The sequence below is a fragment of the Molothrus aeneus genome, chromosome Z, assembly GCF_037042795.1.
Source record: "Molothrus aeneus isolate 106 chromosome Z, BPBGC_Maene_1.0, whole genome shotgun sequence".
In the NCBI taxonomy this organism is placed as follows: Eukaryota; Metazoa; Chordata; class Aves; order Passeriformes; family Icteridae; genus Molothrus; species Molothrus aeneus.
The window spans coordinates 30,285,462-30,356,077 of NC_089680.1; the positions used below are offsets into that span (position 1 = coordinate 30,285,462).

Here is a 70,616-nt window from a genome sequence, read left to right on the forward strand (position 1 = left end):
GTACACCTCCAGGCGGGGACCGGCGGCGGGGAACAGAGTTCTTCCTCAAGTGAAAAACAAGAGGAAGAGGTTTACCGATTTGGAACTCGCGTTCATTTCTCCGTCTCTCCCCAAAATCGGCGGGCACCCATTTGCGCAATGAGGCACCGAGCACGGTTGTTGCCGCCGCGGGGATCCGGCAGCAGCTGGTTACCTTCTGAAGCGTCATTCTCCTGCACACACGTACACACGCTTCTGCGTGAATGCCTCCTCCACGTCTTGGTCGTGCTTTGCAGCGCAGGAAGGGGCAGCGAACAACGGCCGCTGCTCGACGTGCCTCTCACGGTGAGGGTTGCAAAGGAGAAAGGACTTTCAGAGAAGGGTGGAGAGGCCTTGCAGTCACCTGCAGCAGGTTACTGGGGCTTGGAGGTGAGGAACGGTGGAGGGGGACACCTACCTGCTCAGGATATGCCCAGCTACGGGAACAGGGCAGCCGGTTCCCGCCGGTGCTCGGATCCCGACGGTGTGTGCGGCTGGCAGTCGCCGAGGGAAGCAGAGGAAATACCATTGCAGGTGGGGAAACCACTGTGAACAAGCTGAAAAACGGATCTGTATTGGTTAGCAAGTTCCAGAGCAGCGAGGGCTTGGCCAAGATCATAATTTCCATCACTTCTGTCAAATACAATATTATCAGAGACTACTGCAGTACTTACTGTAAGTACTGAGGGAAAGCATTACATACAGAGAGGAGTCTCCGGGCCGTGCCAAGAGACAGTTAAATCAGATCCACTTTCCCACAGATCGCCCGAACAGGCCTCAGTCTCTACGGGGGCGACGGTGCACTCTGCCTTCGCCACCAGCGCTGCAAGAAAGGGAGCAGCTGAGAGCAGGTGAGGGCCTCGCTTCCCTCTTTCATCTGACGGACTGGGTGATGGGGCCGGTCCTGGGTATTTGAAACCAGCCTACAAGCACGGGATGTGCACCCCGCTGACCCCAGGAGTGCTTCTCACTGCACCTAAAATACAAACCAGATCGAAGGTGTGGTCCAAAGGAGGTGCGGGTGGGAATGGTTTGGATTGAGTGCAGCTTCAGGGCTGGGGAGCCGTGCACGGAGCCACGGGGCTCGGCCGGACCCCCGGGCTGCGCAGCCCGTCGCAGCCCACGGCGGTGTCGACAGAGTGGGCACGATGTCCGGCCCCTCTGCACAAGGAAGCAAGAGCGCTCCAGCGGGAAGGGTGCAGTGTGTGGACGTGCAAACTAATCGTATTCAAAACCAGGGAAGGAAGGGGAAACCTCTTTTATAGGGGATGTGGGAAGGGACCTAACACAGTCCTGCTTAAGAGAAACTTTATACAAGATACTTGAAAAGAAATAATTTCTTAAAAACCTAATTAAAAGTATATAAATCAACCATCAGAAACAAAGAACTATGTGGAAGGAAACATTTCTGGATAGAGACACTGTGTGTGGCATAAAAGACGATTGAATACATAAGGGCTTCATTAAATTCCCAATAGATAACATTTGGCTAAATCTATCCCTAGATTAAAACTCCGCATAATAGCACCATAAACGAAGAAGTTTCTTTTTGTGTGGTCCTTCAGGATGAACTGATTGAAACATTAGCCCCCTTATAGAGCAATCCCCTCCCAATTCAGATCCAGTAATTCATCTCTCATAGCCCTACGGGGATAGGATGAGCAAGAAGACGGGTTAATGAATCCACACTTTGTCTCTGGGAGGAGAAGGAGACGACACTATACTGCATGTCTTACCAGATTGTTTAGGGTCCAGACTATTTTGGAAGAATTGTTCGTCCGGGCTCAGTCCTTGCGAGGACTACACTGTTAGCTCCTCTGTTAGTCTTGGAAGCTGCGGAGAGCACGGCGGGCCATTAGCATGCGAATGGGGCGCTGCGGCCCGGCGGTGCTGCGAGCTCATCAAAGGGCTGTGGGGCCGGCTCCTTTCCTGGCAGCACCTGCTCTGCGGCAGCAGCGGGGAAACAGGGACCCTCGGGACCGGGATCGAGGCCAGGCGGCTTCCCCGCCGACTCGAGAACAGGCAAAAAAATCCATACCACCTACTGCAATTTGCTCCTGTCACCTTCCCTAGCAACTCCCAAGGGAAGGTTTTGTCCACACGGGATGGAGGCAACCGGCGAAAAACGTGGAAAGAAAAAGTAACCAAGCAGTTTGCTTGCCATATATCTCTGAGGGGACCTGAGGGATAGGCAGTGGGCACACTCAGACCCCACTGTCCACCGGCGTGGGCCGGGCTGGACTCTGCGTGAGGGAGGTCGCCGGGCTCCCCGGGGTCTACTGCGTAGCCGGGGTCTGCTGCGTAGAAGCCAAGAGAAACAAACAGTGTGGGTCGCCAGAATCTACCCTTCTCATGTAACTGCTCGTGGAGATCCCTAGGACTCGAGCAGACAGAACCCAAACCGAGGGCCAGCAGCACCCCTCCTCGGGAAGCCTCGCACCGCCGCAAGGCGACAGCTGCCTTCTCTCCCGCAAAACATTTCCCTGTTTGATTTTATCTGCCTCTTCGAGGGGGGCCGCAGCTTAGCTCGGTACTCCGCGCTGCACCGGCCGGTGTCGGCCCGGCGCATCGCCCGGCCAGTCCCGGGGAAACTGAATTAATCGGTCTCTCGTGAAAAAGACTCACTCTCCCCGGAGAATACGTACACGGTGCCTCTGGGGTATTTTCCCTTTTGTTTTAGAAATTAGAACGGACTTTACTTATTTTTCTGCTAAGGAACCCAGAACATCCAGAGAGGCCTTCCAGCTCCAGAGTGCAAATGGAGCCCAGAAGAGATCTTATGTCCAGTCTTTCTGCTTTTTGAAACCCACTATTTTAACACAGCATTGCTACAAACAAAACGGAGAATCACCACTTTTCCATCTATGAGAATATTTAAAACCCAGGCGACGAAATACTTCTACATGTAAACCCCTCCTCAGACCAAAGAGCACTAAAAGGCATCCCTCCCTTTTTATTATTATTATTTTTTTATTAAGAAAATTCACATATTTGATCCCCGAGTCTCCTAAGTAGTTATAAATACAGTCGTAGTTGAAAAGCGCCTCCCTGGTTTGAAAAATGCATATTCCGAGCCCACAACAAACATTCACATGCCTACTCTTCAAACATGCGATTCTCTTTTCCATATAAAAGCTCTGAATATTTGAGGCCGGATTTTTTGGTTAAATTTTTTTTTAGTCTATAAAATAGATATCTATTGACCTTATGCTGTTAAAAAAAACTGTTTGGAATCAGAAGAACTGCTTTCATGGTTTGTTTTGTACATCCTTATTTCGACAGCTTATAAACTTAATCAACTCATCACACGAGGATATTACAAAGCGCATTTTATATTTTATGTATTGAAAAGTAGAAACACATGCCACTATTATCATCATCACAGAAACATAAGTGTCTAGAACAAATCTCTCTTAAGTTCAATGTACGCCCTTTATTAGTAGTATTTTCCTTTGGCCTCTTGGAAACCAAACTATGATGCAGTTGTGATTTAAAACACACCCAAAAGTATAAAAATAGTTTTAAACCGGCGTTTTAATCAATCCCCTGATTGGCGACTTACAGAACTGGGCTTTACTCCCTCCAGAGAGACCTATTTCTATTTATCCCCTCTTTCGTTCCTGCTGTTTTTTGTAGAGTGGTTTTTTTTTTGTTTTGTTGGGGGGGGTTTGTTGGTGTTGTGCGGGTTTTTTTGCTTTGTTTTGGTTTTTTTTGATTGTTTAGTTTGTTTTGGGTTTTTTTGTCATTCTTTATCTTCTAGGGTTAACAATGCATTGCCTGCAAAGATCGTACTTTTATTTTCTTCTTTGCAGTCAAATCTGCACATAATAAATTTCAAGCATGAATATTCCTTGACTATTGTGCTATTAATCCCAAAGAAAAAAAATATTAGTGTCTCAAAGAAAGGAGAAGTGCTAAGGAGGGAAGGATCCAGAGCCAATTGTTTGGCTGGGCTCCTTTGGTCTTTGGGTTTAGTTTTGATTTTTTTTTTTTTTTGAAAGTTAAAAATTTTATTTTTGAAAATGTGTAAAAATTTTACATTGAAATGGTACAATAATACTTGCCAGTAATTTTAACAATATTCCTTGTAAAGAATACGCATAAAGTACAAAATAAAAAACTCCGTAAGTCTATTATAATACAAAACACAGGTTAAAATAAGAAATGATAATCTTGACTTTCTTCTGTGTAAACACGTTAATCTTTTCTTTTATAAAAGTACATAAGACAAGTGTACTAAATGAAAAAGTATTGCTCTGCTGTCCTCCCTCAAGCCTTTTTTTTCTCCTGTACATTACTGTTTTCAAGCTCCTAGACCTGAGAATCTCTGAACTTCAGCGGTTTAGAGACATTATTTATCACCATGTTTGTTTCTTTTTAAGGAGTAGCGAGTAACTTTCCGATGTAGTGACCGCCTGCCCATGCAGTATCTAGATCTACACCTGGCTTTGCACTAGTGAAGGTCACGGGAGGTCCGTCGCTCGCGGCGGACGGCCCCCGAGCCCCGTCACAATTATCCCCACGCAAAGACAGGCAGCCCCTGCGGGCAGCGTCCGCCGGGCGTCCGAGCGGCGGAGAAAGGAGATACCCCAGATCCTACCTTCGGAAAGACTCCCAAACACTTAACAGTTAGAGATCCGTGCCGCGAAGCCGGGGGTGGCGGGCAGGGCGGCGGCGGGGGGCAGGCCGCTCCCGGCGCTCCCCAGCGAGCGGGCCAGCCCCGGCGCCGCGGTCGACTGCGAGGCGCAGCTGCTGCCCGCGCCGGGGCCGGGGCCGGGGCTTCCCCCGATGATGCTCTCGATGGAGAAGGGCGAGCGGGCCAGCGCCGCGCCGCTGCCGGGCTTGGCGGAGTGCAGCGAGGCCGCCAGCGCCTGGCCCAGCGGGTGCGCGTAGCCGAAGGGCGTCCGTGCCAGCTCCGCCGCCGGCAGCAAGGGGCCCGGCGGCGCGGCGGCGGCGGGGGGCAGCGCTGCACCGGGGGCACTGCCGGGGGCGGCAGGGGGCTGGCGGGGTGGCGGAGAGGGGTGGTGGAAGGCGAAGAGGGCGGAGTGGGGGTGGTAAGGCTGGAGCTGGAGACCGTAGCCGCAGCCATAGGGTCCGTAGGCGCAGGGCGGCTGCTGCGGAGGCTGCGGCGGAGGCTGCGGGAGGAAGGCGGCGGGGTCCACGGCGCGCAGCAGAAGCTCGGGCGCCGGGAGCTGCTGCCGCTTGAAGCGCTTTCGGCGGCGCAGGAAGCTCCCGTTGTCGAACATGTCGGCGGATTCGGGGTCAAGCGTCCAGTAGTTGCCCTTGCCAGGGTTGCCGGGCTCCCGGGGGATCTTGACGAAGCAGTCATTGAGGGAGAGGTTGTGGCGGATACTGTTCTGCCACGCAGGGAACTTCTCCCGGTAGTAAGGAAAGCGCCCGCTGATGAACTCGCAGATCTCACTCAGCGTCAGCCTCTTCTTGGGGCTCTGCAGGATGGCCATGGTGATGAGAGCGATGTAGGAGTAGGGCGGCTTCACGAGGCTGTTCTTGCCGCCGCCGCTGCCCGCCCCGCCGCCGCCGCCGCCCGCCCCGCCGCCGCCCGCCGTCGCCTTCTGCGGGCCACCCCGCGAGGGGGGCCGAGAGCCACCGGCAGCGTCCCCGCCGCCCGCCCCGCCGCCGCCACCTACGCCTCCGCCGCGCACGGGGGACCGCGGCAGCAGGGCGGCGGCGTGGAGGTCGCCCACATCGTCCTCGTCCTCTTCCTCGTCGTCGTCCTCGTCCTCCTCCTCATCCTCGGCGTAGGAGCGGCGGCGGCGGCGGGTCCGTGGCTCCTCGTCGTCCTCCTCGTCGTCTTCCTCGCCCACCACATCGATGTCGGTCTCCTCAGCCAGCGTCGACGCCTCGGACATCTCCGAGCTAAGGGTCATGGCGCGGCGGCGGGGCAGCGCATCGGTGGCGGTCGGCGCGGCGCGGCGGGCGAGCGGGCGCTTTCCCCGCCGCCGCCAGGCCTCCGCGCCGCTCCGCGGAGAGCCGCCCCGCCGCCGCCACGGGCAGGCGGGCCGCTCCGAGCCGCGCCGGCCCCCAGCGCCGCTGCCGCGCCTCTGGAGCGCTCCCGCCGCCCGCTCGGAGGCGGCGGCTAGTCAGGATTTTGTTTCGGGGTATTTTTTGCTGCCGTTTGGATTTCTTTTTTTTTCTCTTTTTTCCCTTCCCTTCCCTTCCCTTCCCCCCTTTTGGGGACCTTTTCCGCTTTTTTTTCGGTTGGGATCTGTTATTGTGGGCGCAGGGAGGTTGCGCCGTCTCTCCTGGAAGTCGGTTTCCCCTTCTTTCTCCTCACCTCAGCCCCCAGACATTAATGGATGCGGGGCAGGAGGGAGCGCGCCTAGTCCTGGGAGGAGGAGAGGGGAGGAGGCTGGCGAGGAGGGAGGGCGTAGGGGATGGCTTGCTGGGCCTTAGGAAACACGGTGAAAAGGCTGGGGCTTAGTCCCAGGGAGGGCAGCCTTCCTCCCCGCCTTTTAGCGAGGGGGCCATCACATGGCTCCCAGCGTCAGAACCCGGCGAGTCTTCCCCCCCCCCGGCCAAGAAGGGCGCCTCGCCACCGTCTGGGCCCTCCCGGCCTCACCCCATCCAGGAGGGGCTCTGGGGGGCCGCGGGGGGACCGGTGCCATATTTAGTGGAAAAGGGGGAAAATAAAGATAACACTTGACCCTCCGCAGGAAGAAAAAAAAAAAAAAAAAAGAAGTCTGTCGCAAAGTGTAGGAGCATCTTCCCAGAAACCTTCCGGAGGGTCTAGGAGAGGGAGATGGTGAGTTAATAAACTTCAGACTTCTGTTCGCAGAATGGTTGAGAGAAATCCTTCCCTACCTCTCCCCCATCACTCTCCAGAGTTTAATTTACTTTAGAATGAAATAAAATATCTCTTGCTATCGACCTCACAAACTCTAAAAGAACAGCCTGCAAAACACACCACTATCCTCAGTCAAATTGTAAGGCTATGGTTATTAAAGAGAGAGAAGCAGCTCCCTCCATTATGAGAAACACTCCACTCCCTCCACTATGAGAAACACAGAGAATTAGCGTTACCTCCTTTGTATGTAAAGGAAATAAATTCACTGGCCTTTATAATGGTACTTTGGCTTAAGTAGGAGCAACCCCTGAGAAAGCGACAGAGGATTGCTTGCTAATTTAGTGGCACTGCTCCCCTTTTCAGGTGATCTATGATACGACAGAAGACCGGGCCCCCCTTTATGTAAGGGCTGGCAGGGAAAAAAAAAAAAAAAGAGACAAAAACTCCACCAAAGAACCCAAACAAAATAAACCCCCCAGAAATTTGGACAGAAATGCAATTACCATGGTCTTAAAAAGAAAGGCTTTGAAAAATCCCATCTTTCCCAGTTCTGGCAGGATAAACCGCAATCAAGATCCGACTGGGATGGGAGTAAAAGAGCATTTCTTTCTTTGGCAGAAATCGTCCTGAGAAGGGCAGACTGATGCATGAAGTCTCATTCATCAAATCACACTTTGCAAACAACGTGCACATCCAATTTCTCGAAATACGTTTTAGTTTGTCGCTACACTGTCCTAACCCAAAGCTACAAGCCACCCTGTTTCAAACCCAGTTCCATGGATTTACAACATAATCCTTTCTACTATTTCCAAATAATCCTATTTACATTTTGTTCACTACTAAGGCGCCTGCAAGACAATACCACCAAAAGTTACAAAACGGGGGGGGGGGGGGGGGGGGAAGGAAGGGGGGAATAAAGAGAAAAAAACCTAACCCTCTAGATCCAGCAAATTGTTTTTTTTTTTCCTGCACAAAAATAGATATCACTTAGAATTACAGTTCCTACAGTTCATAAAATCTCTCCTCGAATTAGTTTTTAAGGTCCTCGGGAAGTTACTAAAGAAAGGTAGATAGGATTCTTTGTCTTCAAGAGGTTTCTCGTCTTTACAAAGAGTTACTATTTTATCTTTTTGCTTCCTTTCCCCCCCCCCCCCTTTATTCTTTATTTTCTCCTAGCCTGAACGTTTGAAAGTCTTTAAAAAATCATGCTCTAAAGTCTGAAGAACGGTGAAGTTTAAAAATGCACAGGGAAGAACCACTGTAGTGACAAACCAAAAGAGCCGGGGTCTGCCCTCGATCCTCCTCTAGCAGAATGCACGGGTGTTTCACTGAGCGTGTGACACCGGCGGCTCTTCGACAGCACCGAGCTCCCGCGAGCCTCGGCTGGGGCGCGGCTCTTTCTGGACGTGGCCGATCGGGGTGGCATTTCCCTGGGTAAATTCCGGCCAGCGGCGGGGCCGCGGGCTTTGCCCTGTCTCCCACCTCGCGGTCAGTGCCGCTGCGCGCCGCTCCGCTCCGGGCATTGTTGTGCGCGGACGGGGGATGCCATCTACCGGCAAGGAGCGCCGGCGGTGGGACCGTGTGCGGGGCAGGGGGCCCGGCGTGACCTCCCTGTCCAAAGCAGAGGTCGGGCAGGAATCCCCCCGCTCAGCGACTGAGCGGGACCCCGAGACCCTAAAGAAGAATTTTGGAGCCACACCGCAAAGGGCTGGAACTTCCTGGACCACCTTACCATCTCCGTGACGGAGCTCTCTGCCCACATACCCAACCACCAAATGACCACCACTGACCCAGGATCTTGGGGGCTCTATTATACGGTTTCCTGCTAGTTGTGAATGATCTGATATATCACACATCTAAAACCACAGTTGCACAGAAGCAGGATGAGAAATACAGTTACTCAGCTAGGATTTATGCTTTTTTTGTTTGGGCATATTAAAATTAATCATAAATTTTAGATTATTATGAATTGTAATTTTTGTTATATACTATACACACAATTCCTGCATGCATATACAGAACATCCACATTTTACCAGTGCAGCCCAGGCCTTTATTAAAAATTGAAGATTACCCTGTGCACTATGCAGCGCATTTTCAAGCAGCCACACAGGCACACTGGCTGAGGTGCTCTGAGTTTTCTGGAGCTGCAGAACTGAACTTTTTCTTAATATATAGAACCATCTTTTGAATAATTTCCATTTTCTGTGAATGTTGTGTCTTGGGTCAAAGATTGGATGGAATTCTGAGCTGCTCGTAGAACAAATAAATGCTCCAGCAATGACCTTGCAAAAAGATGATGGTGTCCATGACAGAGACAATAACAGTGACAGTGACGGGGTCTTCTTTGCCCAGTATAACAGTGACCGCCATTTTATCTTCACATTTTTGGGTGTTTATTTTCCCCTACTCTTGCCACGCAGTTTTGGGGAAGGTAACACTACCTTTAAACCTTCTATGGAGGCCAGGATTACAATGTGTGATCACAATGCATTGGAGAGGATTGGCAGCAGTCACCTGAAAAACTAAAGAAAATCTGGGGTTCCAGCCATGTCTACTGCTGAAAAAGGGTTTATCATCCTTGGAGGTAATCTCCCCTCTACTCCTGTCAAGCATTTTTTTCTTCTTGACCAAGTTGGTTTGGTTTATTTGTTTGGTTGGGTTGGATTTTGTCGGGGTTTTATTTTGTTTGTTGGTTTGTGGATTTTTTCTCCTTGTTCTATAATACTTGTGGGCCATGTACATTTGTTCTGACAAGTGAAAGTGACTACCTTTAAGGCCCTTTGGACTTTTAATTTCTGTAAAATGTGATTTAATGTCCTCATGATGTTCTGATCTTAAGAAGCATTTTTACTGGGTTAGACCAAGACCCATCTAGCAGAATAAACTGACTTCAACATCAGCTAAGACCAGATGTTTAGGGAAGAATATAGGAACAAGACAAGTGTGTAACATTAATTCCTAGCTGCCAGAAATCTGGGTTTCAAGCTGTTCATTTGTTTGTTTTAAAGTGGAGATAATATTGGAATTTAACGGCCTGTGAGAGAATTTATTCCATGAATTTGTCCTGTAGTTTTTTGAAATCATGTACATTTACACCACTAAACATATTCTGTGGTGAAATGCTCCTAAGCTTTAACCATGAGTGGTAAGAAGTGTCTCTTTTAATTTGCTTTATGCAAGTCATCTGCTCATTTAAATGTGACGCGCCCCCATTTTGTCATGGAAGAGACAAGGAACAAGTGTTAAACACTTTCTTCCGGATGTTCATGACTGCATAGATTCTATGACAAATTTTTTCATTGGTCACCTTTTTTACATGCTGAGGAGTTCTCCTTCAGAATCACTGGAGTAGCACAGAAGTAATTATGTATTCCTGACAATCTTTGTCATTCTATCCACCTTTTTTCTTGTTCATCTCACCCCTATTATTTTCTTAATAGTCCTTCAAAATAGCATGAGATGCTTAAATTTGCTTTGCCAGTTTTAATTTCAGCTTATTATTTCTATCCCTTAAAACCAGTAACTATTTCCCATGCTGGTGGAAGGATATCAGATTTACAAAATTAAGCACTGGCTGCTGGAGCTGATATAGCAGAGTACTTTTCACGTGAACAAATCATGCTTGTTTAGGTTACCTTTAATTCCATAACTTCACCAACTACTGAAAAGCTTTCTACCATTTTCCACATCAGCCCTTATTTTTTTTTTTTTGTTGTAAACAAGCTTTAGCAAACTAGGAGGGAGATCCCATAATTAGAGTCTCAAATATTTGAGATATTTTCTATTTCATTCTGTAGAGTTGGAAGTAAGCCCCAAAGGAGTACAAACTCATTCATTAATTCAGTGAATATTGGCAGGTATATTCTTTGTCCACTTAGAAATCCTTGGGGATAAGCTGTATTGTGATCAAAGAAAAAGATCAGTTTTTCCATCTAGCACTAAGTGGGTAATGGGTTCCTGCCAGGACTTGAGCAGAAATAGCAGCTAGCTGTTGCAGAAAAAGGAAGGCCCTTGCCTTGTTCAGCCTTTCCACCTCTTGCCATGCATGCTCACCACTCCTGCCGAGCACCAGCTGGACCAGGAGGTCTAGAAAATCAAGTAAATCCAGAATGAATAAAAATTTTGGAGCTGTCAAGGCATTAATCAAAGGTTGCATGATGGCACCTATACTTCTAAAGTGGGTCAAACTTAGTCCTGATTCATCCTGGGCTAAATGTGATACATTACACATTTACATCTGTGTGTTGGGTCATGTTGTCTGAACAATGTCTTGATTTGTGTTAATGATTAAAGACAATACAAAGACCACTGTCTTAGCAGAGGTCAAAATATTTCTGTGATCATGGCTTGAAGGATCCAAGTTCTCTTGAATTCTGTGTATAGGATGTCTTTAGGAATAAACAGTTTGTCTAAGTCTGTAATATCCATGCATAAATTTAAGGTATCACCTTTTTCATGCATAGCCAATAAAGGACATAGTGACTTCTACCTCTTACTTATTTTCTAGCAAGGTATTTGCTATTGACTAATACTAACAGGCAAGCCTTTCTTGGTGAGCTTTTAGCAGTCTTATTAACTCAAATTCCCAAATATCCTGCAAAGCCCAGTTGAACCATGTACAGTGAAGGCAGGGGATTCTTGATGTAGCCCTTCTCCAACTACTCCCTAGTAGGACTCTGCAGGGTGTTACAGGGAGAGGCATCCTGGAAGTTGTAAAAAGCCTGTGATATGGTTTGAAGCCCAGGTATTTTGGGTTGCTGAGTTTAAAAACTACAGTCCTGGTGAGAAAAGGACACTGTTTTCTGGGCAGCAGCCTCTCTTCCTTGACACTAAGTCTATTACAGATCAACTCTGTGGCACATGAGACAAGATGGTAACACATGAGATGGAAACAGCACCAGACTTAGGTTGAATCTTTCTGGGCTCTTATCAAAGTTTATATATTTTACATCCCTTAAAAAATTTCTAATTCTTCAATGAGTCTAATGTCTAGATATCTGGAGATGGTTTCTTTTCCATTCATCTCTCTCTCTCAACATTTTTGGTTCTCTACTACATAATGCTGCTATTTTCCTCCATAAACACACATGAGTATTTTCAAAATTACTTAGTACTTTTCCCCTTATGTCCTGCAGTTAAATACAGCATTCTTCTGAACAAATGTTTCCAAATGAAATTTTAAATATCAGATTTCCTTCACTGCCTAAAGCCATGTTTTTTTGTCTTGTTGTTCCAGATAATCAAGACAAATATTGCTTCACTATAGCCTGATCACTTATGCTTCGAATCTGTGATTAGTTCTCTCAATATGATACTAGCACCTTTCCTCAACATGCCCTGTTATTACTTATGCAGCACTGGCCATGACTATTAGGAGAGCTTTTCCACTACCATTTTGAGAACAAATGTCATTCTTCTGCCTTTAAACTTCCATATAATTTAGGAAACAATTTTTCTAAGTAACCATTTTAATGATCTTCCTCCATTCCTATGCTGTTTTGCTGTAGCTAATGAACTTTCCTTTAGCAATGTATATGCTTCGATGTTTTTGAGGTCACGACTTTCACCCTTTTTCAGAACTGAAAAGGTGTTTACTGAGCTCAGGATCCCTCTCAGTGGTACAGCCCTTGGATCTGCTTCATTTCTCATAGAAGTTCTTCAGCTACTACTAAATCCAGGTTTAGGTTTATGTTTCCCATTATGGAATTACAAAAGAGAAACTGAAGAAAACAAGCTAATACTATTTTAGCATGCTAAAATACTTTTTCTCAGATGTAAAGTTTGTTTTTTGAAGGTCTCCTGTTTGATCCATGAAATGGAACCAAATCTTAGAGCCCCTGAACTGCCACTTTTGAATCACTTTTTGTCCTGATACAACTCAGCGATGTGGTTTTCATCATAGTTTGTCTTCAAAAATCTCACATGAGGGCATGCGAGATCATATCTCTAGACCAGTTGATCCTAAAATGCCAGCCGTAACAGCATTTTCTACAGTTTCTATCTTGGAATAATCTTTCTGTGATTCATTTTCACTTCAGTATTTTAGTCTAATAAAATATTTTGCTTGTTTGCTTGTAATCATCATTTGGCCTAGCAATTCTAGACTATTACACATATATGGATGGCAGAGTGTAAAAAATCTGAAGCCAATTTGTTACAAACTCAGGTTTGTTCTGTGTTTTTTCATCTTGGCTCTCTTCACTTTTTCTGCAGGTACATTGGCAGTTTCATCCTGCAATAAATTTATAAGCTTTCTTTTTAGTTCCTAAGAAACTCTGTCTTCCCCAAACACCCCCTTCTCCTAAATCTGCTTTTTCCCCCTCCTTCTGAATGATATATTGGGGTTGCTAGTTCAGGTAAATAATATGAGCTTCCCCCGCCATCTTTTCTTAGATACAGTGAACCATATTTTTGGAGGTTCCCCCACCATCTTTTACAGTTGTTTGATCATCCCCTAATTTTCATCTGTGATTCACCTGGTGGGAGGCACAGAGGCTGCTGCTCTTCAGCAGCGCCTTTTGAATCATCATCCCTCTGAGAATTTCTACCCCCACCAGATGGAGTCATCTTGGGATTATCATTAATTTTCACTAATTACAAAGGCCTCAATTTTAAGAGGATCAATATCTTTTGTACAAATTATCACTCAGCTCTGGTGTAGTGAAAAGATAATGTAAGAGCAAACTAAATTCACAGACACATAAAAAGTAGTGCCTCGGCAAAATCTTGGCTCTGGGGATTAGTAACAAGGGAGACAATGTTAATCAATGAAGAAGGATAGATTAATTATTAACATAGTCTTACAGAAACAAGACCAAAGAGAATAGTTAACTGAGGATATTCCAGAGAAGAATCAGTATAAAAGGCATAAAAATACAGGGTGAGAAGGCAAGGTCAGCGGTGTTTCTACTGGTCCCAGTAGGCTCATCAAGCTCAGCTGAGGTGGTGACTGGGACCATAGAGCAACAAGGTCCTCCTCTCTTGCATCACTCTGTGAGCACCTGTAGCACTGATGAGAATGCCAGGCTTCTTCCCCCACAAATCTGCTCCTGCCCTCTGCTGTGCAGCACAGCTCCTGCAAGGACTGCTTTGCCTTCTGCTAGAGCCAGACATGCACGTTCCCCACGGCTGTGAGATTAGTCACACTCATCAGAGTAAACTCCAACACAGTGGCAAACTTGTGGGAGACTGAAATTGTAGACTGTGAATGATCTCTGCCTCAGAAATGCAAACTGAGGAACAAGGTTTACATATACTCAAAGGCAGCAGCAACTGTGTGAGTTAGGGCCTGGGAGCTGTGTGTGTTTGGCTCTCAGAATAGGACTCTGAAAACGCAAAGACTGGCAATACATAAAAAGGGTAGATTAAGGCCTCAGTGAGGGAAAACAGCTACAGGGAAACATCTCTGAGGGATCCAGTAAAGGCACACAGACAGTGTGTGCCCTCTGTGACCAGCAGCAAGCAGCCGCATGTGGATAGTTTATAAATTACAATAACATAACAGAGGAGGAAAAGCCACAGGGAAAAACACACAAGGAGGAAGAAATAAAAAGAACAAGGGCTGTTACACAGGCAGCGGTGACAGAAGAATCTCAGTAGTTTGGCTGGGCAGGGGCAGCTGGGGGCATTGGGGATTGGTTCACTTAAGGGGCCCCACCACAGAGCTCTGCACTGGCCAGCTGGGAGGAAGGAGGCAAGTTGTTGGGGACAGCTGGGAGAAGCACAGCCATGGGCTTTGAGAGGGGGCCTGCACTAAAAAAAGGAGAAAGAAACATAATGCTCACGTGTTTTCTAGCATGAAAAATAATAAACACATAATTAGTGAGGTCACATCTGGAGCACCACATCCAGTTCTGGACTCCTCAGTACAAGAAAGACAAGGAACTACTGAAGAGGGTCCAGCCACACAAGCACAACTGCTGAGGCACCTCTCTTATGACAGACTGTGGGAGCTGGGCCTGTTTAGTCTAGAGAAGACTAAGAAGGGATCTTGTCAATACGTATAAATATCTCAAAGGCAGGTGTCAAGAGGATGGTGCCAGACTCTTTTCAGTTGTGCGCAGTGACAGGACGAGGAGCAATGGCCATAAGTTAAAACACAAGAAATTCCCCCACAACATGAGAGATAATTTCTATATGTTGAGGGTGGCCAAGCACTGGAACAGGCTGCCCAGGGAATATATGGAATGTCTCTCTCTGGAACTATTCAAAACCCACCTGGATATGTTCCTGTGTCACCTGCTCTGGGTGCTCCTGACTTAGCAAGGGCATTGCACTGGATGATCTCCAGAGGTCCCTTCCAATCCCAATGCTTCTGTGACTCTGTGATGCCAGACCATGGATGTCAAGCCTGTGGCGGGGAACTTCCCTGGCAAGGCTGCAGGTAGCAGGGTGGGTAAGAGGGCAGCAAAGTGAGTAAGGCATGGTAATCTGAGGCATGGTCAGGGCAGGCATGGTGAGTGCTGGGTCCTGCCCATTGCCAAAACAACCCCAGGCAGTGCCAGAGGCTGGGGCAGAGTGGCTGGAAAGCTGCCCACAGGAAATGGACCTGGGGGTGCTGATCCAAACATGAGCCAGGATGTGTCCAGGTGGCCAAGAAGGCCAATGGCATCCTGGTCTGGATCAGCAATAGTGTGGCCAGCAGGACCAGGACAGGCCTCGTCCCCTTGTACTGGTGAGGCCACGTGTCCAGTGCTGTGTCCAGTCCTTGGCCCTTCACTAGGAGGAGGACATTGAGGTGCTGGCAGAAGACCAGAGGCGGCCAACAAAGCTGGTGAAGGGTCTGGAGAACAAGTCTTATGGGGAACAGCTGAGGGAGCTGGGGATGTTTAGCTTGGAGGAGACTGAGGGGTGACTTTATCACTCTCTACAACGACCTGAGAGGAGGTGCATCAAGAGGAATTTCTTCACAGAAAGCCTGACAAGATATTGGAGCGGGCTCCGCAGGGAGATGGTAGAGTCACTATTCCTGAAGTTGTCTAAGGAAAGACTGGCCGTGGCACGGGGTGCCAACCACGCCGCAGGTCTTTCCCAAGTCAACAAACTCCGGGATTCCACGGCCCGCCCCGAGGGGCGCCCCCTGCGGGCCCCGGCGCGGCGCACGCGCGGCCCGGCGCGCAGGTCCTTCCTTCCGGCCGCCATCTCGCTGTGCCCGCGTGCGGATCCCGGCCCGCCTCCTGCCCGCCGCCTCCAGCCGCGCTCCGCGCCCCTCCGCTCGCCGAGGTACCGCGGGGGCGACGGGGGGCGGCCGGGAGGGGAGCGTGACTCGGCAGGAGGCGGTGGGCGGCGGTGGTGGTGGTTGGAGAAAGGGACGGCGGTTACGGGCCGGGCCCGGCGGGGAGGCTCGGCTGGGCTCGGCGGCTCTGCCCGCGATCGGAGAGCGCTCTGGCCCGCTGGCGGGGCGGGGCTGCCCCCGTGCCATGTGTGGGTGTGTGTCAGGGGCGGCTGCAGAGTCCCCTGCGCCCACGTGCCCCCACCTGTGTTCCCACACCCACTCTTGTTGTTCTCGCAGATGAAGGAGACCATCATGAACCAGGAGAAGCTGGCCAAGCTTCAGGCCCAAGTGCGCATCGGTGGCAAGGTAGGAGCCGCCTCCCTGCGCTGCCGTCGGGATTGCGTGTCCCCGCCCGTATGTCGGGCCTGGCACAAGGGGTCCCGGAAACGGGTGTGTGGAGCAGCCCTGAGCGCTCTCAGCTTGGCTGGACTGTCCTCAAGGGAATCTGTGCTCTTCCAGGGCCCTCTGAAGTCACTTTTGTAGGTGCAATATGCAGTAGTTGAATCTCCAGGCGTTTCTCTCTGTGTATGTTTTGTTACAGCAGATTTAATATTCTGTGTTACGGTGAATGGGAATCTAATAATCAGCAAGGTCATGTGCAAGGTGCTGCACATGGGTCAGAGCAGCCCTGGTACCAGCACAGGCTGGGGATGAACAGATCCCAGCAGCCCTGCCCAGAAGGAATTGGGGGTGCTGGTGGCTGAGGCTGGACATGACCCAGCCATGGGCACTCCCAGCCCAGAGAGCCACACGTGTCCTGGGCTGCATCCAGAGCAGGGTGGGCAGCAGGGCCAGGGAGGGGATTCGGCCCCTCTGCCCTGCTCTGCTGAGACCCCACCTGCAGGGCTGCATCAGCTCTGGGCTCCCAGCACAGGAAGGACATGGACCTGCTGGAGGGCGTCCAGAGAAAGGACAGCAAGTTGATCAGAGGGCTGGAGCTCCTCTCATGTTACAACAGTCTGAGAGAATTGGGACTGGTCAGCCTGCAAAAGAGGAGGCATTGGGGCCTAATTGTGGCCTCTTAGTTCCTGAAGGGAGCCTACAGGAAAGATGCATCAAGACTATTTACAAGAGCTTGTTGTAGCATGTCAAGGGGGAATGGGTTTAACTTGAAAGTAGGTTTAGACTGGATATTAGGAAAAAATTGTTTACTGTGAGGCTGGTCAGGCACTGGAACAAGTTGCCCAGAGAGGCTGTGGATGTCACATCCCTGGGGGTGTTAAAGGCTAGGTTGGATGGGATTCTTGAGTACCTTGGTCCAGTTAGAGTTGTCCCTGCCCATGGCAGAAAGGTTGGAAGTAGATGGTCATGATAGTCATTTTGCAGCCATCCCGTGCTAATTCTGTGGGCTGCTTTAGAAAACGTATGGGATTTAAAGTGAGCATAACTTACAGCAGGTGAGGTTGGGTATAGTTTTCATAACAGATCTTAGAGATCTTATGTTACTGGTTCGTCAGAAATACTTAGGGTGCTCGAGGCAGTTTTTTGCCTTTCTGCACAAAGTTGAAAATTCAATATATTATCATACTTTTTAAATTGCAGGCTAATAGAATAAGAAAAACTTTATTTTGTTATATCTGAATATTTGTGTATTTGTGTTGTGTGTTTACTTATAACGTGAGGAAAGTATGTTTAATATGATAGTAAACAAGTATGTTTTAAAAAGTATGTTTAATATGACAGTAAACATTTTCATTTCAGTGTCAGTCTTAATTCAGGAATTTTTCAGGAATCTTTCGTACCTGAGGGAGTATACACAATGTTCTAGATTACAAATTATTCAACAGAACTCTTGCTGACAGAATTTCCAGGAGCTTTCATTCCAGTGTTTGGGGCTTTTTTACGTTTTCTTTTTCCCAATTGCTGGAGATTTAGGCAACCTAAAACAGGGTTTATGTAGTAATTAACAACCTTGGTAATTTTTGCATATTCTTGGTATATGCTAATGGTTAATTAGAGAACTCCTGTATTATTTTGCTGATTGTAAGCGTGTTAACCAGTGTGTGTTTATTGACTATAGAGGCTTTTAATGTCTGTCATGTGAGAGCATGCATTCAGATTGCAGTTCTTGCAGCTTGCTGATCAATATAGGGCTTTTATAGACATTATGCAAAGCTTAGAATGGTAATTTAATTTAAAATTGGCCTGTGAAATGCCTGAACCTGCTATATTATTATTTTTTATAATGGGAAATTATTCCTGATATCTTTATTATATTGTTGCCATGTAAATTGAGTGTGAAGGAGGTACATATTCCTCCATATTCCTTGATTCAAGATGTCAAGTTCTGAAATTTACTCAGAATTTTGTTGTCCAGAGGGACTTAGCATATGCCTTATCTAGCTCAATTCTTGGGTAGACAAGCCACTAAAATAAAGCAATTCTATTACTTTTAGCAGTTTCCAAACCACTGTGTGTGCTAACCCAACCGTAGCAGGGTGTGAATATCAAGTTTTATAGACAAAAACTTAAATTTGAGTGGTCGTCTTCCAAGTGTTGGTTTCATATGAATTTGTCACTAATGTTCCTCATTGTTGGTAACAGAGTTATGTTAGATTTGTTACTGTCCATCCAACTTTTAAACTTCTGACAGTAAACTGAGAAGGAATTGCAGCTATTTACGCAGCTAGGCAGCAACACATTCTCTTCTTATTAGCACGTGGTAGATGAGCAGCCCACGTGGGAGGACTTCGATTAGTAGTTACATTATGTCAAAAACAAGCTTAGTTTCACTTTTTTCAGACATTTTCTATCAGATTTTCCTGAACCCTTGTGCAAGCAATTGGAGAATTACATTTTCTGCTTTTTCATATAAATAGATGTATTCTAATATGGAACTTTTACTTCCCTGGAGAAATCTAGAGCTTTGGATCTGTAGGACAACTTAACCTTTACTTGTTTGGTTTTTAAACAGGGTTGGTCTAGAACACCAGAAGTATTATTTAAAATGTATTTATGAAATATTTTCGAAAAGTAGGCATTCTTCAAAAATGTAAATCCATCAGATGAAAGATGGCTATTTAGAATTAAAATGGAGTATTTTGGCTTTTCTATTATCATTTATTTGGCTTTTTTCTTTTCATTTATTAATGATGTGTACATAGCCTTATGATCTCTGATTTTTACCAAAATTTGGCTGTAATCTAAGGAAAATCTAATAACTTTTGGAAATTGCTTGAAACTGTTCATTCTTCAGTTTTATGTCTTGTGATGACTTGGGTTAACAAGGGTAAATTTGCAACTCCCCTTTTCTAAGATGTTGCAGTAAACTATGACGTTTGTGGAATAAATACTCTCTGATAGCATTGCTTCCTAAAACTTTATGCTTCTCCTACATGTGCAAATCTTGCCTTACTGCAAAGAAAAAAACTGCTGCAGTGCAGTTGGGCAGCAGGGTTACATGCAGTGAAACAGGTGCGCTATGTTAAGTTGATTTGTAGAGATTGTAAAGTAGTTATACTGCCTTTAGGATTAGAGTTAAGTGAGAACTACTTAAGCTTTATCTTGTCTTTTTTTTTTTTTTTTTGCAAAGGGTACTGCCCGCAGAAAGAAGAAGGTTGTTCATAGAACGGCTACAGCAGATGATAAAAAACTTCAGTTTTCGTTGAAGAAACTGGGAGTCAACAATATTTCTGGAATTGAAGAGGTAATTGCTTCAAAGAAAAAAAATATATATTTAAATAGAAAATAGAAATAGTATAGAAAATAGAAAATGTATTAAATAGAATATGCATTAAAATAAATTTTCTGGTAAAAACATAGCTCCTAATCTTGTATGTAGATGATCAATAGGTTTTCCTGGAGCTTTAAGAATTTTTATTTTCTGTTAAATTGAAAAATCCTGTTTGACTGCTTCAAATACTGGATTTTTTTTTTCTTGCAGGTAAACATGTTTACCAATCAAGGAACAGTCATTCACTTCAATAACCCAAAAGTTCAGGCATCTCTGGCTGCTAACACTTTCACTATCACCGGCCATGCTGAGACAAAGCAGCTGACAGAAATGCTGCCTAGCATCCTCAACCAGCTCGGAGCTGACAGTCTGACCAGCCTCAGGAGATTGGCAGAAGCCCTACCCAAGCAATGTAGGTTGAAACTTGAATGTGTTTCATGCTGGCAGCTGACATGAAGCTTGTTTCTGTAGCAGCAATGACATTCCCTGCACTCTTGTTGTCTGCAAGCATGTTATAAAATCCTTATAAAGAAACCAAACACTTTAAAATCAATTTGATTTATAGCTCAAACCCAATGGCAAGCATGACTCAGTCAAGCGAAGTCACCTGTTAATGTGTCTTGTAGCTGGGTTAGCACTGGAAAATTGTAGCCAGACTTGATTTTCAGGTACTTTCCTTCTTGATATGGCTGCCATATTTTGACACATCTTGTTCATTATAGCTGGGTGAATTAATTACTCTGTAAGTGTTAGGTTTTAGAGAAGGATAAGCTTGAGTATATCTCTTGACACTTGGAATGGAAATGTAAGTAATGGGGAGAGAGATGTAACAGATATCTTGTGATTGCTTTTCTCCCTCACATGTGTGGTGAAAGTATTGCTCCATGGGCTTTTTGATAACTAGGAAGAAATTACAGGGTATTTATAAGGAAGTACATTATAATTTCAGTATGTGTAAAACATTATAGAGAACAGGGCTGATATGAGCGTTAAGCTAGATACACCAACTTTCTATTCCATACTTTAAATAGTAGAACAGTATGAACATTTGTTCCTTCTAAAACTGGCAAAAGTATAGTAAGGACTTAAATATGTAGTGTTTGATAAAGGTGCTGTTGCTACAGGATGAAAATCAGGAGTGAAAGTCTTGTTGACATTGGGAACATTCCTCGTGTCCTGTGTGTACAGTCTTCTACTTCCTGAAATATCTTAAGCCCATTCCTTTAAATATATGGAACAGCCTGAAAAAATTTTGCTAGAAGTAGTCCTCAAGATATGGAGTAAAGTGTTCTTTATCATGATCCTCAGATCCTTTCTTCTAATGTCACCTGTATGATAGTAATAGAGCTTGAAAGAAAAGAGTACTTGGAAGGATTTAGAATGATTGCTGAAGTTCTGTTTTCTGATAACAATGAGAAGCCAGTTATAAGAGGCTATATACTAAGCTAAAGTGTGGAGTTTTAGAAGGAGAGAAGCTTGTTTGAAGTGATTACTTTTTATGTTCTAATAAATGGCTATTTCTTTCCACTAAGAGTGGATGCCAGAACTAGTTGCACAAAACTTTCTGTTCAGCGTTGTCAGCTAGGTTTGGAAGCCTAACATCAATGAGTGAAGCATCTGTGATGATTGCAGATGCTAAGGTAAACTTGGACTGGTCTTGGGGATGAGAGAGAATGCAGGTAGTTTAGGACAAAATAACATGGTTTGCTTTTCAAATGTTGTTTTTAATCTTAAGATGCACTTAAGATTTAACAACTTTCTGCTTCTTAAAAAAAACAAATGAAGGTCAGTGATGTCCTTGTTCCAAGTCCTTTCAAAACAAAGTTTATTTATCAGTTCTGGTTCTCTAGAAATTAATGTACAGATCTAGTAAGAAACCATCTTTTTCCTCACATTTTTCTTAAAAACTGAGAAGGATTAATTAGAATAATGCTAAGGTAGTAGAGAGTAAGAGACAATGTGACAGTACAGCTAAGAATAGTTGTAGAGTATTCTTATTCTCTATACTCAGACACTTGAGATATCTGTTTGTAGCATTGTACTTCTCCCAGTTCAGCAGATACTCACTGATCTGCTACAATGGAGATGGTTAAATCTCACTACCTCTATCAAATGCAATAGGAATGGTTAAAGAAATTACTTAGTCAGCAAACATGTGGACTAGAACACTAGGTTGCCTAAACCACCTAAGGAGTGTAAAATTGTGCACCCAGTTCCATATTCCTTTGACTTTGCCAGAGAACAGTAATACCTTTTAAGTACTTCTACTCGTGTCTGCCTGCAACTTCACAATTACACCTCAGCTTTCTTTGGATGTGTGGGATAATAAGATCCTTTCTAGTCCTTAAAACTTGGTGATGTAAATTATGTAAATTTAAGAGCCATGTGGTAGTCCATAAACTAACCTGCTTTTAGGAAAAACTTGTAAAATCAATCTCCACTTGTATTTGGAAGTTATTGTTGTGCAGAGTACTCAATATCTTTGTACAAGATGGTGACTAGTATGCTGTTTAGCATCTTCTAATTTTACTACTGGGCTGTTTGAGCATTATCAGTAAAAAAGGGAATGTAAACTTCCAACATTAGATAAAGCATTGCAGTTTGGCCCAGAATCTTTGATAATGTTTTCAAAAAACATAAAGCTAAACAGTAACTCAAAATGCCTATGATGAGCTTGAATGAAGCTTTTGAACTACTTGCTCTTGCAGCTGTGGATGGAAAAGCGCCACTTGCCACTGGTGAAGATGATGACGATGAAGTTCCAGGTGAGAACAAACATGCAGTGGAGGAGAAGAAAGTGAATTTTGCTGAGAGATCTTACACATAGCATAAGATCAGACCAGGGATAGTAAGAATGATGTCTAGCGACTTGTCACAGAATTTTTGTGGGCAGATTATTTCATTAATTTCAGATACTGTGAGAGACTTCGCAGTTTAAGCTAGCATTTTGGTCCTGTGTTGAATTGATAGTTGTGACTAAGATCATTATTTAATATTTCATGAGAAACTACCTTGTCAGAATCACTGCCCAGTCGTTATAGTGAAGCTAAATGCTTTTAGAATTGTGCTTTTTAACGAACTGTCCAAAATTTCTTTGGTTGAGCAATATTTGCTCTGTATTTTACAAGCTGAAAGTTTTTATGGTAAAAACTTGAGATGAAGTTGGACTTAGGAAAAAATTCAAACCGAAAATGTTCGGCAGAGGGGAAGTGGGTCAAACTTTTAATTCCAACAATCTTTTTCTAGATCTTGTTGAAAACTTCGATGAAGCTTCGAAGAATGAGGCAAACTGAACTGTCACCTCCTGAATAAAATTAAAACTTGAAAAAGCTATATGGAGCTGCTATTTTATATTGTGACTGCCTTGATTTATTTCCTGATGAGATCTCAAGATCTGTGGTATTTGGAAACTCCTTGAATCTACAGCTCCTTAGTTACTGCTTGTACACTATTATTTTTGTGGCCCGATTGAACAAAACTATGCTTTGAAATAAGTCAGATTGCTAACAAATTTCTGCCTAGACACATTTTTTGAGTAACTTCTACAAGCAAACACTCATCTTTAATGAACTTTGGCATACAATAAAAATATAAAGCAAAGTTTCTGGTGTGACTTTTTGTCAGAAAATTAGGGACAAAAATATTAAACAACAGGTCCTAAATATTAAACAATCTTAAAATGTTTTGCTTTTCTGCAGAGCATCCTCTGTTTGCTGTGTTAAAAAGCTGGCTCCTGAAAAAAACTTTCTGTGCATAATGAAACCTTTTGGACTTGGTGAATTTCTGGCATTGCAAGTTAGAGCTAGGTAGGCTATAAGTCAGTTTGTAACCTACTGGATTTAAGAAATAGAATTGTATTTTAGCAACAGTTCATGGTGGCTTAATTTAACACAAAACTTGCAAGTCGAGGAAGAATTTTTACTTGCCAGCTGCTTGCTGCTGGCCTTGAGGGAGCTACATGTGAGTGTTAAATTTTTATCGTCAGTGAGTGTTTAATAGATATTTGCATGGTACAAGTGTTTAATGGGTTAAACAATGCCATTTTAATTTTACTTACCTGAAACCATCAGTTATATGGGGGAATGAAGCACGGAAAGGAGGAAAAGCATTAATAAAATTTATAATGGCTCTTAAGTGTATTTACCAGCTTCGGATCTATTAACTAATAATTTGAATGTTTCAGGAATGTGTTGTTTTTATTGCCTTTTGGGTTTTTGTTGTGTTTCAGAGAAAAATATAACTTTCTAGGGCACAAGAAAGACATTTTGCATTCCATTCTGACCTCTATAGCTGGAGTTTCCAAGGATGAGAGCTAAATTTCATGTTTGTGAGTCATTGATATTAATGATAGATCAGAAGCTTGCATGACCGAAGAGCACCCAGCTACTGGCCTCCTAAGGTTGTTTCTAGAGCAGATACTTCAGGAAGTGTAGATTCACCATGACTTGCTGAGAATGAAATTCAAGGTAGGAGTTGCTGTACCCATAGCAAAGCTCTCCGTGTGCCTGGAAAAGGGTGGGTCTGTGTCTGACTTGCCAAGCATGTTTGTCATAGTGTACATTGGGAAACAGTGGAGGAACTTGTTCCTCCAAGCCCTAGAACTCCTGTGGTTTGAGGTAAGACATCAAACTAATGTGAGCATGACATGGCTGAAGTCGGGTGCAAGAGCTTTAGGTAACAATTTTAGAGCACTTGTCTTGGTTTACAAGTACTTCAACAGTGAACTGTACTTGTACCATTGAATTAGCTTGAAGAGTGGATTCATTGAATTGTGGCAGTAAGGTAGAAAAATTAGGCTTGTGTGAATTTGACTTTTGAAATAAGGATGGCAAATGTGATTGCTCTGTATAAGGGAAAAAACCAAATTCTGCAGAGTAGCTTGCCAGACTTCCTGTGACCTGTTGAGTAAATAAATGACATGCTGGGTTTTTATGAGTGTGTTACCTGTTCTGTGATTCAGATATGCTAGTCCACATAAATTGCTTTAAGCAATCATAGCCCTTATGAAATACTTTCTGCTGGTTTCTGTCTTACAAAGTAGCTTTGGGCCTTGCTTAGATGTTATAGACAGTGTTAGCCTTTTTCCCTCTAACACACATACATTTAGTACTTAAAAAATAAGATCCTCACTAAAGCAGTGTCTTTGAAGTACAATGTAAGTTTAATCTAGTGATCAACACCGATGTGACATGCCTGTGGAAGTCTTTGTCTTTGGGAAAGGTATGCTTCCAGTACACTCCCAGTCAGGAAATACTGGCATAATCTGCATCTTCAGACTCAAACTGAGGATAAAGGTATGAGCAAACTATGTTCTTGACTATAGCAGAGTCTGAATGGAAGTAACATGCCTATCTAGTAAGGTTATAATATTCTTCATGTGTAACTTAGTGTTCAATCCTGGACTCAGTGGTGTGATTATTTTTCTCTTAGTAAGGAGCTTAGTTATGGTTTTCCTAATCTGTCACTAATTACTAGAAACTGAGGATAGTTGTGCTGATGTTTCTCATCAGGTTGAACTTCTGGGTAACCATACTGTAATTATGCTATTACGGATTCATATCTAGTTTTACTCAAGGAAAATGGCTCTCCATTCCAAATATTTTGGACAATGGAGAAATGAAAACAAATGCCTGTGTTTCTACTGAGTTTTTTATTTTTAAGAGGCTAAAGGAATATTCAAGTTCTGTCACATTAAGCTCTGAAATAGCTTAACTCAGTGCAGTGGTGGGTTCTAGTGAGGTTTTTCATAATGTTTGGAACAGACTTTTGGAAATATTTTCATATTAATCTTACGCTTTAAGGGCTTTGCAATGTTTTAAAATTTGTATATTCTAATATCAAAACCCAAACAACAGAAACCTTATGGGAGATGCTGAAGCTGTGTGTTTTATTAGTGGTGTAATATGAAAAGCTTCTAACTATGGTTTTAAAGTAATACTGATTTTAAAGTTCTCAAAGTCACCTTGCATTATTATTACATGTTTGTTCTTATTATTAAAGGCTTGTCAGTCTGTGGTTGTGTCTGTTAGGAAAAGTAATCTTTGAGAATTAATGTAATTTGTAATGCACATTTAACATACATGACAAAGGAAGAGCATGTTTAAAATGTTCACAGCTCAATACTTGAAATTTGAAATCAATGCTTGTGTATTTTCTTATATTGATTTGCGTGGAGTGTGGGGGAAGTTAAGTGTAGTTGCCACCTCTCTGAAATTTTGTGCTGATACTGTGTTTTGTGGCTGAAACATCATACAGATAATATACTTTTCCTCAAGTTGTCTACTGTATCTGCTGAAAACCTAAATGTGTAATGGTATGGTTGGAATAACAGGCTATTCTCTCCTTTAAATGTGGGAATAGATTTGAACAAGTTAGTAAACTGGAGAGTTAATATTCAACAGAGATTGAAGTTGAAGTCCGTGTTTATGATGACTAGATTACAGCCTTAAGTGACTGGCAAGATGGTGGTATATGTAAAAAGGAGAGATTTCTAAGCTGCGTATTTTAAAATATTAATAAGTACTCAGCATGTCTTGCACTTTACTAATACATGTAATGTGGCTTCTAATTTTTCTGAGCTATTCTTTCTTAGTTTTCTATCATTTCAGCCACATCTATGAGAGTTGCTGAAAATGTTTTCTACTGGATATGATAGTTGTAAGATCCTGACCAGTAACAGAGATTGGACTCTGAGAGGAAGTCTTATTTTGCAGAAAAAGGAGATTATGGTGCAGCTGAGCCAAGCTTACTTAGCTTGGGGGAACTGTCTGTAGCATGAGGAAGTAACACAATTAGTTTGACTACAAGGTGAACTCAGTAACTTTAAAGATGGATGAAGAGTGGATGTATATGGAAGCTCTGAGAATCAGGAGTATATCTATTTCTGTGTATTCTAATTGACTTAAGCTGTGGTTTCTTGTTAACATGGTACCTACAGTTTCATCATGAAAGTTTTAACTGCACTGCTAATACTCTGTCTTCATGTGTGGATTATCATTATAAAATAACGTTACTGAATAGAAGGAAGACATTTTATGTAATACTATTACTGTACGGTCTTACTGTAATCTGTTTTTTTAAATAAGAAATTTAAACAGATGTAATTTACATTACAATTTACATTGCACCTAAGGTATCCTGGTAGTGAAAAAAGCCATTTGAACAATGTTTGTGTAATGCAGGAATTAGTAATACTTTAACAGATGAGTTACAGCCCAATGTTTTGCATTGGTAGTGAATCCAGACAAATCAGAACAATTGTTGACCAATTAGTGTTGTAATGGTATAGGCTATAATCGTTAGTGCCTATGTCTGTAACCTCTTGCATGAATGGAAGGCAGAATTCTAGGATATCTTGCTGCTAATCAGATTGGTTGAAGCTCAGTTTGATCATGCAAAAGCTTTTGGTTGTGATACCCATTAACCAAGATTTGCAACACATCCTCACACAAGGATTTGATGTGTGCTGCAGGTTACTGGCAGATAAATGTGGAAGTGTTGCTGCAGTTGAGATCCTTATTCTGCAATTCCATTGAACAATGCCTTTTTTTTTTTCCCTTCTTTTCTGGAAAAATGTAGTAATGGGCTGTATCCTACTCCAAATTTTTAGAGCACACATGAAGTTAACATTCGCTGTGTAAGTTGTACCTGAGTTAATAATGTCTTTAAGAATTATGCTGGAGTCTCAAAAGTTTCAGCTCTGCATACCTGATAAGTATCCTGCTTCACAACTTGTGGCAAGTGTTTGCACCTCTGTGTTATCACTGGCTTAAAATGATGCAATAAGATTAGGCAAGTTTTGAAGTTGTGGAAAGTATCAGCTGAAACAGAGGGAGCTGTGGGTTTAAGCTGCCTCTTCAGGGATTGTGACTAGTCCTGCTATTCTTTCCTGTTACTTCCAGTAACTACATCAGGCAAATGCAGATGTAACTGAGTATAGTCAGAACTCTCAACAGTAGTATCTCTCGACAGTGAGCTGCTGTTTTGTGATGGATTTCTAGTAACTGTGCGTAAGCAAGACTACTGCCACCTTTGAAACCCAACTGAGGTGTTCTGAAAGGGCTTCTTGCCCTATTGTGCCTGTAAAAAGAAAGATGGTTGGATGTGCCAAAATTTATGCTTGTGTGACATTGGTGTTTGACATAATGTCTGTGGTATTACACAGAGATTGTCACTAGTAGTCACAGTAGAGTAGAATAGTGTTAAAATGAATGGGGTGATGAATAGTTTCCTTGTCTCTTCAGTATAGTTGCCTCTGCAGAACTAGGAGGAATTAAAAGTAATAATCTTTAGATTATTATTCATTAGAGCCACGTAGGTGAGTAACATAGCTAAGATGTACGGTGAGCAGACTTAAGTGGTTAGGAGCCATTTTTATAATACTTTTGCGTCTTAAAGACTTCTGCATTTGTGCTCATTTCTAACATTATTTGGCTTCACCTGTCTAGGTCAGTCATCTCATTTTGTTGTGTTAGATTTGTGGCATTCATCTGTCCCCAAAAAGCATGAGCCTTATGTAAATATATGGTGAGGGTTATGTGAACATATGTTTGAAGGATTCAAACCCAAACTAAAAAGGAGGTGAAATGAAAAAATTGAACAATTGTGTCAGCAGAGTGGCAGGTTTATTAATCTGAGAAGTCCATTACAAGTTTTTGTTCCACAGACAGTTGGTATACAGAGCACCAGGGAGGAGTTAATTTGACAATTCCTTTTTCTCCCCTCCCAGCTGCTTTGCACCAGTTAGTGTTAGGAATCAGTAGTTACTACAGTTCTTTCTGGTTTAGGGAAGCTCCTAAACAGTGTGAAACCAGCATAGCCAGCTCATGTAGCTGGGGTTTGCCTTTAGCATATGTTGGGGGCAACATTTGGATAAACAATTCTCATGTACATCTGCAGCATTTCATGCTCCAGTAATTACTACCCGGGGGTGATGATCTTTAAGATTTTTTTTTGGGGGGGGGGGGTGGGTTGGGGGTGGGTATATTTTTACTGTGTAGAAGCTAGACTAGCTTACCGGTCTCAGGAGTCACTGAGTCATCATCTTCCACCAGCATACAAAATTCAGACTTGCTCAGATGTGACCTCGTGCACGTATACACTGGTGTCTGGGCTGACTTCTGTCAGGATCCGTATTCTGGATGGATTGTCATTCTGCTTAAGTGCATCAGCCCTTTACAACAACCCTTTACTCGTGTTATATTTGTTCCTCGTATTTTAGCATTGTCCTATTTTAATAATTTGTACCTTGGAAATAGGTGATTATTTATTTCAAAACCTGTTTTTACTCCTGATTATGTCCCACCTTGGCAACTCTCTGGTTTCATCAGGATATGCAGTATATTTGACAGATAAACTATATAAGCAGGCCGTAAAATAAATTCCAGTGGGGATGCAAGGCTTCAAGGATGCACTGATACATTTTTAGAGCTGTGGATGGGGTGGGATGCTGTGGACCTTCTGGAAACAGTTTTGTGTGAACAGAAAATCATAATGCTTCTAAACAAAAGCCTTTTTGGAGACAATGGTGGTGCTGTTATGCCTGTGATTTACCGTATATTTGGGATAGATTATACCACAGTTACAGAGTAGATAAGCAAGCTATTTTTGTGATGTATTTTCAGAAACAATTGTGTTGAATCCCTTAGATTGTAACATTTAAGACAGTCTAGATGCAGTCTAGTGGCTACAGAAGTGGGATGGAACGATCTATGTGGTTTAACTAAAGTTTGCCTGTTTTTCCAAGGTGCTAGAAGCCTGAATAAGTTCTGGCACATCAAATGTGCCCGCAGACTACACATCATTCAGTGTCCTTTAGCTGACAACCATACGCAAGGTTGAGTTCAGGTATTGGATGGTATGATAGGTCCTTCTGAAATGCTTGGCAGTGGTATATGCTAGAATTGGTGTGAAAGTGATGCTGTTCTGTAAGCTTCATTTACGTTTATGACATAGAAATGCTGATGTGCTAGAAAATTTTGTAGGCTGTGAAAAGCATGTGATGTGATTGTACTTGCTATGCTTTGATTTCAGTGCTAAAGAGCATGTTCAGTTGATTTACATAACGAATCAAAACAGTATCTCCCACAATGCAGGTCAGGATTTTTTTTCCAGAGGATTATTTAGGGATTACTTAGGTTTATTCTTGCAGGAAAAGGATGAGCCATACAGTGCAGTCCCACAGCTGTAATCCACCTTGTTGCTGAGTCCAGTTTACATCTTCCTTTCTGTTGGGGTTTGCAACCTTCCCTGCTGATTTCTGCGTAGATGGTTGGCCTCATCACTGCTCATCTGCAGAAGATGGACTGACATGCTTTACAGTCCTGTATGCCTGGAGAGTTGCTAGCTTAATTTGGTGACAAATAACCCTCAACAGAAAGATCTATTCAGACGTCATTCCTAGGACTATAATAATATATAACCCCTAACAATATCTTTGATCTTGAAAGTTCCAAGTGACTGGATTCCTAATTCACCCAGTTATACATTCATTGCCAGATGGAGCAGTGTACTTCCTGAAAGCATTATGTGCTGCACAGCAGGAGGTGCATGCAAGCGGAACTGCTATAACAATACTAATGATGATCATTCTAGTGATGGGCAGTGTCTGCACTCCAGTGATTTATACTGTTGTTGTAAAGGTCTGGTCCACAGTGTTCAGGAAAAACTACTGGAATGCCCCTAACATTAGCTTACTAGTTAAAAATGCAGAACATATTTGAGTCTTTCATTTGAGTAAATACAGTCTGTCCTTTTTTTTTTTTCCCCCCTGTCCTTCATTCCTTCCAGAGAATATGGAGTTACATATGGTTGATGCTAAGTGTACTCTAGAGCTGTGAATGTGAACTGCTTAGCCAAAACAAGTCACCTAGAATTAAGATAAACTTTTACGGTTGCTCTGCTTCTGACATTTTTTGTCAAACTGTTACAAAACAGTTGTGGAAGATGAGTAATAGTTCTGGCATTAGTTTACATCTGTTTCCTCAGGCTGAGCTAAGCATCATCATCAAGGTTTAAAGAAGCAAGATTCGAGTTTGCTTAAAGGTAGATTGTAGGACCAAGGCACAGTGAAGTTGCTCTGGAAATGCAAAACTGGTGCATGCTGTAAATAAAAATTTGTGTCATGTTTCTCAGCTAAGAGTAAGGTCCAGTGGCTGATTTTCATCTTGGAGCTGTGCAACATTATTTCTTACTGCAGGAATACTGCTGGGTTAACAACTTGGGGGGGAAGAAAAAGTGTCATGGGGCACTTCCATCATGGCCCTGGGACAGAGTTTTCCTCTAGTACCACAGTGAGGAGCCAAGATCATCTCCTGTGGATCATGGAAAAGGTGAAGAGCAGAGGCCCATTTTCCATCACTTGGCTTCCTGCTGTGGGCACCTGCTCCCTGTGTGGCGTAAGGAAGTGTATGATACAGACTTTTTTTTTAAATGCTAAGGAAAAGCCCACAGGAGGGCTGAAGGGAGATTATGCTCTACCCTGGGAAGGTCTGGCAGGAGGTTGCTGCTTTCTGTAACTGTCTCAGAAATACAAGTGGGGAATTCAAAGTACAAGACAGATGAACAAAGAAGGCAACAGAGTGGAACTAGTAACAGCCCCAGAGAAAACCAGAGCAGACAGGGAAGTGTGTTACAAAGTGCTCATCAAATTTACATGCAAATAGTAATGCTAACATTGTACATGATTAACCAGAATACCCTGCAAAGTCAAACGGGAATGAATAAGACAAAGACTTTGTGCAGTTCTGAAGCATTTGGCTGTTACTACTACACGGAACTGCTGGCAATCTGCTTTGTGAGCAGAGTTCATGATACCTGTGTTTACATGTTGCACACTGAATTTGGCAAAAAATAATTTAGTAATCAGGAAAAGCAATTTATTATATATAGATCTTAATACTCTGAAAAAGTGCATACTGTCATTCAAGTTCAAATTTAAAAGATGAAAAATTTCTGTAAGAAGTTACATTGGCTAGAGCTTTTGTAAAAACTTTGGAGAAAATCAGCTTGTAATTAAGATTCTGACTGCAGAATTTTCAAACTCCTCTGGTTCTGTGACAAGGAAACACTTTGGGCCCATAGGTGTGGTTCAAAGGTAAGTCTGTCTTAGTGTCTTCTCACTGCCATCAGAGGCTACAGAAATCATTCGCTAGAATGAAATCAGAAGACTGACCTTTCAAAACATTTAACCAATGCTGAAATTCCCACCACTTACAATTTTTGCTACTATAAACAAAGGAAAATGAATACTGAGAAGTATTTACACCAAGAAAAACAAAAATTTATTTTTGTGCCTCAGAGAAATACAAAGTATGTGGAGTGAAGCATGCTGTTAGTATTGCATAATCACCAGTTGTCTGTGCCTTTTACATAGGGATTTTTTTCCTGTGAGTAAGGCTTTTTCTTTGCATAGATTTTTTTCCCCGCTGTTTTATAACTCTTGACTAAATTTTCCTCAGGGTATCTGAATCATAGCTTATAAATGGCTGGTTGGTCCCTGCAAGGTCCTCAGAAGAGCCACAGAAAACTTTAATTCCATGTTCCCTTAGCAGCATAATGTTACATAGTAGAAAGGGCATATGATGCAGGAAACAGCTTCTGAAAAATTACCATCTTCACCTTTTTACTTACTCTTGTGGTAGGTGTTGTGATGACTATCTGACAATTGCTTGAAATTCTGCAGCAAAAAGATGGAAGAAATTTGAATTGCATTGTCTTCATCTACATTCCTCTTGTTTGTCTTCACATATAATTAAAAAATGCATTTTCTGGGATACGTTTTGAGGCAATAGCTAAGTATTAGTCAGTTTTATATCCTATATGTTATCTCATTGCTGACTGAAATTCAAGACAAAATACAGAGCAGATATTGAAGGTTCATTATTTAGAACAAGTACTTTCCTGTAACACAAATAATACAGGAAAAGGAAATTGTGTTCTTTAAGCATACTGATGTAGTTTTGTCTATACATGAGATGTCTTGCAATTTAAGAAAAAATGGCTCAGGTTATGGTATCTCAAGGAAACACAATTTGCCTTTTATTTGCATTACTTTTCAACAAATGTGGAAATTCAGCATTTGTTTTTACACGGGACATTAAATCTCAGTATTTTTAATATGCAACTTTACAGTAATTGGCACTTCATCTTATTTTACTTTAAAATTACTTACAAGAGACATTTTTCTGGATTTTGATTATGAAACATTTTTTCTCTCTTGCTTCCAAGGCATGTCAGATTTGTTGTTTCTTTCATCTGATTTAATCATGCCTGATGCAATAAAACTTGTGTAAACGCTACGTAAGAATACAGGCATCAAAGCCTGGGGGACAGATAATGGAGCAAGGATTTCACCAACACCTGCAAGGTCAGTTACATTTTTTTGCTTCACTTCCCTAAGGCTGATTCCATTGCAGATTTCAGTGTCTTGAAAGAAATGCATCTCTGTGCTGGCTCTTTGTACCACCTTTCAGAGGTTAATTCTGACCTGGTGTACACCTTCTATGTACCACAGATGTTTTGGTACATAGAGTCAGAGGGAAATTAGGCCAGAAATCCCAGTTTAATCTATGGAGGTTTGGAATTTTTTTCTACATTTTCCCCTTTTGTATATTCAATCACCTTGTTATTTCAAGGTTAGCATTTTTAATTCATTATTTCTCTGGTTCTGACTCAGAGAATTTAGCTGGATTGTTCTTCAGCCTTATAGTCCCTTTCATCAGAATCATAGTGCATATTCTTTGAATAGTGCTCATTTTCTTTGTGTATGGATTTACTTTCAAATAGAAAAAAAAATTAGCACAGTAGAGACACTATACAAGAAATACAGGAACTTGGAGGTTGGGCTCACTACCCACGGACTGGGGAAGAAAGGCAGGGAGGGATTAATGGTGTGTCAGTAGATGCCAGACCTCTAGTGGGCACACTGGAGAAATGCTTGGAACCGTGAACATTATATGGGGGAAAACCCTATGTACTGTTGGGGGAGAGCTGCTGAAAAGTCTCTTTCAAAAGCTTATCTATTATTTATCTATAACAGTGCAAAACTGTTATGTCCTATCATTCATTGTAGCTTTCAGTAAGTGCAGAAGTCCCAGAAAATCAGTTAACATTGTCTGATTTTTTTTAACTAATTTCAAAATCTTAATTGCTGTTTTGACTGAACAGCTATACTAGGACATCCCCCAGACTGGAGACAAGAGGCTGGAGAGCAGCCCTGCAAAAAGAGATGTGAGGTCTTGGATTGGGGACAAGTTGAACATGGTCAGCAGTGCCCTGGCAGCCAGGAGGGCCACCCTGGGGGCATCAGGCACAGCATGGCCAGCTGGGCAAGGGAGGGGATTGTCCTGCTGTGCTCTGCACTGGGGCAGCCTCACCTCCAGTGCTGGGGGCAGCTCTGGGTGCCAAAGTATAAGAGAGATATAAAACTATTGGGGAGTGTCCAAAGGAAGGCCATGAGGATGGTGAAGGGTCTTTAGAGGAAAGCAGTATGAGGAACAAATGATATCACTTCGTCTGTTCATTCTGGAGGAGTCTGAGGTGACCTTATGGCAGCCTACAGCTTCCTCATAAGAGGAAGTGGAGAGGCAAGCACTGATCTTCCTTCTGGTAACCAGAGTTTGGACATTAGGAGATGGAATGAAACTGCATCAGGGAAAAGTTCAGACTGAACATGAGGGAAAGGCTCTTTATTAAGAGAGTGGTTGATCACTGAACAGGTTCCCAGGAAAATGGTCTCCAAGCCTGTCAAGGAATGTCTGGGTGATGCTAAGTGATATGCTTTAGTCTGAGGTAGTCACAGAATATCTCAAGTTGGAAGGGACCCATAGGGATTGTGCTGCAAGGAGCAGGGAATGTGACTCAGTGATCTGTATTGTCCCTTTCAACTTGAAATATTCTATGATCCAAAGAACTACAATGGCTGAAGAAGGCTGGAGTGCAGGAGGCCGTGGCTTTTCATTCCATACAGCTGATACCTGCTTTCAGCCACTGCATGAAGGATATTTAGGAGCTAGGAGTTCTGGACTAGCAATTAGACTTTCTTGTACCAAGGAAATTTCAATCTACAATGTGTTAGCCTAGTTGTTCCAGGACTAACAGTGGAAGGCAGGAGGAAAGAAGTCAGGTACTGTCAGTGTTCCCACAGAAACCACACACTGCTCATTAAGACTCCCTTCCCCCTGTGGCAGACTAGAGAGAATTGGAGGCATGCCAAGCTTGCCTCCATGCCAAGTCCCTTCTACATGGCATGCCACTTACTCCATACAGCATTGGTGGCATGCCATGTAGAAGGGACTTCCCCTTTGAACATCCATCCCAGCACTGGCAGTCAGGGTGCCAGAAGACTGTGAACATCAGTTTAACCAATGGACATCTGAATTGCAACAATCAAATCTCATCACTGAGATTGTTGTCATACCTTTCTACTCTTATAATTTCTTTCTCATTATTTTCCTTATATATTTTCTTAAGTGTTACTTTTATGCTTTTACATTATTACCATCGATAACAACAATCAAAATGGCTACATCCATCCTCTCCATTGCAACCAAATTGTTCTAAGGCAAACTCTACACACACACGCACATGCACATATATATAAAACCACCAACCATTCAGTGTGTTTTCACTCTGTTATAGATACATATTCTAATACTGGCTTTTTGCAAATATTAAAATGGATTCCTTATGTGTGGTGTTAAAGTAACTTTGTTATATAGTTTTTATTTCTGTTGTTAATTAAGCCTAGACATAGTAGTGAAATCGCTGATATAAGTATTCTTGCGTTAAAATGCCTGCTTGGATGGGATAACATCCACTGAACATAGGAAGAGGACACCTGCTACAGATACGCCAACTATCAGCACTCGCCATCTGAAGATAGGTGAACCAAGGCTTAAAACCTGGAGGTAATAAGAATGGACTAAAACTACAACCAAGGAATATGCATGCTCTAAAAAGGTGGATCCAAGAAGATTTGCTAAATAGTTCTTGGAACATGTAAACTAGTTTGGGGAAAAGTTTACTATGCATAAGGGTCTGTGAATATGCAAGAGGCTGATGTAAGGGAAAAGGTATTTAAGGGGTGTCTCTGAAGATAACAGTGTGGTCTTGGCTGAGTGCCAAGATGCACCCAGCCGTAATAACCTTTGCTCTATGGTCCTTGTCTCCTATTATCCTTTATTAAACTTTTTAAATTTTCACAGGAGAGTGAACGTGTTTTTTACACACTCTACTCCACTCAAAAGGATCTATCCGGTCATTACTCAAATCCCTATAGACTATGCTCAGTGTGAAAAACATGTTCACTCTCCTGTGAAAATCTAAAAAGTTTAATAAAGGACAAAAGGAGACAAGGACCATAGAGGAAAGGTTATTACGCCTAGGTGTATCTTGGCACTCAGCCAAGAGAACGCCATCACTTTCTGAGATACCCCTTCAAAACCTTTTCTCCTGCATTAGCCTCTTGCATATTCATAGATCCTTATGCATATCCATAAACTAGTTTTCATTTTCCAGGTTTTACATGGCCCCTTCTCGGGTCTGCCTTTTTAGAACATATGTGTTTCTTGGTTGTGGTTTTGGCTCCTTCTCTTTAATCACTTCCAGTCTGGGCCTTGGTCCTCACTGTCTTCAGACAGCGAGTGCTGATAGTTGGCATATCTGTAGCAGATGTCCTCATCCTATGTTCATTGGATGTTATCCCATCCGAGCAGGCATTTTAACACAAGCATAGCTATTTCACTAGTAGGTCTAAGCTTAATTAAACATCAGAAATAAAAACTACGTAACAGTTACTTTAACATCACACATATAAAATCCATTTTTAATATTTGCGAAAAGCCAATATTATAATATGTATCTATAACATTCAGCACAGTTAATTCTCTCAGGTACTGGATACCTTTTTCGATAGCATTCCACCTGCTTGGGTGCACTTCTAGATCACGCTTGATCTAGTACCTTTCCTTCATGCTTGAAAGGAGTCCCCTGCACGGTCTGAGTTTCTGTCCTCTTCCCAATCCTCTTGTCAGTGCCCACATCCCAGGGTCAGGGATCCCAGTTGCCCAGCTTTACTACTCTCTGGTTTCACATCGTGGGCTGCAATACCCCAGCACTGGGCCAGGCAGGTCACCAGAGACTCTCCTGACTGCTGGCTGAAATCTTCTTCTGCATCCCACAGCTCACCGACAGATAGAAATGGGGTGATTGATTATCTCTGGCCCTGCCTCTTCCTCCTATTAAGAGAGCCCTGCTTCCTCCTCATTCCTTCCTGTGAGAACTGATTTGATCTTGCATTTCTTCTTCTGTGTAGGGGCGATTGCTACTGTCACCTAAACTGTGTGAAAAACCAAAACTATCTGACAACGATTTTAGTGTTAAATAATCAAGGCATTACTTTACTTCTGGCCAGAATGTTTTTTTTTTGCCAAGATGTGCAACAGAAATAATTTTATCCACATGTAGTCTGGGTGTGCAGAGAATGTAATTTCATGACACGTGAATTTTATCAGATTTTTCACAAACTTTATACAGTCAAAATGAAAAAATTCGTTGGTTCAATGTTCATTGGTTCCAAGTTATGTAGTTCTTAGTATTCGGTTTCTCATTCGTTACAAATCTCTTTGCCTCCGATGCTAATTAGGTCCTCATCTCTGCTTTCCCTGACCAGGCGTCTCCGACCATGCCAGGGATGTTTGGAATGGATGTTCCGTTAATGGCCCTTGATGGCTGTTGCCGGCTGTTATCTTTTCTGTCTCTTCAGTGCTGCTCCCAGTCTGTTGAGATGTTAAGCTCATCAGGCCTCACCTAGTGGAGCAATGGCCTGAAAACAAACTTCAGATCCCTTCCTCCGGGCCAAAGGTGAACAAACTTGACCAAAGTTATAAAATAAAAAATTTTATACTTATATATGTTTTGCAACACTACCAGAAGAGGTTGTTCAGCTGCAGTCTGAGTGGCCACGGTGCCTGGTGGTCTGCTTTCTTGCCTCTCCCCTGAGCATGCTGTGTAGGGTCAAGCAACGTCCAGGAAAGAGTAGCCAGGGCCCAGCACATTGCCTAACTTCGTGCCTCTCTGCTACACCAGTTATCCTTCACATATTATGCGACTTCATCAGGATCTCATAGTTGTTCAGGAGCAAGAGGAAATATGTGTGCTAATGTCTTTACAAATAATTTAATGGGTGAAGGTATGAGTGTTAACGTCTTTGAAATGGGTCTTACTGTCTCTACTAAATTCAAGGCAGCTTGTTTGTTGTAGAGATCGACAACAGTCTGCACAAGCCTGAACTTCTCAACTTTGGGGTAAAAAGACAGGTTCAAGGGAGCACATGGGGTTGGTGGTTTGAGAAGGCTGTACCTTCCTAGTACCTCAGCCAGTGGGGAAATGAAGAGGGAAACGTGCAGCCCGGAGTTTGGGATAAAAGGAGGCTGCGCCCTCTGAAACCCTGAGAGAGAAATCCCGACAGGCGTGTGTGCCCCAGAGGACTCTCCCCCTTTATTTGAATGAAGTTGGAGGACTCCTCTGTCTCGTTTTTGGACATAGAACTCTGGCATTTGTGGATTTTCCAGACACAGGTGAACTTCCAAACCACTGAAGCACAATAATCCTTCAAAAGCTGGCCCATTTTTTCCCACATTCCATGCCACTCATGACTATCTACCCTCAGGGCAGATGTCTGAATAACCTCCCTAGAAATATCTAAACATGATGTAAACCGCACTGAGGAGACCTGCCAGACTTAGCAACAAGAACATGCTCTTCTTAACCATCCAAAGGGAATTCAGAATTCTCAAAAGCTCTTGTAACAGGAGTGAAAAGATGGGGAAAATCGTCCTTTCCAATTCTCCCCTGCCAGACTGGACATGACTATTAATAGAGTCCCAAAACGTAGTGCCTGAGGTAAGGGTAGGAGACCAGCACTGAATACATATCCGAAATGACCCTCACTGCCCTTGATGCTATCATGCCATGAACTGATGTCACACAGTACAGCAACGGAACAATCCTGATCCCTCTCCCTCCTCTGAAAAATACCGTCAGGACGAGCACATAGAGGAATGTATATAGGGTTAGGTACAACACCCACACCAACAGACAAAGCTACACTGTGACCAGTGGCTTCCTACCTAATACAGCATATATTTAGATCAAATTTGTTTCTAGTTACCCCTGATCTTATCTGTAATCTCAATCCTTCCTGGCCCATAGTAGGTGCCAAACAAGACTGCTGTGGTTTAGGAACTGTACTGCCCAGTTTAGTGCTCCCACTGAGAGACGCTTCAAATGCACTGCCACTTTGCTTGCTCGCCCACTCCCTCTCTGCTTTCGCCTGGGGTGAGATTGAAAGGGAGATTCGAGGCAAAAAAGGTAAAGATCACAGGTTGAAATAAAAAAAATTTACTGGACACAGCAATGAGGTAAGAAAACAAGCATTAACAGCAACAATGTACAAAAGACAGAGCGATTCACATGCAAAATTGCTTACTGCAGAGCTCCACCAACCCCAGTGCAACCAGTCCACCCTGACTGGAAGGAACTCCTTCACCCTGGAAGGGACCACCTCCTACTCTTAGCAATGAGGTGAGGTGATACAGAGTAAACTCTCCATCCTAGCCACCCCCTCTCTATCGCAAAAATGAACCCTGTTCTGGCTCCAGCCAAAATAAATATAAACTGGGGGTCTCAAAAACTTCACACACAGTGAACATTTTGGTATTATTAACAATACAGGTATCTATCTTTTGTGGTGATATCCCTCAATATCTAAACACATTTCTTCCTGTGAATATGTATTGATAATGAGATGAAGTAGGACACTTGGCATAGTGCCACCCACTGCACTAAGTGTAAACATTTAGATGGTCAAAACTGGGTTTATTTACAAATAATTTCATGCATGACAACTGACTCTTCTAAAATTATACAAAATATATTTAAGAAAAGGATGACATTGCACATTTGTATTAACAGCAGTGAAAGAAGAGGAAGAACACTAAAAAGCTTAACTAAAGCCAGCAAATAGTTGCACTGAGGTAAAGTTACAAAACAACCAACTCTTGTTACTGATTAGAGCTAAACAGCAGTTCAAATCTCCAAGCCAAGATGTGGCACCTGCAGAAGAGCCAATCACTATTCCTTGATATTTTGAAGTAGCTTTAATAAATGAGACTCAATAACCTGCTGAACTAAAGCAGAGAAAGAGATGAGGTTAGTATTTATTTTTTCGCTATTTTCAGAGTTATACTGTTTTTTCTAGCAGATATCTGCTTGTCCTGTGCAATCATATAATAAAAACCAGACATGTATAAATTCACTCTGTGAATAAGTCAGCATTCCTTCAGAAAGTAAAAGCCTTATATAATGCAAAAACAATACTCTCAGATAAGCAAACAATGTTTTGGGGGGTCATCACCAGTTCTTTGGTTTGAACAGACTGATAGCAAATGGAAAGCAAATTTTTAGCCTACAAACAGAAAATAGGCAGAAGCATTTATGAGAAACTTCTGTGAAGCACTTGGAGATTGAGCTCTTGAAGCATTCTTCTATGTAAACTCCTGTGAAGTTGGGCTGTGCTTGTTTCATCTGGGGTAGAGTTAATTTTCTTCTCAGTGGCTGGCATGGGGTTGGTTATTTTGGATTTGTGCTGAACAGAGAGTTGATAATACAGAGATGTTTTTGTTACTGCTGAGCAGGGCTTGCTCAGAGCCAAGGCCTTTTCTGCTTTTGGTACAGCCACACTGGGGAGGGACTGGGGGTGCTTGGCAGGCTGGGAGGAGACAGAGCCAGGACAGGTGACCCAAACTGACCAAAGGGATATTCCAGACCATGTGGCACCAAGCTCAGTGTATAAAGTGGGGACAAGAAGCAGAAAGGGGGGGACACTTGTGGTAATGTCATTTGTCTTCCCAAGTAAGCATTTTGCATGATGGGCCCTGGCTCTCCTGTAGATGGCTGAACACTTGCCAGTGCATGGGAAGCACTGAATTAACTCCTTGGTTTGTTTGCTTGTGTGCACTTGTGCGCAAGACACTGCTTGTGTGCAAAGCCTTTGCTTTCCCTATTACACTTTTTCTCTCCCTGATCTCTCTGGTGGGGGAGTGATTGAGTGGCTGTGTGGGGCTTGGCTGCTGCCTGGGGTTAAACCATGACACTGGCTCATTCATAAGCACAAGGCAGTGCTTGGAGAAGCTACACATACAGTGCTCAGCTTACTTTTTGATTCCATTCATTTCTGTAACAGCAAACGTTTCACAGGTTTCAAAATGACAGCAGCAGTGAGGGAAAAAAACAATAAGGAGTCCCTTCTTTGCTTCTGGTTTCCATAACCAAGCCAGATATTATAATTCACTGATTACTGTCTGCCTCAAGACAAACTAGAGCTAGAGCTGATCTGACTGAACAAGGTTTAGCGAACTACATAACATCATTCCAGTCAAGTAGGGTGATGGGTTCAGGAGGGTTGCAGGCCTTATCTGATTCATGGCTGCATCAGCCCTAAACACCATTATTTGTGTCCAGTGATATAGAGCCAGGTCAGGGACATTTTCTTACTAAGTACCTGACTTTCTGAAACAAGAATGGAAGCTCCTACCCATTTTGGCCAAATGCATTTAGGATTATTAAGACTTGTTGGACAGGTAACATGTTAAGAGCTGCAAAACATCTATTGGGCCATTACAGCAGCATAATGAGGAGCTGCAAAAATTAATTTTTTTTAAAGGGTTTACATTTGCAATACTCACCACTCCGATAGCCCAAGGCTACAGCCAAATCCATGGAATTATAGCCAGCATCTGTTTCAATGGTTGGATCAGCACCACTCTCTATGTAAAACAGGGATAGAATTACATTTCTGACAGTGAGAACTGATCATACATTATTAATGATAATTTGGACAGTCTGCTTACCAAGAAGAATTTTAACACATTTCACATGGTTCCCATGTACTGCATATAGCAAGGGTGTGCCTCCATTCTGCAAAAGCAGAGAAATGCCTCAGACACTTAACGATTAAGCAGTCTGCAACTGTAATTCCTTAATACACAAATATGCTTCTATATACCAGTAAGAGACTTCCTAGGTTTTATAAAAATGAGGTTCAGTTTTAGATCTTCACAACTTCCATCATTTTTGTAGACTGTTCAAACACTAAGATCACACTTCAACAAGAAGTCAGCATTGGTCTCATTCTCTTTCTACCATGAAGTCAGAACTAGTAGCATTACCTTCTCCTATCCTATAGAAGTTTTGAAACTCTCAAGTATTTCAGAAGAGGTAGAACAATTTTTAAACTCAGGCCAGTGCTATGTCCTGCTTCAATTTTCTGACCAAAGCACCCTCTGACTAAATTCAAGCTAGAATCTTACCCAGTCATACTCATTGACATCAACTCCACAGTCGAGCAACATTTTGACAATATCAGTGTATCCTTTACTACAGGCCAGTGAGAGAGCACTTTCTCGCCCCTTGCCCAGAATCTGAGGATCTGCACCCTGAAATAAAGTATCAATTTAAAAAAAAGAAGCAAATTCGAGGTTTTACACAGACCTTAACTTTAAAACTTTTAAGCTTGTAGCAGCATTAACAAACTTAGTAATGCAAAACAAACTAAAGAGTAAATGAATTCAAAATCAATTGTGATTCTTTCCTTACATTTTGGAGGAGAAATTCCACTACTGCTATCTGCCCATGAGCTGCAGCCCACATCAGAGGGGTAAATCCTTCTTCATCCTTATGATTGATTAAATTTTCTGTTCAGAGAAAAATATATAACTTAGTAATCCTTTTCTCACTGCACTGTATCAGCTGGTGAAATATGTTGATGGTAACATTTATTCACCAGGAACCAGTGTGACCTAAATGTCATTCTCAACTTTAAAAACAAAATTCTGTCCCAGTGGTGGTGGTGGTAGTATCTCTGTCCAAGAAAGAAAAACACATCCAACTGACCAAAGAAAAATTTCAGCCTTTAGTTTAATAATTTAAAATTCAAGTTTTTAAGCTTTATAAATCAAACTCTGTTTTTACTCAGAAAATTACAAGTTGTCTATAATCTGGGCTTCACCTTTGTAAAGAAGATAAAGGATGTTTGAAAAATAAAGAGGTACATCCTGTATTATACTGTAGACTGTTTTTTCAATAGAGTGAGCCAAACAATTTTGTAAAGAATGAACTTGTACAGCAATATAGGTAAAACAACCCCATTCCTCACAAAGTTTGTGTAATCAATAAAGTGGTCTGTGAAAACAATTAAGGTCTACATCGAGTGCCACTGGAAGAAGAAAAGAACTTCTTTTAACAACTGGCTGACAAATATTTCAGCTGGATTTTATTTTAATATCTAAGTACTTTATAAATCCCATGCTTATCATAGCATCAAAATACGCATTTTTAACTGCTACCAACACTCTAGAATTGATTTGCTTTTCATATACATGGCTCATTACAAAGTATTTAGACTCAGTGACTCATTACCTGTTTTCCAGTAAACATTTCAATAAGGATGCACTGAAAGCATGGGTGATTACTATTAGTGCAGTAAGAATATACTACTAGTGTTACTAAATTCATAAATATATTAGAGAGACCTGAAGTTTTGCACATGTATTATGGACACACAAATGCCACACTATTCAGAATGTGTAGTACTATTACACTGCAGGTGTGAGGCATGGCTTACATTAGTGACATGCAGATCTTTATGCTGATTGATTAAATAGAATTGGAAAGCCACCATCAATACGAGTATGTTTTAAATGACAAAGATAAATTAAAAATAAAATTAAATAAGTTGCTGTGACAGAATTAACATGTTCCTTTTTTAGTATCATGGATTACCTATATACCCCTAGAGAACAGGAAGAGGAAGGGGTTTACCTACTGCTATTAACATTAATGTTTTAATTTAAAATGCAAATGATACAGTGAGTGAGTAACAGATTGATACTAAATATTAGTCCACATCTGCAAAGAACAGATACCTCAAACGTCCTCCTTTAGTGAAAAGGTCAAACACAACAGCATATAAATGGCCCAAAGAAAAAAAAGACGGCATTTAATCTTCTTCTGTCTCACCTTGTTCAATACGTGTGGCCAGATATAACATTTCTCCCTGAGCAGCCAGCTGATGAACAGATAAAGCTGCAAAAAAGGAAGCAAAAGCCGTGCTACATAGAGCAATTTTAATTCTGCTCTATTTAGAGCTGAGCATAACATGTCCATTGACTTCAGCAGTACAGAACTTGGAATCAAGAGTGTAGATGATTCTACCTTAGGCTCTGAACTTAAATCACAATTAAACCATTGAAAATTTTCTGAAGAGTTTTGTAGATTTAGGTAATTTTAAAGCAATGGAGCAGTTATTTTTGAAAGCAAGGATACTTCCCACACTGACTCTTTACAAAGTAACATGCTGTCTTCACTACTGTTTGGTCAGCAACCCAAGATTACTTTAAGACCCATTTATTAAGTGAAAATAAACACATTTTGATAGATTAAGGAAGTGTAATTTAAAAATCACACTTGAATCACTAGAAGATCTGTCCTACTAGTCAACAAAGGAAGCCTCTAGTGTGTCTCCCACTCCCTACAATGTGGAATAGATTAGACATTACAAAACTATACATAACTTGATATATAGAGGAGAAAACAAAGACTGAGGGATTTCTTTTGTTATTGCAGAGATTATGCATAAAAAACCTCCGATCCCACAGAAAACTGCATGGGTGCATGGTTTTGATGACTGCAACTTGGAGCAGTCCTGAAAGGCAATCAGGAGGCTAAATGTAATAAATTATCCACATGATGTAGTAACAAAATTAGCTAATGATTACATTAACTGTAAATGTTCACTGTCCTCCTCCAAGTCACCACATGAAAGTTGAGTTTGTTCAGGAAGATGGTGTATTTTGTTCAGTGGCCTACACTGCAGCTCCCGATTAATTTTTTCCATGCAAGTAGCACTTTTCTTTAAAAACGAGTGACTTGTAATTTATAGAGAAAATAATTTACTACAAAGTAAACTACAGCAAATTAATTTAAAAAGGCAATGCTTGACAATTCAGAAAAAAATCCCACCAGAAATAATGCTTCCTTGATTTTCAAGATCTGTGACAATCATGACGCAGTATTCAATATTTACATTACATCTTAAGTATCCTGCAGCATTTACCAATCATCTAATTTTAAGATGCACAAGTTCTGAAAACATGGGCATGAAGTACATTAACTTACAACTTAGAATCTAATTTTTGATTTAAAAAGTATAGGTAAGGAAAGACTATCTCAGTGGTTTTTTCCTATCTTTAAATTCATTACAACACCAAACAAAAAAACTGCACAAATTTGTCAAGCATCCAAAATATAGTTCACAAAATTATTAATAGAATGGCAGAAATATACTTACAGTTTACAAGTAGAGGTGTTGTAGAGACTTCATTTCCCCTGTGTTTGTTAGTTAGTGTAGTTGATTGTTTTATTGGTGAGAAATGCTTAGTAGTTGATGGAGTATAAACATGTCTTACTTGGATACCAGGGGAAGGAGAAGTGTGGCTGTTGCACTCAGCTACATTGAACAAAAACCAGAGAGGATTTCAATACTAATAGAGCATTAAAAGCAAGCCATAGATTCTAAGTCAAACTGTAAAGCACTGTAAAGTATCACAAGACCTTTAAAATCTATGTTAAGAAAGCTTTGTGACATTTGCTTTTCCCACTGTGTATTGTGAAAGCTGAATAAAGGGCTGCATTATAATGTTTCTAGCATAAAACAATTACGCTACTTCCTAAGTTCAGTATGGCATAATGTCACCCAGAGACAAGTTAGTATCTAAATGAGGGAAGCCTTTGTCTTGATTTTTCAACATCCCTGAAATGGATTTATTACCTAAGAAGGCTCTACTTATCTTCTCATAAAAATTCTCCAACGCAATAACATGATGCAGCTCTGGTCAGACCTGCACTCAGGTACCTGCTCAGCCTTTGCCTGCTCCCTAACCAGTCCACTGCACGAGTGGAGACAACATTTATTAACTTCTTCACCAGGGCTCTTCTGACTCCTGGATAAAATTTAACAGCATTATAAATGTCTGATGAATACTCATCCAGGAGAAAGACAGGACCCACACTCTTTTCACCCTCCTGAAAAGATACAACGTGCTGCTGAAAGCTATTGAAGTGCCCATAAAGTGCTTTCAGCAGTGTTTTGTGAAGAAACATACTGCTGTAGGACATGCCATACAGAATGGCATGTCCTACACCAGTATGTTTTCCTAATTAGCATCAGCTCTTACTAGTTTCAAAAACTTTTTGTGCCCCTGATTTTTCAGTTTATATATATATTCGAAATGTAGCATAAGAATTAATATTGGAGAAAATTTTTATACTAATAATCCATTAAACATATTAAAAAAACGTTAGAGGAACACATCTTAGAAAAGTGATCAATACACATATAGCACAGAAATTCTTTTTTTAGAAAGCATAATAACTTAGCAGGATGACACAGTACACAGATAATATTTTGTACCATAAATTCAACCTTTAAATAAGACAGATGCGACTTCAAGGTCAGAGTTGACTTGATCTTGAATATTTTTACTGTCCTCCTCATTCAAAGACTTCACAAATCGTGAGCAGACATTCATATCAAATCTATTGGGCAAAATGAATTTCATCCCCATGGTGACACTCTGAGCTGGGCCCTCTTCTGTGCTGGTGTCAAGCTGATGCTCCACTTTAATGTCTGGCATGGGTGGAAGGCTGTAGCTGGTGGTACACTCTTCCACAATTAACTGGGCCCCGACATCTAAGTTTGCTGAAGATGCCATGATCTCAGTCCCGTACAAGTTTCATGCAAAATGGTTCTTCATTGTTTTCAGCCTGGAGCAATTCTGGCCAGCCAAGCCAAATTTTCTGGACAACCTGCAACTGAACAGACATAACACTGGTTGAGAACATTCTGGTAAAACAATGCATAAAGACACATTAAACTGTATTTAAGTTTATGGCATTTATTTTTGTCAGTCAAAACACCGGTGAAATATCAATCTTGTTGCTGTCAGAAGTTAGTGACCAAAACGTAAATATGTTTCAGCACCTGGATGTTTAAACCAAACTCCGCTATTAAGCCAGTAGGAATTTCATCCATGTGAAACGACGCTTCAGAATATTTGCCTAATTGCAACAAAAAAGCCCACCCAACAACCAGATTTATACCAAGCTAAGAACAAGCTATAGTATGACTTTATTTCCCAGAAACATTAGACTTGAGGGAAAAGTTAAAGCGACTTTAAGCTCCCATATGTCTTTTGCAACCTAAGTAAAATAAACTGCTTCTACCACATACGTAGGAAAACAAATCCCGTTAAACCAATAAAGGCAACCGCAGAATACCTGTGGCTTATTCGCAGTACCGCGGGAAGTCTGGGGCGGGGTCGCGCTTCGCGCAGCTCCCGGCACGTCTGGAGGAGTCCCCAGTCCCGGGAGGCAGCCGGTGAGGACAGGCCCCACACCGCTAGGGCCCGGGCCCAGCCTCGCCTCGGCTTTCAGCCGCCGCCGCCGCCGCTGCCGGAAGTGCGGTCTGGCCGCCGCGCCGATTGGCCGGCGAGAGGCGCGCTCTGATAACGCACTGCCGGTGCTGCCGCCATCTCTCCTCGCGGCAGGCGCGGCGTGTCGCGTGTGCTCCGAGCCCGCCGGCGCATTCGGGCCTCCGCCGCGTCCCGAGCCTCCCCCGCTGAGCTCCGGCCCAGCCCGGTCCCGCGTTATGGCCGCGTACAAGCCAGTGGTGGTCCAGGCGTGCCCCAAGCTCGGGGAGAGGATCACGCAGGACACGCTGTACTGGCGGGGATACAAGGTAGGAGGAAGCCCAGCAGTCGCAGTTACTGATCCAGAATGTCTTCTTTTACTACTTTGGTGCAATTATTATTTTTTTTTAAACACGTATGAGTTAGTTTTTAAGTTCAGACCACGTAATTAATGGGTAAGTTGTAATGAGTGAATTGGAAAAAAATTAAAAGAGCAGGAGTGGCCTGTCAGAAGCGAAACTTATTACCGTTGCACCTAAAAAACGTTTTGATTATTATGGAGTTTTAAATTCTTTGTAGGAAAAATAGCTTTGACTTTGCTGTTTTCATATTTGATGGTGTCCTTATGTGTATTTAACGATCTTTATCACAACTGTTTTAGACACCTGTTCAGATAAAGGAGTTCGGTGCAGTAAATAAAATTGACTTCTCCCCTGTCCCGCCATATAACTACGCTGTCACAGCATCCTCGAGGGTAAGTGGCCTTTCTGAGGCTTTTATGCTGTTGTTCTTCAGCTGGCATGACACCAGGAGATGTAATTCCCTCTTGTTTTGGCAGATCCACATCTACGGCCGGTACTCTCAGGAGCCCATCAAGACGTTCTCTCGCTTCCGGGACGCGGCGTACTGTGCCACCTACAGGGACGACGGGCGCCTGCTGGTCGCCGGCAGCGAGGACCGCAGCATCTCCCTTTTCGACGTCGGCGGTAAAGCCCCGCTCAGGCAGTTCGAGGGTCATACCAAGTAAGGCAGGAGTGGTTTGTTTTGTTTGCGTGCGAAAGCTTCTGTGCTGTGTTTGCACACCACAGGCTCATCACAGACCGGGTGGTTTCTTAAAGATCGCCTTGTTCCACCCCTCCCACCACAGGGCAGGAACGCCTGCTGCTAGCCCAGGTTGCTCAGAGCCCCATCCAGCCTAGCCTTGAACGCTGCCAGGGAAGGGGCATCCCCATCTTCTCTGGGCAACCCGTTTAAGTGCCTCAGCAATATTCAATATTTACATTAAATTATAGTCGTATGTCTGCTTCACATGCTGCTGAAAATCTGAGTAGAACTGAGTTACGTTGCTTTCTACTGTCTCATGGAGATCTTACTGAAAAGTAGGTTTAAATTTAAGATGGGAGTGAGTTTTTAAAAAAAATAAATACGAATCAAGTATGTAGAAAAGTAAATACATTTTCTCTTTCACGCAGGTGTCTCTTATTATGTTTTGTAAATACTGTCTTGTGAGTACATTGCATTGATAAGTGCATCTTATTTGATGCTGGTAGGAAAAGATTTTTAAAATGTGTCTAAACAAAATCAGTGAAGAAAAACTCCAGGAAAAGCAGGAATTGCTTAAAAAGCTTCAAAAACAAAAATGAAAAAGTGCATAATGGTAGCGTGACGTGAGGAAGAAATTAGGAGTTCTGATGTATCAGTGAGGAGAAGACAGTGGTAATGCTTCAACAGACTTCTGTGCTATGAAAAATTGATTTGTGTTTTATCTACGTAGAGCAAGAAGAATCCCCCTTTCAGTGGGAAATACCCAGACTGACCTTCAGAGAATTTCTGTTTGAGGTCTGTTTGAAAATTGGGTGTTCCAATGGCTAGGTTAACTTCATACCTGTGCACACCTGCATTTGCATACCTGTGTGTTCTGCCAATTCCTGTTGGGATAATACAGTGATAACAAAGACTTCAGTAGTGATTTTAAAGGGCAAGAAGATAGTTGAAAGCAGCCATACTTGAAATTTGCTGTTATAAAGTGAGGCTTCGTAAGTTCTGATATTAAACACTGCACTTCTAGGTTAGAGTACTTTAATAAACTCTTCATACAAACTAACTGTTCTTGAAACATGAATATATTTTAACTTTGGGTGTTATGGACTTTGTTTTCTAGACCAGTTCATCTAGTCGGATTCCTGTCTGATAAATACCGAATATTTTCTGGTGGTGATGATTATTCATCAAAATTGTGGGATATTCCAAGTGCGACAGAAATCATCTCTTACAGTGAGCATACCGACTATGTGAGATGTGGCTGTGCAAGTAAAGTGAATGCAGATGTCTTCATAACAGGTTTGGTTTTGTTTTTTATTTCTACTTCTTTTGGATTGAATTGAAGAAAAATGCTGAAAGATAGTTTTTGATGCACTAGGGTCATATTTATTATATTTTGGTCATGAAGGATCAGTTTGCCTGTGCAATACCTACTTTATTGTTCCTTTTTTTGCTTGCTTTTTAAGCTTGACACTGATGTTCTAGGGGAAACTGCAGGAACTGAGTCTATTAGGGTTAACAGAACTTGTGAAAGAAAATATTGTGAATGTATCCTTTGGCTGGGAGTGACTGAAATGTTGTACCAAGTTTCTGGAGCAGGACTCTAGTTTGTACAGCCCATAACTGGCAGACTCAAAAATGTGAGGTCATGTGGAGTTACTTGGAACCAGCTGCTTTTGGTTTTCCTAGCAGTAGCTTTGTATCAATCTGTGGAAAACTGTGAAAAAACCCTAGTATTCCTTTTTTCCTGAGGCACAAGAAGGTAGGTTTCATCAGCTTGCTTGATATTTGTTATTACAAATACACTTCATTCATGGAAGTAAAATGAAATGAAAACAAATTACTTTTACAGACTGACAGGTAGCTAGGGCTAGAATTAGAAAATTTGTTGCCCCAAGGCTGTAAACTAGCCAAGGTAAGTCACCATGTGTTTTTACATGTATGATTTAAAACTATTGCTATTAGCCCGGAACTCCTTTAGATGATAGTACACAGCTGTTTTACTTCTTGAACTAGTTGAAATTATGAAACTGATTTATGCTGATGTTTGCAGGTTCCTATGATCACACTGTGAAACTGTTTGATGCACGAACAAAGAGTAGTGTCATGACAATAGAACACGGCCATCCTGTGGAGAGCGTGCTTCTCTTTCCATCTGGTGGACTGCTAGTATCTGCAGGTAATTCTATAAGAGCAAATAAATCAAATACCTTTTCTGTGGTCCTCATTTGAAGAATACTTCAGCTACTTGCTTTTTGTGTGCTGTTTTAGTTTGATAATGAAGTGGTAAGTGATGTAATAATTGGATTTCTCAAATAATCTTCCGTAAGAATCTGCGTTTATGTGGCGGGTGCAAGTAGGGGTCTTTCCTTTTTGCCTTTGATTTAATATTCTTGTAGTTTCCACTTCCCCCCTGCCCCCAAAATAATTTGTAATAACAAAATGCAGACTCTATTTGGCCCACTTCTAAAGTGAAGGAATTAACATACTTAGATTTTGAAAGGACGGGACAAAAAGCATGTTGACAAGCTTTTTTAGTCTCTTGTTGCTATTCCATCAGAGGTACTGTAACCCCATAGTTTAAAGATTTTTTTGGTAATGAGTATGATTGGAGAATGGTTGAATCATTCAGGTCCATTCAGAATCGCCTAAAAAAAGAGCAGGCTTGTGCCAGGAGATAGAATGGAAGAGGATGGTGAGTAGGTACAGAAAACTTTTAAGAGGCAAAAGTACTTGTGAAGGAAATACTGCATCACTCTGAAAACTTCTTCAGAGAAGCATAAATATTTACACATATATGTTTTGTGTGCTTCCTCTTCACAGGAGGTCGATATGTCAAAGTTTGGGATGTACTAAAAGGTGGACAGTTACTAGTTTCACTTAAAAATCACCATAAAACTGTGACTTGTTTGTGCCTGAACAGCTCTGGACAAAGGTTGTTGTCAGGATCCCTCGACAGGTTGGTATATTTTGTGGCTTCCTTATGGTTGCATTCTTTAGGACCTTTTTTCTTTGAAAGGTATTATTTCACATCACTGTTAATCTGTTTGTGGTAAACTGTACTATGCTTCTATGATTCAAACTGTTACTATGATTCTATGGTACAATTTAATCTTTCTTCTCACTAATCTGAATATCAATAAGGATTGTGTGTGCCATTTGGGAATGCATATGGGGAACTTCTCAATAAAGGTTCAATTTTTTTAAATGTCTAAACTGACCTTTCCAGTCTTTGGAAGTTAACTGTTTTTAACTTTAATACAGTTTAAATATCTGAAAGTGTACTAGTATTCACTTTTTAAAGCCCGTGTTTTGTGTCTCGCTGCTTTTGCTTCTTGTACCCAAGAGTGCTTGTAAACGTGACCTCTTTGCTTTTTTTGTTTGGTTTCAGTTGATGAGTACTGATAGTTGGTGTCTTGTGTCTGAGACATTAGACATTAGAAATACAAAGTGGTGTGAAATGACACTGCATCTGTTTTCCTCCTCTCTCTTGTATTTCCTAGGCTACCTCAGGCTTTATAATTACATAACACTAGCTTTTGTCCTTGTAAGATAATATATTTTGTTTTCTGATTTGTTCAATTTTTCATGCTTCCAACCAAATCCTTAAAGGGCAGCTGGATACAAGATTATTTACAGATTTACTCCCAGATATTGCTAGTAGATCTTGTATTTAAAATTTAAGAACAAATTTGAAGAGATGCTGTCTTAGTGTTTTCCTAATATGCATTTCTGAATTCAAATAATCACTACGCCTGCCTTCAATATCTTCTTCTGTTCTTGCCCCATTTTCACCTTTTTTGAGGTAAGAGCACTCCTGACTTGACTTATGGGATACCTTTTAACATTATTGTTGCAGGAGTAATACCTAAGAAGCTCAGTGGTAGTCTGAGGAATCCATTGTATTAATTCTCAGTTTCCTTGAATGATCTGTAGAAGATGAGAGTGATGAAGTTCCTGTAAAGTGACTGCAGTAAATCTCTACTTACAGCTTTTTTATCTTTGCTCTTCCATGTAGGCATGTGAAGATTTACAGTACTACATCCTACAAAGTGGTCCACAGCTTCAACTATGCAACATCCATCCTCAGTCTTGCGTTGTCGGTAAGCGCATTAGAAGTCTTCCTAGACCAGAAGTGAATTCCTGATACCTTTTAAGAAACTAAAGTAAATAATTGTTGCTTTCGTGGCTATTGGGTGTTTCAAAAGAATGGTGTACATGCAAAGTAGGGTTGGATATGTTTCTCCTGAATAACAAGCACTAAGAGTTTTTAAGCATAATAGATTCAAATACCGTGTTACCTGACTAGATCAGTGCAATGTCTTGTGTTTATGAATGACAGTGTACATCAAAGGGAAAGTATTCACTTTAGAAGGAGGTCCTTTGACTTTAAGGTGATTGTACTCACCTTTTGCCTTTCCAGAATGCTGTGAGTCCTTTCACATGGCAGCAATAAAAAAAAAGTAGTTAATTTGTTGAGAAATTCAGAATAGGCTGTGAACTTGCTTTAAAAGTTGCTGTCAGGTTGGTCTGAGGAAGAAAGAAGAAGATTGTGAGCATAAACAAATTTGTTTATCAAGGCATGTCTTGGAAGTAGACAGCAGAGACTCTTACTTCTCAGAAGCACTTGATTTCCAGTGGATAAGTTACCTGCTGGCCAGAAATTTGGAGGCTAGCACAAGTTTTTAAGCAATACTGTTGTCATGTAGTACCCCCTTATGTAGCCTTTGAAGGACATGTGGATGGGCCTGTGAGGGGTCTTTACTACCTTTGTTAATTGTCCTTTTCTGCTGGAATGTAGAAGGTATGTGTGGGTAGTGTCTTCGTTTCCTACTGTATTACCTAGAGGAGCTGAGCTAAAATAAATTCGGATTTTTTTTTTTCTTTTGAAGTGCCACAGCCTTTTAAGACCCTATGGCATCTGGAAAATATGCAATACCTGTAGTTTAACATCTCTAGAGTGTGTATAATACATCTTTTGAAGTATAATCTTGTTTTCTCTTGACTAAACAATTTGAATTTTAAATGGTCATACAAGAACATTATAATGCCTTTACTGAGTCAAATCAAAGGTGGGTCTAATTCCAGATGCTGCTTCCAGCTGTAGCCAGCCATAAGGAAATGCATATAGAAAAACTAAACACAGGGCAAGTGTATTGATATTCTCCCAAATTCCATTTTCAGATGAGAAATGAACTCATCAAAGTGTAGTTTCAGTGTAGTTCAATTAATTACTATTGCATAAGCCTGTTCAGTCTCTCCTTGAGCTTGATTAAACTTGAAACCTTGCCTAGATTCCTTGATAAGGAGTTCCACATTTCTGATACTTGTGTGAAGAATTGCTCCCTATTGTTCCACTTGAATCTTCATAACCTTCAGTTGATGCCCTTAAATGAGAATGAGCCATTCATCAGCTGATCTCCATCTATTCCTGTCATAATTCTGTAGGCTTTTATTATATCATATAATCGTAGAATGGCTTGGGTTGGAGGGGATATTAAAGGTCATCTAGTTTCAGCCCCCTGCCCTGGGCAAGGACACTGCTGGACCAGGTTGCTCAAAGCCCCATCCAGTCTGGCCTTGAACACTTCAAGGGATGGGGCATCCAAATTTTTCTGGGTGAAATTTACACCCGCTTCATTATATAAGTGAAGTTACGTATACCAATGACTGGTGTTTTGAACCAGTGTTTTGAACCAGTGTTTTGAACCAGTGTTTTGAACCAGTGTTTTGAAAATAACTTTCAGTTATTTTTCAAATCCTGCTGTTCCATGGTAGCTTTGCTTTCTCATAGGTTCTGTTCATGCCTGCTGTATGGTACCTAATAGCCAAAGGTATGCTGTTGGAAAAAGCAAAACCTTATAGTTACAGAAGGGTGTTAATGCATAATTGAGCTTGATTCACTAGTCAGTCTATGATGTTGCTTATGAGCATAGCCTGGAAGCTGTCCCTGCCTTGAACAAAGTATTCAATCATGGAAACTCAAAAAGGTGCATTCCACATTAAGTCATTTGTGATATTGTGATTTGAACCTTTTAATGAAACACAAAACTATAAAAATGTGTATGATAGAGCACAGGTAAACACTGGGTCCTAACTGTAATTTCTTTGTGCTAGCCTGAAGATGAAACCATAGTTGTAGGCATGACCAATGGGGTGCTAAATGTTAAACACAGAAAACCAGAAGAAAAGAATGAAAGCTCTCAAAAGAAGAGACAACCAGCATATAGAACCTATGTGAAAGGAAAAAGTTACATGCCAAAACAGGTATGTGGTAAGAAAATATGTGCTGAAACATTTCTGAAAAATTGGTTTATTTGAATGTGCTGAATTGGAGAAGGGGAAGGGTATAACATATAAATATTATATAAAATAATATATAAATATAAATATAATATAAAAATTTATTTATATTGTTTTCATTAAATTTATATATTGTATAATTTTATATAATATATAAAATTATTCATGATAAATGTATCTAATCCATTATGTGCGTGTGTGTATTGTGAACTATTTTTTTGAATTCTAGGAAGATTTCTGTGTCAGTAAACCTGTAAAACGTGTTTTGAGAAAATACGATAAGCTGCTGCGGAGCTTTCAGTCTTCCAAGGCTCTTGATGCAGTACTGGAGGTGAGGCATTTTCTTCTTGACAAGAGTTTTATGCATCACCTGATGTTAATTTTCCCTGTATGTCATACTAATTTTGTTTTAGCGTATAACTAGAAAGGAGTCTTAAGTTGGGTTCTGTTTTGGTTTTGCTGACACCAGTGTTGTGTGTAAAGATGTTGCCTTGGTACTAAACTCTTCTTATATGTGTCCAGCCACCCATCATGCTTCATACCCCTGAAGTCACAGTTGCAGTCATGCAGGAACTGCATCGCAGAGGAACACTGAGAAGCGCACTTGCGGGCCGAGATGAGAAGCAAGTTAATCTCCTGCTTACCTTTGTGGCAAGGTATTATTTTAACATGAGCTCCCTCTGGATATTTTGACACTTCTATTCCCTAATAACTCGCCACAGTTTCAACAGATCACTGGTAGAACACTGGTACTCCTGAAATCTCACATGCCTTTTCTATTCTGATACCGAGGTTTTGGGATAGGTTTGAAACAGTTTACCTGTTAGCACAGAATGGTTTTGCTGATGAGATATTCTACTTCTTTGCCAGACACTCTACCCTTAGTCTGTTATTTTCTGTCTCCCTGATGAAATTTGTGTTTTTATGTACTCAAGGCTTTTTGACACTCCTCCATCCCCCACTGGCTTCCTGAAAGGAAGAGGGCAAATACCACATATGTGGGTTTTTTTGACTTACATCTCTGACTGCTGTTCTGTGATGTCTCTTCATCAAGAAAAATTTGTCTGTATGCCTGTGTGAGAAAGCTGCTTGTTGGTGGTGGAGTACAGTTGACAAAACCAGTAAAATAGGAATGTCTTCTAATTTTGCAGGCGTGTGATTGAGCCTAGATTTACTCCTGTGCTGGTTATTGTTGCCGATATGATCACTGGTAAGACAATACAAAAAAGATTCTCAAAGCCATATAGCTAGCTTGCAAATAAGATTGAAAGTGCTACACTTTTAAGAAACCAAACCTTAATGGCTCTGTTTATATCTGTGGGCTTAGTGTCAAGAGAATGATCCAAAAAAGAGATATTTCCAGATAACTTTGACCATAGTCAGGATTTGGTTTGCACAGGAAGCTCCTTTTGCTCTCTAAGTACCTTTGATACTTCATGTTTCTGTGTTTACATAGTACAAATATCTTCCGCTTATTTAGTGATGTAAAAATAGTATGTGAGGTCATAAAAACTTCTGTTTCTGTGAGTTTGGCATACTGCTGCTGTAAGTACATACAGCTTCTGCTTTCAGAATAGACAACATTAAAGTTGTCTTATTTTTTCAGAATGTTGGACTTCTGCTGGAATCCTTAAATGTATCTCTAACTACCTAATATAATTTTTGCCTTTTTATACATCTATGGATTCTTAACTGATATTTTTCTTTATAGACATTTATCAGCCTGTGGTTGGGCAGTCAGCAATAGTTGATAAACAGTTCTTGAAACTCCAGCAAGCTATTGGAAAAGAAATTGACTATCAAGAAGAGCTACTAGAAGTTTTGGGAATGATGGATACACTGTTTGCTACTTTTACTAAGAAAAGAGATACGTGTCTAGAAGAGAACAAAAGTAATGGTGTCACGGAGATCATTGAAACAAATAGGAATTACTGACACCCATTCACAATTGTGAACTTGAAAGATATGACCTGTTCTCCTGGTAATTTCTTATAATAGTGACTTTCAAAATAAGCCTCTCTATGTTGAAGTTCTGTCTTTTAAACTGTGTTGCTGAATAGGCTTGATTACTGAAGATAGAGAAAGAGGACATTTTCAAGATTGTCCATGCAATATTTTTCAAACAATTTAGTTTTAAAGTTTTATTTCAGAGTTACATAACTTCTACATTTACATAGGATTTACATGGCTTCATTTTTGGTAGCAGCAGGGCTGCATGGGTGGCTTCTGTATGAAGCTGCCAGAAGTTTCCCTCATGTTTGGCAGAACCAATCCCTGGTTGCTCCAAAGATGGACATGCTGCTGGCCAAAGCTGGGCCAACTAGAAATGGGGATAACAAAGTTATTGTGAAGTTGTAATTGTGGCCACAGAAGAGCAGAGTGAGAAGATGTGAGAAGAACAACCCTGTGGACACTGAGGTCAGTGAAGAAGGAGGGGCAGGAGATGTTCCCAATGCTGAGATCCACCTGCAGCCCATGGGGGAGCCCATGCTGGAGCAGGTGGATGCCTGGAGGAGGCTGTGACCCTGTGGGAGACCCATAGAGAGAGGGGCCCTGCTCCCAGGCTGGAGCAGCCTGCCCTTGGAGGACTGCACCCGTGGAAGAGTGACCTCAGCAGTTTGGGGAGGACTGTTGCCTATGGGATGGACTCACTCTGGAGAAGTTCATGGAGATCTGTCTCCATGGGAGGGGAGCCCAAAGTGCAGGAGGGGAAGGACTCTTCTCCCTGAGCAGTGGGAGAAGCCACAGGTCATGAACTGACCATAACCCCCATTCCCTGTCTCCCTGTGCCACTGGGGGAGGAGGTCGAGCTGGGAAGGAGGGAGGGGGTGAGGGGAAGGTGTTTTTAAGGGTTTATTTTACTTCTCATTGTCCTCTCTAATTTTGTTTAGTAATAAATATAATTAATATATCTTAGTTGAGTCTGTTTTGCCTGTCATGGTATTTGATGAGTGATCTCTCCCACTCCTTATCTTAACACATGAATCCCTTGTTATATTTTCTCTGCCTGGTCCAGCTGCAGAGGATTGAGTGAGGGGCTTTCGTGGCTGCCTGGTGTGTAGCCAGCACCAGCCCACTACAGTTGTCCAGTACTGTCAGCAGTCAAAAATTTTCAGTTTTTATTTACCAGAAAATAATTGTTTGTGTAATTTTAATGTGTCACTGTCTTTATTTAAGGTTAATATCCGATCTCGCATCCTTGAAAATACAAAGAAAACAGCATATACATTTGATAACACTTGGCTACATTGTTTTTTCTCTCCCTGCTTCATCTCCATTTAAGATTTTCATGAATTCCCAGCTCACAGCAGAATGATTCAAGAAGTGCATGCTTAGGTATATTGAAAAAGTTTAGTTCACCTTTTTTCATGATGCGTATGTATTTATGAGTTACAATTTTTCTAGAAAATAGGTGATACTTCTAAAGGGGAATTAATTTGAATTAAAATAATGTAATGAGTAAAGTACCAATGAGAAAATATCAAGCTAAATATCAAAACTCAATTTTGTGTAATTCTTCCACTTTCAATGTGCAGTAGATGGAATTTGAGTCTATTGTTTGAATGCTAGGGTAATGGTTTATTTTAACTTCAAGCAGGGCTGGATCAGTATGAATACAATGGAAAGAGGTGTGCCAAAGGCTGTTGAGTACATGTAGTATGACATTAGGGTAGAACTTTGTTCTTAGCCTGTTCTATGGCTTGAATTCTCCTATAAGCCTGGAATTTGGTATGTAATAGAAATTTCTTGCAAAATTAATTTGCTCATGTAAGACATGGAAAGGCAGATATAAGTGGTAAAAATAGCTAGAAAAATTTTGCATGTTCTACCTAAAATATTTACATATGTGACTGAAAAGCATGGAGTGCTGTTAGGTCTGCCCTTAAATTGGGATGTGAACAATATATGTTCCTGACTACTACTGTTACTGGTTTTGAAGTTAGAATGATAACAGGTAATAATGAGGAACAAACTTCAAACTTTAGTTTGCTTACTTAACTATTTTTATTTTTTATTTTGTTTGTGTTAATAGACCTAGAACCTCTTATGTCTTTTAGGAAATCAGTGTACTTCTTTTAATTGTGTGACTTAATCAGGCAATAGCACTTAGATTTCACACAGAATTAATTTTCGGAGTGGAGATGCAGGGGATGCTTATCTTGGAGCCTCCTTATTCTGTGAACTGGTACTGTTTGGAGTTGAAGGAGCACATTTCTCTTTGCAGCATAGTTTTTTTTCTATGTCTTGAAAACCACTAACCTTGACATAAAACATACTCTTAGTTCTTACTGACAGTATTCATGTCTATACTATGTATCCATTTCAGTGCTTTAAAGTTTGATGTGTGGCTAGTAGAAGCACAGGAAAATGTTAGATTAAAATAGTGATTAGTTGGATCTAAAGTAGAGAGAGGTGGATTTGATGGCTGGACTCTTAAGTGGATGAGAATTTGGTTGGTTGTTTGCATCCAGAGGGTAATAGTCAAGGGCTCAATGTCCAATTGGAGATCAGAGATGTCAGCAATGTCCCTTAGGAATCCATATTGGAACCAGTACCATTCAGTATCTTCATCAGTCACATGGACAGTGGGATCCTCAGCAGGTTTGCAGATGACACCAGGTCAAGTGATGCAGCTGACACACATGAAAGGTGGGATGCTGTTCAGAGGGACCTGAACAGACTTGGAGAGGGGCCCATGTGAACCATATGAGGTTTAACAAGGTCATGTGCAAGGTGCTGCCTGTGGGTCAGAGCAGCCCTGGTACCAGCACAGGCTGGGGATGAACAGATCCCAGCAGCCCTGCCCAGAAGGAATTGGGGGTGCTGGTGGCTGAGGCTGGACATGACCCAGCCATGGGCACTCCCAGCCCAGAGAGCCACACGTGTCCTGGGCTGCATCCAGAGCAGGGTGGGCAGCAGGGCCAGGGAGGGGATTCTGCCCCTCTGCCCTGCCCTGCTGAGACCCCACCTGCAGGGCTGCATCAGCTCTGGGCTCCCAGCACAGGAAGGACATGGAATTGTTGGAGTAGTCCAGAGGGGGGCCATGAAGATGATCAGGAAACTGTAGCACCTCACCTATGAGGACAGACTGAGAGAACTGGGGTTACTCATCCTGGGGAAGAGACAGCTCCAGGGGGACATTATCGTGGCTTTTTTTGGCACTTGCAGGGAGCTGATAAGAAAGATGGGGACAGACTTTTTAAGTAGGCCCTGTTGTGATAGGACAAGGGGTAATGGTTAAAATATAAAGGGTAGATGTAGACTAGACATATGGAAGTTCTTTACAATGGGGTTGATAAAATGTTGGAACAGGCTGCCCAGAATTGGTAATTGCTCCATGCCGGTAAGCATTCAATGTCAGGTTGGATGAGGCTCTGAGCAACCTGATCTAGTTGAAGGAGTGCTCTGCTTATTGCAAGGTATTAGACTAGATGATCTTTAAAGGTCCCTTCCAACCCAATTTGTTCTATATATCTGTATCTTATGGCAATTTGATGCATTACAATGTTTGCTATTCATGTTTTCTTCCAAGTGAGTTTGCCAAGGTGGATGTGGAAACAAATGTAAAATATTCTCTACACAAATCAAAATGGAATGAAAATATGAAAACATAAATGCCATTTAAGATCTTCATGTCTAAGAAGACTAGTAAAATGAAATTTGGAAGACTTTGGAAGACATTTGGAAGGACTTCCAAATGAGTTGTATTTTAAGCTCCACTGGATTTCCTACCTCTGCATTGAAATTTAATACATGTTCAGGTGACAAACTTGCCAGACATATCTGTTCATTGTGAATGTAAGTTTTTGTTCTGAAAAATAATAGTTTATTTTTTCTCATTTAATAAGATTTTTTTTACATTATGGAAGTTCTTCAATACCAACATAACTAAATTACAGAGGAGCTAGGAAAAGATACTGTTATTACCAGTGTAGAGCCTGTTGTTCATTTTCTGATTTTACTTAATTACAATATTAATATAAGGCTTTATTTTTTTTTTTCATTCTGAAGTAGGCTGCAGCTTGAATAAAATAGGAAAAAAAGTTCCAGGTGAGAGTTTGTAGTGGTCTCTTGTGCTGGTGAATGTTTGAAATGCTTTACAGCAGTGCCAAGCATACATACATTTGTATTGCAAGTTAAAAAGTAATTATTTATATGAAAACATAGTTATTTTTCCAGCAGTTATTTTTTCATCTTATGCTCCAGAATCTAGTATTTTTAAGTATTAAGATGGAATGTAATAAACTGGAATACTTCAAATAGTTAATTGTGCATTGTATTGTAGGGGATGTAGTGATGGGTGTCCTGTTTTGGGAAAGGATATTAATCTGTTTATATGGGAAAGGGAGCATTTATTGCACATGGCATCGTCCTTGACTTGTAGGTAATTTGGAAATAACCAGGTTGAGTTGTCTTGAAATATAGTTAATAAATTACCTTGCTCAAGAGCAGTTACAGACAAAAAGCATCTCTGTCATTATTCTTTTAATGTGCTTTTCATATGGAACATTCTTGCAGCTCTTTGCAAAGAATACCTCCTTACCCTGAATATTCTTGTGGCTCAGGAGCAGTGTGTAATCAGAAAAGAGGCTTTTCTAAACAAATGCAACCAGAATTAGACTGGTATTCAAAAAGAATAGTGAATTAAAACTTCCCTGTCCTTTGTTCAGGCATCTGAATTACATGGGAGAAATAGATGAGCTGGTTGGTCATTCTGCTGCTTTTATCAAGGCTTCAACTGAACATTCCCTAACAAAGACAGTGGAATCTTCCCTGGACTAATTCTGCCAATAAGTGAAACTTTTATTGCTAGATCACATTTTCATTCTAATTTCTTGAGGGTACTTCAACAGATAGGTTTGAAGACCATGCTGGTAGAATTTACTAAGTTGTATTGTTTGAGTTGTTCAAGGCTGAGTAACTAATGATGTGAAAACTTTTGGTATTTTAGAAAATACTAAAATACTTATCGTCTAACATTATGATTAAAGTATGTAGAGTGTTTAAAATATAAGAAAGTGAAGCAAACTTATAAAAATGAAAATCAGAGATAACTGGTCCATTACTTGATGGGGTCAGTTACCTCACAAATTGGGATGTAGACAGAGCAGAGGCATTTAATGCCTTCTTCACTTCTGTCTTCAACACAGGTCATAGGCTGTGGGTCCACAGAGTCTCTCCAAGAAGGCCATGACTAGAGGGACAGTGAACTCCCAGCTGACTCTGAACTTGTCTGAGGCTTCTTCAGCTAGATTGCATAAATTTATGGGCCCCAAAGAGATTCATCCTAGAGTACTGAAAGAAGTGGCTGATGTTATTGCAGGATCTCTCTCCTATACTGCTCAACTACCTTGGCAGTCTAGAAAGATCCCAATCTACTTCAAGTTGCAAATACTGTCTCAGTTATCAAGAAAGGTGAGAAGGAACGTTGGTAATTATTGTCTCACTGCAGTATTGTCTTACTGCAGGTAAAATTATAGATAAAGTAATCCAGGAGTTACTGAAAAACAATGGAGGCACAATGCAGTCATTGATCAGCAAGGGCTCATGAGGGGAAGGTCCTCCTTGACATATTTTACTTCCCTTTATGTCAAGCTCCACCATCTAATTAATGATGGAAAGCCAGTGGATGAGGACTATAATATTGTAAGTTCACTTGGGGAAGTTTCTCCAAGCTGTGGCACTTGGGGATCAGGGTGGAGTTAGAAGAGGAAGAGTAGGAAGAGTAGTAGTAAGCAAGTACTAAGTAGTAGTAATACTTGGCTCAAGAAAATGACTCATTGCCTCCTTGCTGATGATACTTTCCATTTTGTAACATTACTTTGTGTGTGTGTGTTGAAAGCTAAGCATTCATCTAAACATTCACATTATTATTAAGGTAGTAGTTGTCAAATAAGATTCTTTCCCTTCAGCTGTTTTCAATAGCCAATATATTCAAGCAGAAACCATTTGGCACATTGTGAAAAACTGAGTAGCATTAACCAGTGACATAGAAGCCCTAGGCAACAGTAATTTGACTGATGCTTGGATGTTTTATGAATCAGAAGACAGTCTCTGCAGTGTGTATTTTTTTTTCCTTTGTTACTTGAATGTGATTTATAAAAACTTACTTGTCATAAGTTTTGCTAGATACATAGTCCCAATGCATACAAAAAGCTTGCCTAAGTCCTTATTTCCATGATAGAAATGCAGTAGGAGGTTTCCTCTGGAACTGAGGCCTGATAGTATCATTATAATAATATTACATAGTTACATTGGAAACTATGTAAATTAACTTTTAGATAATAATTCTTGTATTTTTTTCAGTTGTCATAATTCGGCATTGACATCCCAGGTCTACAGCTGCTGCAGATGTGCCTATGTTTGTATTCTTTTCTAGGATAACATGCAGGTGGATAGCTTGCTTCAGTAGTGAGTGAATGTAGCAACTGAAGTAAAGCAATCCTTATGTATGCTTCCAGCAACATATGCTGGGGCTGGATGTAGAGGGAAGGTGCTATAAAATGGTTGCATGCCATCCCTAATCTGGGTGCATCCCATCAACCTGTACCTCTTTTCCTTCTGGCAAGTTTGACTTTCCAAAGGCCTGGTCACCCCATAAATCAGTAGGTTCTCTCTGTAATTTTGGAGTTGTGGACTTTTGTCCCTGCTTCCTTGCACAGATGATTTTTTATGTGATCAGCCACAAAAAGCAAAAACAATGAAAACTTTTGAAGTTTAGAAATGAATGCATACCTATGTAAAACCATTAAATTCTTGCTGAAAGACACGGGATGGTAATGGGGTTTTACTGGCTTCTTTCTCTCCTTTAGGGTTTTGAGAAATAACTCACTTTTCCACAGAAATGAGAGGGGAACACGTCTTTAAAGTAAAAATATTCATATGAACGAGTCAGTTGAGTCAGGCATGTTCCCCTGTTCCCGCAGGTGAAAACACAAAACACTTTGCTTCAATGGCAACCTTTCTCTTTTTTGGTTATGTGTTCAACATTGCTTCTTTATTGGTTCCCAACAGCACTTAATAGGTGCAATGAACAGATCAAATAAACCATACCTAAACCATAGGTAACAAGTAGAAAACAGAATTAACACTTTTCCTTCATTTACCCCATAGTTCTTTTGGGCTGAAGCAAAATCCTCTTTCACCTCTCACAGGGAGGTATCTTTTTGACCTCTGCTCTGTTACAGCAGTCTAATTTGCTTAATATTAGTCTAACACTGCTGTTACAAAGAAACTATGCTATCCATCTACAGCAGACAGGTTATGAATTAAATTACAGTGCAGCAAGAGGAAACTTGCTCAGTCGTATCTACCCCCAGTCTGGTACTCATAACCTTACATCTTCAGTGCTTCACTGTCCTTAATCAGTGTAACAGGTGGACAGAAAAGCCTTAGGGAGTCAACATTAGATGCTTTTAAGAGCAGGTGAAGTCATATATCATGTATACGTGGCAGCTGAGAAGCTAAGGTGTGGCGTGGTTTGTCGGGGTCCATGCACTGTGCAACACGAAACACGCATGGAAGGGCCGGGCAGCAGGCTGATCAACCAGCCCCTTGCACGGGCAGCTCCCGGCCCAGCGCTGGTGACCGCGGCAGCGCGGCCCGGGCAGCGGAGCGGAGCGCTGCATGCAGCACCGAGCGAGAGCGCGGGGCTGCCCGGCCCCGCCGTGCCCCGCCGCGGGGCGCACCGTGCGCTCCGCCCGGACAGGGCAGCGCTCCGCTCCCGAGGGCTGCCCTCCTCGTGGCCGGGGCGCCGTCGGGGTCCCCGCAAGGCTCCTGCCGTCCATTCCCTGTCCCGTGGAGCTGCGGCGGCTGGCCCGGGCTCTGGTTCCCGGGAGCCTCCCAGCGCCGGGGGCTGTCACAAAGCGCCTTTGTTACCGCGGGCTGCCGGGGCGGGCCCGGGCGCGTCCCGCAGCGCTCCCGCGGCGGCTCGGCAGCACCTCCTCCCTCCCTCCCTGCCTGCCTCCGTCCGTCCGTGCCCGGCGGCGGCGGCGCCTGCCCCGGCACACTACGCGTAGGTAAGGCGCCCGCTGCCGCGGAGGGCGAGCGCGGCCCGCACCTGCTGCCCGCGGCCCCGGGGCCGCTGCGCCGGCGGGGAGCGGCGCATGGTCCGAGCCTGCGGCGGCGCGCAGCGTCCCGCTCCGAGGAGCTGCGGCGGTGTTCCGCCGGCTGGGACCGCGCCCCGGCGCCGCCGTGCGCCTGGGCGGGCTCCGCCGGTGTCCCCGCAAAGCCTTTGCGTGCGCTGTCAGTGGCCTTCAGAGCCCCAAAAGGCGGAGAGGGATTTCACTGGGGTTTTGTTGTAGCTTTGTTGTTGTTTTTAAATATATGTTGTTGTTTGTTTTCCTGTTTTAACTTCACTACTTTGCCATAAAAACTACTCTCTGTTTTTTTTTTTTTCCCCCCAGTTTTTGCCTCAGTGGACAAGGTATTCGGTCTTAATCATAAAGATGCTTGCCTTTCTCATACAGAGCAAAAGAAGTTTTTAAATACGTTATTCTTAACTTTTTTAATAGCCAAGAATATAAAGGAAATTAAAGCTTTTCTAATGGTAAAATTCTGAGAAACACCTTTTGAAGCTGTTCTTGTTGGGGCACTGCTGTGTGCAGCTTAGAGATGTGCCACTAAAAATCCTTCTTCATTTTTATGGCCTTAACTCCTGCCTCTGTATCTGATCTTATACAAAAATGGATGAAGCTCTTCTCGTAAATCTTTTAGAGGCACACAGATGTGACTGAAAATCTACCAGATGTTTTATTTTACAGAAGTGATTTGCTCTTTACTGCACATTGTAGAAATAGGATATCAGGGGGCATTTTACTAAGTGGGATTTTTCCACATAAGTAAAGATGGAACTGTATTCTGTATACTCATTATGAAAAACTGACAGGACAACATCTGGTGGAAATATTGAACTACTTAAATGCTTTTGTTTTTCCACATTGTTTCCATTTGGGTTTGAATATTAACTGAAACAATTAAAGTGATTGTGTAGGTGTATCTTGGTAATAGGCAACTCATCTGGCCTTCTCAGTTAACTTGCAAATTAGACATTTATGCCAATGATTTGCAGAATTTTCAAAAACTTACCTACCAACTAGTTGAGTTGTATCTTTCAGGCTTAGCATCATTAAGACAAGCAGATACCACCAAACTACATTAATAGTTAAAAGAGGGCTATAAAGTTGCACTTCTCAATGGAAGCTGCTGCTTTGATTATTAGAATTATGTTTAATGAATTTTGGTATAAATTTTTTTTCTGGTTCTTGGTGTAGAGCTTGTAGCACAGTTCTAGTTGTCCATGAAGGTGGAATACCAATTACAAAAGTATCTTTAAATACACAGAATATCCTCTTGCTTTCTTAATTATAGCAGTTTGGTGGATGGCCAAGCCCAAGGGACAATGAAATGTCACAAGATAGCACTGGAGCCCTCATTTTTATGCATTTCTAGAACCAAAAGTTTCTGGTCCTTTTCTTTGCTACCTTGTCATTCAGCTGTACAACTGTGCTGCATGAACTCTTTCAAGGGTTTGCTGTTGCTCTGGGTTCACAGTGCCTAAACTAGGCATTTACTACCTAGGGAGTAGTAAATGGTAAAGCCATAAAAAAATTTCATAATTAGAAAGCTACTGTCTCTCTCAAAACAGGTGTTAAAAGGAGTGAGGTCAGACAGGTGTCCCACAACATTATCAAACATATTTTATTTGTTTCAGTAACCTTATAACAGTATATAACAGTATATAACCTTATAACCTTATATACAGTAACCTGTAATACATTTGATTTTATTTTTGCCTTTTGGTAATATGTGATCCACATTTCACATTTTTAAGGTCTAGGGCCACACTTTCTTTTTATTTGAAATTAAAATGCTACATTAAGAAGGTTAATACAGGAATACATAAAGAATGTATTTTGCCCACCTCAACAGCAGACTTCTGTCAGAAAAGAAAATTTGTTCTGTGTTTTAAAACCCAAGACTGTTCTTTAAAGGTGAAGAAGTATGGTCCTTTTTTGGACACTCTTGAATTTCCTTCTAAGGATCACAAAATGGCTGTGCTTTTAACAAAATATTTTGTATATATTTTGGTATTTCAATAGCCCTGAATGGGGTGATGTTTTTTGAAATAAGATTTACACTTCTGTTTGTCTCAAATTGTTGAGAAGAGTGACATTTTGAAAGATGGTTAGCTGTACTTCAGTTACCTTCAAGAGCAGCTAATGTCTGGTGAAGTAATCAGCACTAGTGTGAACTGCTTCATGATAAATGTGATAGGCAAAGGTTTATTTCACCTCCCAGTTTGAATAGTGTTAGAAGGCAGTAAATGAATGTGCTTGTGAAGCTATGAGCTGAGGGTTCTGCTTTGTCCCCTCCCTATTCCCCAATGCTCTATATGTTCAAGAGACCCTAGGGGAAAAATGGAAGATCATGTCAAAAACCTTGGCTGTAAAGTTAAATCTCTGACTTTGGGAATGTAATATTTATTATGTATGTATTTTCAACTTGCTAGTTTTTTCCCTTTCATTTATTTTATCCAAGATCTTTTAGTCAGGTTCAGAAAAAAGATCTGTACTTAAAAGACTGTTTGGTACCACATTTGACCTGGTGGCTGTGCAGTATAGTTCCTGGTGCTGGGGAAGCTGTGAGTGAGCCTTTGGTGTACTAACATAACATAACTCAGATGGAATCTATAAATTCAGGAACACAGTTTAGTTCCATTGCTATGCTTTTGTAGTGGGAGCTGTGGGATGAGTGTGATTAATGGACACTGGCTTGTCTGTGAGCACCATACTGAAATCTCACAGGTTTTTAAGAGTATTAAGATCTGAGAAATATAAACAGACTATTTGCATGGTCAGAAAAAAAATGGTAGTTATGGTTAGTTACACAATCAACAAGCAGAAGAGAGCTCAGTAGAAGACCTCTTGATTTGCATGTGCTGCTAGTCTTCTACAGACATTTTGCTAAGACAAATATGTTGGATTTTAAAGCATTACAAATGATGCTCTGAGGATTCCTGCTTGCCTTCCAGTGGCCTTTGGGTGGGATGTGTCTTTGCTTTATTGTTGTTTTGGTTGACCACAAATACAGATTTAATGTGTCTTGATATAGTGGTAATAAGACTAATTCTCAGCGTTTTATAGACATGGGTTTCAGTGTGACCATCACCAAAAAGAAGTGTAGTTAGAAAGGAAGAATTGAATTCCAGGACACCTCTGCAGCATCATTTAGGGTTTATTTACATAGTATATTTTTGGCATTAGGTCAGTTGCTTTGCTGTTACGAAGCAGCAGGTCTGTGGCATGGAGGTGAGGGATTGTGATCTGAAAGGAGAATGTAGCAAACAGTACAAGCAAAGACCTTATGTTTTGTTACCTTTGAACTGATATATGGGAGTATGAAATTAATGTTTTATACCACTGTCACACTTTGCATCTGTCTGTAAGACACATTTTTTTTGCACAAACGGATCTGGTGCAGGTTGAAGAGCTGTGGAGGCTTGATGGAACAGCCACAGAGCACAGAGAAGTTCAGTGAAGTTTGTACAAGTGACTGCTGGATTGCAGAGCAGCATCAAAGCCAGAGTCCCCTCTTCACCTTCTCTGTCTCTTTCTTCCATGGTGATATGCTTTACTTACAGGGAAGAGGAGAGAGTCAAGTTGCTGGTTGTAGCTGGGTTGCTGTAGGATCAGTATGTGCCCTTCTCTGTTTAGGAAAATGCTGTATAGACAGTAAGTGCTAGGACAGCCAATAGTAGTCACAGTGTTGACTGGAGGGCCACCTTGTCAACTGGTAGAAATGCCTTTCTGCTGATAGTTAAATTATGCTTCCCCTTATCTAATTTCTTGGTCTGTTTGGAGTAAAAAATGTTTGATAACTGACATCTTAAAATGCAATTAAGTAAATAATGGATGGTTTTATTTTCCATGGGTTTATTTTCTGACTGTAGTCCTTCTAACATATCTTGATAATTGGGGAACCCATGCTATAAAATGCTAAAATCTATGATGTTGAAAAAATTTGAATATATGACAGTCTCATAATTGACAACCAGTAAATAAAATATTGGGTGAAGAGTATTGGAATTACATATTCCAGCTAGGAATGAAACCTCTGCTGCAAGTCTTTCCAGTTTGCACCACATCACAATACATGATTCTGTTAAATGAACTGCTAAAGTGGATGCTGAGAAGGTTTTTTTTTGTGTATAGATGAATTCTGCTACTGCTGTCATTGGCAGTGTGGGCAATGCCTGAAACCAGACCTGTTTGTTAGATGTCCGTCGTGCTGGTTTCTGTGTCAGAGGCACAGATGTCAGAGGAAGGGATCAGGTGTTGCTCTGTGAAATTATGTGCATTCATGATGTCAGGAGCTTGACCCTGCCCTTGCTGTGTGGGGTAGCACTCTGCCTTAGCACTGGAGAGGATTTGTATGCGGGGCACCTTGTGTGCACTGGAGGCCCTGCCTTTTGTGGACGTGGGCAGTTCTTTGCTGTACAGAGGAGGTGAATGGTGAGTAGTAAGCTGCATGTGTGGTGTCTCTTTCAGTCCCTCGATCTGAAATGGAGATTGCACAAGCATTGTGCTGTAGCCAGAGCTGAGTATTTCCTCCCTACGTGCATCCCCTTCTTCCTGCCTCTCCCAGCCACTTCCAGCAGCCAGGCTGAGTTACTGTAAGCCCCAGACAGAGGAAAGACGTGAGCCATTCCTGTGAAATTTTTTCTAAACATCCAGTATTCTTCAGAGTGTGAGAAAAGCAAAAGAAGCCACTTAGTGCTGTGTGTTGATATTTTTTGATTCTTCCGCAGAAAGCAACAAGTATGATTAGATACTCCTTTGCATCCAGGAATCCATTGTAAGCTGGTTTGTCAGGCAAGTACACAGGGAAAGTACTGATACCCTTTCAGCATGGTTCTAGTCAGTGCTGTATGAAAAACCTTTGTTGGTTCTGATGAGGTTATTCATCCACTCAGGATTCATGTTGAGCTAGGTACTTAGTATTTCCGATTGCTCAGGCTCCCAGGGGCTCCCAGTGTGATGCAAGCAAAGGGTAGAGGGAAGCTAGGATGGCACCACAAGTGAGCTGTGTTTGTATTTGCCAATACAAAACAAGTTTGTTGTGCTGCTGATGAAATTTTTATCCTCCAAAGGAAGAGCTAAGTTATGTTTTCTTGCTCACACTTTCTGTAGAGTAGGTAGACTAGACTGGGTACCTGCCTGTGTCATCCTTGCAGAGGAGGTAGATGTTGAGATACATCTCTTAAGGCTTTGGAGGTCAGAATAATCATTTGACAAAAGCATCCAAGAGTAGTTCTTACTCCCTTGGCATGGTATAATGACTGGAATGTGGTCATGTTTTCTTGCAGTGGAGATGGTGGATTTTAGTTGGGATCTGTTCCTTTAAAGACTGAGAACCATTGTAGGTGGAGGAGTTTTATACATTGGAATAAAGCAATGGTGTCAGGTGGCTGAGTGATGTGTCTCTTATTGCAGACAGCCATGAAGTGATGCCCACTTCAGAAGAGCAGCAGTAATTGTGAGGCCTGGGATAGATACTAATGTGTGTCATCTATTCTGTCAGCTAACACTTGTGGAAGGCTTTACCTTAAAACTACTCCTTGTGGAACTAAGGTTAGTGTTTCTTAACTTCTCTTGTAATCCCGTTTTCTTCTGTACCAACAGGGCTGTGCTTCACCTGCTGGTGCTCTTAAGGTTGGGCTCAGGATGCTGTTGCTGGAAGCTGCAGAGCTTTGTCTGTTGAAGTGAGATGCCTTGAAGTCAGCTGGAGGATACCTCCTTTCTGCACAGACAGTAAGAAACCCCTCTGCCTGAATCTTGCTGTGAATAGGCTGGCTGGATTAGTGTTCGCCTTGATATCTTTTTCTTACAGTGTGAAAGGTTTGGATGTTTTTTGGCTGAATCTTTGTTACCAGTGATTTTGTAAGGGATTTTGCCTTGCTTTATAACTGCAG

General features: G+C 41.8%; 4 protein-coding genes across 7 annotated transcripts; 2 read left to right on the forward strand and 2 right to left on the reverse strand.

Annotated features, from left to right (window-relative positions):
• Positions 1-4,640: 4,640 nt before the first annotated feature.
• Positions 4,641-5,906, reverse strand: FOXD1 (forkhead box D1). Its single transcript, XM_066569370.1, has one exon. It carries the CDS (start codon positions 5,904-5,906, stop codon positions 4,641-4,643), a length of 1,266 nt encoding a protein of 421 aa, XP_066425467.1.
• Positions 5,907-15,941: 10,035 nt separating this feature from the next.
• BTF3 (basic transcription factor 3) lies at positions 15,942-23,372 on the forward strand. The gene is made up of 6 exons (XM_066568869.1): positions 15,942-16,047; positions 16,337-16,405; positions 19,632-19,745; positions 19,983-20,184; positions 22,481-22,537; positions 23,019-23,372. Exons 2-6 carry the CDS (start codon positions 16,337-16,339, stop codon positions 23,063-23,065), a joined length of 489 nt encoding a protein of 162 aa, XP_066424966.1. The 5' UTR covers positions 15,942-16,047; the 3' UTR covers positions 23,066-23,372.
• Positions 23,373-39,157: 15,785 nt separating this feature from the next.
• ANKRA2 (ankyrin repeat family A member 2) lies at positions 39,158-47,332 on the reverse strand. Of its 3 annotated transcripts, none has more exons than XM_066569216.1 (9): positions 47,169-47,332; positions 46,315-46,703; positions 45,181-45,339; positions 43,851-43,916; positions 42,429-42,526; positions 42,143-42,268; positions 41,684-41,750; positions 41,519-41,599; positions 39,158-39,956 (listed from the first exon to the last, which is right to left on the reverse strand). In XM_066569216.1, exons 2-9 carry the CDS (start codon positions 46,601-46,603, stop codon positions 39,946-39,948), a joined length of 897 nt encoding a protein of 298 aa, XP_066425313.1. In that variant the 5' UTR covers positions 46,604-46,703; positions 47,169-47,332; the 3' UTR covers positions 39,158-39,945. The 3 variants fall into 3 exon arrangements, with proteins under 3 accessions (XP_066425313.1, XP_066425311.1, XP_066425312.1); XM_066569214.1 differs by having other exon boundaries at positions 39,158-39,961; XM_066569215.1 differs by lacking the exon at positions 39,158-39,956 and adding an exon at positions 39,978-40,419.
• A 96-nt stretch (positions 47,333-47,428) lies between these two features.
• On the forward strand, positions 47,429-57,559 carry UTP15 (UTP15 small subunit processome component). Of its 2 annotated transcripts, XM_066569015.1 has the most exons (12): positions 47,429-47,628; positions 47,961-48,053; positions 48,138-48,322; positions 49,461-49,639; positions 50,394-50,519; positions 51,164-51,299; positions 52,359-52,443; positions 54,458-54,607; positions 54,873-54,974; positions 55,166-55,299; positions 55,795-55,853; positions 56,355-57,559. In XM_066569015.1, exons 1-12 carry the CDS (start codon positions 47,539-47,541, stop codon positions 56,576-56,578), a joined length of 1,563 nt encoding a protein of 520 aa, XP_066425112.1. In that variant the 5' UTR covers positions 47,429-47,538; the 3' UTR covers positions 56,579-57,559. The 2 variants fall into 2 exon arrangements, with proteins under 2 accessions (XP_066425112.1, XP_066425111.1); XM_066569014.1 differs by having other exon boundaries at positions 47,961-48,322.
• Positions 57,560-70,616: the final 13,057 nt, after the last annotated feature.

Coding starts and splice junctions, on each gene's coding strand:
- FOXD1 (XM_066569370.1), bottom strand. CDS start 5,906: ATGACCCTTAGCTCGGAGATGTCCGAGGCGTCGACGCTGGCTGAGGAG.
- BTF3 (XM_066568869.1), top strand. CDS start 16,337: ATGAAGGAGACCATCATGAACCAGGAGAAGCTGGCCAAGCTTCAGGCC. Junction 16,406..19,631: donor AAGTGCGCATCGGTGGCAAG/GTAGGAGCCGCC, acceptor TTTTTTGCAAAG/GGTACTGCCCGCAGAAAGAA. Junction 19,746..19,982: donor ATATTTCTGGAATTGAAGAG/GTAATTGCTTCA, acceptor TTTTTCTTGCAG/GTAAACATGTTTACCAATCA.
- ANKRA2 (XM_066569214.1), bottom strand. CDS start 46,603: ATGGCATCTTCAGCAAACTTAGATGTCGGGGCCCAGTTAATTGTGGAA. Junction 43,917..45,180: donor AACACCTCTACTTGTAAACT/GTAAGTATATTT, acceptor CCTTTTTTGCAG/CTTTATCTGTTCATCAGCTG. Junction 39,962..41,518: donor AGCCTTGGGCTATCGGAGTG/GTGAGTATTGCA, acceptor TCTCTGCTTTAG/TTCAGCAGGTTATTGAGTCT.
- UTP15 (XM_066569014.1), top strand. CDS start 47,539: ATGGCCGCGTACAAGCCAGTGGTGGTCCAGGCGTGCCCCAAGCTCGGG. Junction 52,444..54,457: donor TCCTCAGTCTTGCGTTGTCG/GTAAGCGCATTA, acceptor TCTTTGTGCTAG/CCTGAAGATGAAACCATAGT. Junction 54,975..55,165: donor CTCTTGATGCAGTACTGGAG/GTGAGGCATTTT, acceptor ATATGTGTCCAG/CCACCCATCATGCTTCATAC.